The sequence below is a fragment of the Rhododendron vialii genome, chromosome 4a, assembly GCF_030253575.1.
Source record: "Rhododendron vialii isolate Sample 1 chromosome 4a, ASM3025357v1".
In the NCBI taxonomy this organism is placed as follows: domain Eukaryota; kingdom Viridiplantae; phylum Streptophyta; class Magnoliopsida; order Ericales; family Ericaceae; genus Rhododendron; species Rhododendron vialii.
In genome coordinates this window covers 40,027,335-40,095,785 of record NC_080560.1, presented here as the reverse complement: position 1 = coordinate 40,095,785, position 68,451 = coordinate 40,027,335, and the positions used below count along the sequence as shown (strand labels likewise).

Genomic DNA, 68,451 nt, shown 5'->3' with positions numbered 1-68,451 from the left:
AATTGTTTGTTTTGATCCGTTAGTAGACGAGTTTGTAGAGTTTTCAACCCCACTGCCTTATTATGGGGAAAGAAATGTTATATTAGGTTTGGGGATTTTATATGGATGCCTTTGTGTGGCGCGCTACTGCTGTTGTGAAAGCAGTTATGGGCCGGACGATGATCCAAACCCAGATATCGAGGTATTAATCATGAAAGAATACGGCGTGGAGGAATCTTGGACTAGTTTGTTTGTCATGTCTCATTTTGTAGGATTGTACAAATTTTATAGTTATAAACCTCATAGATATGGATGTCTGGTGCCATTGGGCTTGACAAAGAGTGGAAAAGTCCTTATGGCAGTGAATGGAAAAGATATAGTTCTGTACAATCCATTAGAGGATTCGCAAAAACATATTACCAGTGCTTATCAAAAAAATATACATATTACTAGTCCAACAAATGTATTTGCTTATGAGGAGAGTTTAATTTCACCTGATTCATATGGTTGGGGATTTGGTTGGAGACTAGAATGGGCGGATGCCTGGAATTCGGGCTACAAAGATAGTGATCGGGTTAGACGCGGTTGGCGTGACTGCTGCGATTATCCCCCTTACTGGGAAGACATCAGCAACATCAGCTACTGGGAGGAGGACGACTATACGACAGACGATTGGGAGGAGGAAGACTTCAAAAAGGGGAAAGAACAACATAGAATGAGAATCAGAACAAAAAATCTTTGAGAAAAAAGCCCCAAAAAAGAAGAGGAAGAGCTTCATATGGTGTATATTGCCAACAGGTATTCCTTTGTGTTTTACCTTGTCCTACCTTTTCCTACCTAGTAATTTTCTTCCATGAGTAGATATAAAATTGTTCCAGTACCGCTAGCTTTATAAGTTTAGGATATTCAAGTACCATGACATTTCTATTGTGGATGGATGATTGGATTGGTTGTTTCAAATATCTATAAATTCAGAGCCAGCTCAAACTTATTGGGGGCCAAAAGCGAACTCTTAATATTGGGTACCCTACATCTTCAAAAAATTATTTTAAAAGCACAATAAAACTACTAAAAGTTACAAAATCCCTTCTTGCTTTCCTTAGAGTGGATTGGCATGTTGGAAGGATGGATGAAACCATTTTTGTTGAAATACTCAAATACCCTTGTTTGCATGCGGTGAGTGTGTATGGTTGGGTAGTGTTGCTAAGGTTGTTTTGGTAGTTTGGCATCCTCGGATTGCTGTATGGGGTGTTCAGATTCTGGTTTTTTAATTTTTACTTTAATGGGTTTTTGGACTTTCAATGTTTTCCATCCATGTCCCGTTTCGTGTGTTGTAGTTTAGGCATTGAGGTTTGTGGCGGGGGTGTTTCCGTAAAGTTGTTCATGGATTTGGTCTGCTGTCCCTCTACAGATTCTGTATGATCATGCCAGCAATGAAAAGCTCTTGCAGGAATCTCAGCAATAACTTCGCTCGGATTCGATGAGCATGCTCTCAATTCCTGGTTGTGTGCATTTATGATTGCTCTGTTCTAGATCCTCTCCAGGAGGGGTGGTGTGGATCTTCAAAAAAAGGAATAAGAATTCCTCAGAATCCGATGAGAACTGGGTTAGGAGGAGGAATTATGATCAAAGATTGGAAGAAATCTAGCATCACATACCAAATCTTGTACTAACTTTTCCAGCATCATTGAAATCATTGGATCGGGATTGCATGAGTTGGCATGGGGAGAAGAAAATCAAATCTTGAATGAGATCTTCTATTGATTTCCTCTTCAGTTCTGACTTGGAAGACATGTTGGGGTGGAGATATTAATTGGGCATGAGTTGGCAAGGGATACTCTAAACGAAATCTTTCTTTGATTGGGAGAATCGTACCACATAACCTTTGGATGTTGGAGTTCTATTAAAATACCAATCCAAGAGTACATCTTTTTGCACTGCACATGGACTGTTCGGTCCTGCTCAAGGGTGGGCAGGTTTCTGAATAATGAAAAAACTTCAAGCATTTAAGCTTTGTTTGATGGAGTGGCAAGACAGTTTGGGGTTGCTGCTGGATGTCCTTTCATCCTCTTATCAACTTCTAATTTTTTGGAGGGCTAAGAGGGAAGATGGAATTCTTGCTGGGATTATTTTGGTAAGCTCTTATCAACTCCTGATTTTGGGAGGGCTAAGAGGTTCTTTCTTCCTCTTACAAGTCCTACTTTTTGGAGGGCTAAGAGGGCAGAGGGAGTTCTTGTTGAGATTATTTTGGAAAACCCTCATCAACTCCTGATTTTGGGAGGGCTAAGAGTTTTTATTGGATTCAATTTCTTTGAGGTCCACTGAAATTCCGTGATGCTTTTTTCCTTTTTTTTTTGGTAACGAAATTCCGTGAAGCTTTTTCAACTCTTACTACTGAAGGGCTAAGAGAATGCTGTATCTAGCTTAGTTTTTGGTGTTTTTGATTTTTGGTTTCTCTTATGAACTCCATAGCTTTGGAGGGCTAAGAGTGAGGGATATATTAGGTTGATGCTTATGTTATGTGATTGTCTGGTGGTAGCTGTTAGCATTATGTGAAGTGCTCATTTGTATACCTGAGATGTGTGTGGAGCCTGATTGAAATCTCTTATCATCTCCTAATCATTTGGGAGGGTTAAGAGATCCTTGGTTACAGTTAATGTTTATTGAGATTACCATTTTTGAGAACCATGAGTAGCAAAATTAATAATATGACGACTCTGGTTTGCTGATAAAATATTTGGATGCTAATATGGTGTGCTGGTTGCTGTTGTTGGTGCTCATGAAGGACTGTTGACTGAAATGCAAGGTGGTTTTTGTACTTGGCATTCCTCCCCTCTCAAGCCTTGTCTGATGTTGTCTCACCTATATAGGACGATGGGCATGATACCGATGTGGAGTGGAACCATATTCAAGAATGGAAGTGCTGGTTTTTAGAAGTCGTTTCGAAAGCTGTTTGTTTTGATCTTGTGGTAGTGTTTGGCACTGTATTGGAGACTGGATTTTTGTCTACAATATCAGTTTTCTTTGTTTCTTCTCAACTTCTCGTTGGAAGTTCCCCCTTTCTCTCCCTACTCTTTCTTCCCCCTCCTTCCTCGATGTACCCCTTTATCGAGTTTCTCTTTAATAATATTTTTGCCATTTCAATAAAAAAAAGACAGTTTGGGGACATCAACACCAAAATCCAAACCATGGAGGAAAAGCTTCATTTCTTGGATACTGAAGGGAAACTAAGACAACTTGCCAGCAATGAAATTGAGGGGGAAAAAACCTGAGGGAAGAATTCTGGAAATTATTGAAGATGGTAGAAAGTATATGGAGACAGAAAGCAAGAATGAGATGGATGAAAATGGGAGATAGAAAAACAAAATTTTTCAAATTCTGGCAGACGACAGTATCACAGAAATCTCATTAGAGCTATCAAGACAGAGGGAAGGGTGCTAGAAGAACCAAATCATATCAAAGAAGCAGCAATGATATACTTTTCATACATTTTCAAAGAGAGATAAACAAGATCAACTTTGGGTGGTACTTTCCCAAGAATGATGACTGCTGAGAGTTCGAGTAATTTGTTGCTTCTTTACCTTTGATTTTATTTGCTATTTATGCTGCTGCTTTAACTCCTCTAACTCAGTCTTATTGAGGATTTATAAAACGTATCATTCTAAACACAGAACAAAATCTCTCTCATAGAATATTAGCAGTGCTTAGATTGTTGTTTTCTTCACCTAACCCTTTGAGTTGACTTATCAAAGGCTACTTCTAGAAAAGATTATAAAGAACTAACTTATAAACTTACTTAAAAGATAGAAGAGATCATAGTTCATTGGAAAATAGGACAACTCTGAACTATGCATTCATGGTGATTGGAAAACCACCATGATCAGATCTACAGCCTTAGATTGGTTTCTTAACAAGATGTGCTTACATCACATGCTATAGATAGCACATGCTTTCCATCCCTGTGCATGTAGTGTGAACACAATCTAACGGTAGATCTTCGTACTTTGTTTTGGTTCAGTAGAATAAGAACAATTAATCTTCCTAAGTTCTTGAATTTGAATCATAAAATCTTCAATCATATTTTGAATCATTAATGTTTATAACTGTGTGGATTTGCCATCTGTTGCGAATCATTTCAGATGCTAGAGAATAGCCCAACATGAAGTAAACCCAACCCCCCCCCACCCCCAAAAAAATAATAATAATAAAATAAAATACTTAGCCTATAAAAGCATCAACTGCATCTTCCCATCATCTTTTGCCTGCTCCCATGAAAACCTGAAGACATTTCCGCACAATTCCTGCTGCTACTTCTCTTGCAAGATTGGCAGAGCTTCAAAAGGTGTGTATCAGTGTATCTCAAGAACCTTGAACTATATTTGTTGGAGGAATTCATAAAAATCATTGGAAGCTTATTATTAGTTTCATATTAAAAATAAGAAAAATAAAATAATTGATTGTCGAATTAGTATTAAAGAGATTCTATCATCTCATCTGCTATGAATTGATATGCCCTTTGCTATTTAAGAACACTTGATTAGATTTCTCACAATAACTTCTTTTTTGAACGGCGAAGAAATTTTATTAATAGAAAAGAGATAAGAGAGATACAAAGGAAAGGGACAAGAGAAGAAGGCATCACAACACAAAAGTAACATCCCAACAAAGTTGGCACCTTACCCTGCAACAGTCATTTGCCATCTCACCCACAAGTTGATGAGGAATCAACTAAATGATCCAAAATACAAAAAAGAGATGTACCAAAGGCACCACAAAAGATGTTCTAAGGCCCTGACCAAAATAAGCCTCAAAACTCAAAAGTATTAAGAGCCAAAGCTTTGCACCAGCAGGAATCTTCCCAATTATTGACGAAACTGCCCAAAGAGAAGACCAGTAGATAGTGGTAAATCTAGCACCCCGTGATTGCAGTTTTTCTTGAGACCAAATCCTTTTGTTTCCGCTTAAAACTTGTAAGCATTGATTGAGTGCTTCTGGCCAAGTTTGAATGCCAGCAGCAGTTGACATATAGCCTTCCAAGTGTAACAGATTTACAGCAGCAGTATCAACAGTTCAAGTACTTGACCAAAGCATTCCAATCCAAACACTCCCAGAGCAATAGCAGAGTATTCTTCAGAGAACCTTCCAGTGTGATTTGTTTAGAAGTTTTCTTCCCCTTTGACATCATTAGACTTATAAAGAAACATGCCCAAGACTGGGCAGTGAAGTAACATATGTCTGCCCTCAGAAAACATCAAAGGCAGGTGGGCCCCATCATATGTTTCACGAGAATCCACACACACACCTAAAACAGGAGAAAACCTCCCCCCACACACAAAGCTATTTTATCCAGCTTTCACAATGGAGCGAAGTCTGAAAATAATGTCGTCCATTGTGTAGTCACAGCCCTCCTTATTTGTTGTCACCCAGAATGCCAATCTTGCTTTGATAAGTTCAATGGTTTCCATCCAATCCACTGCTTTGTTTTCGAAAACCAGTTGATTTCTTGTGATCCATACAGTCCACAGCACTGCAAAAAAAAAATAGTGCTGCAAATGATGAGGCAGGTACCCCTTGAACTCCCCACCATAGTAGAATTTCTGACCATGTGTTCCAAACAGGATTGCAGTGCAAAAGCAAGTGATCCAAAGACTCCAAATTTCCAGTACAAAATCTGCAGATGGCATCCCCTTTGAATGACCCCAATTCTCAACAAAAAATACGATCAGGTGTGTCAATTGATACAGCCACTACAGCTTCCTCAAGTAGATCCAATCATAAAGACCTCTTCTGAATTGAAAGCCCCGTTGATGCATATCTGTTATCCTTTCTAGCACTTTATTCGGTTTCTCATCCTTATTACATAACGGGTAGTCCTATGGTACACACTACTTATTAGGGATGTACCATATACACTATGATTTTAAACCCTTGGATTTAAAAGTGAATAATCTGGACCACTCATTTATTAAATCAATTAATAAAATGAAAAAATGGCTTAGCAGGTAATAAGTTATTCTCTCTTCCTTGACTCTCTCTCTCCCTCTCCCTCTCTCTCTCCCGCATTTGTAAAATACTACAAATTATATAACATAACTATAATTGTTATGACAATACAAAAAATTGACATTTTCTTAAAACAATATGTCGTATCAAAAGAACATTTAGAATTGTGCATTCAATATACTTGATATAAAACCAATTTCTCTTTTGTAACTGAATATTCGGTTGACTTGCAACCGCGACACAATAATGACGATCAAAACCATTGATTTCATTATATTTGTTGATTAAATAATCCATGTAATTTTTTGGCTCGATAGGGTTTAGAAAGCCCTTTCATCGGCACCCGAATTCAATAGTAAAAGGATTTTTTTTTATTTGATTAAGGGTCTAATGATAAGCGATTAACTTCATTCTTGTATCTGGATACATTAAATTTTTTCGATTACGCAGTTGTGAGTATGAAAACGTCAATTTATGGTATTGTCATAACAAATTTGGTTATATTACTGAATTTGTGGTATGGTATTTTACTAATTATAACTATCGTTAATTGAACATTTCGATTGAATTTTTTTCATACGACACGTTATAGGTATGAAAACGTCAATTTATGGTGTTGTCATAACAAATTTAGTTATATTACTGAATTTGTGGTATGGTGGTATTTTGCTAATTATAACTATCGTTAATTGAACATTCCGATTGAATTTTTTTTATACGACACGTTGTGGGTATGAAAACGTCAATTTATGGTGTTGTCATAACAAATTTGGTTATATTACTGAATTTGTGGTTTGATATTTTGTTAATTATAACTATCGTTAATTAAACATTCCGATTGAAATTTTTTTATATGACACATTGTAGGTATGAAAACGTTAATTTATGGTGTTGTCATAACAAATTTGGTTATATTACTAAATTTGTGGTATTTTGGTCTTGTTACAGAATAGTTTAATCAATTTCCTTTGCTATGACAGTTGTCGGCATGAAAATGCCAAATTATAGTATTGTCATAATAATTATGGTTTGTTATATAATTTGTAGTATTTAAATATGTTTTCTTTTGATACGACACGTTGTGGTAAAAAAATGACAATTTTAAGTGTTGTTATATAACAAATTTGGTTATTTTACTAGTAAATTTGTGGTATTTTACACATTTATTTTGTTTGGGTATAACAACTGTTGATTCTGGTACGACATATTTTGATTTTGTTACGAAATATCATACGTGTCAAAGAATTTTTGGTACAACTCATTGTGATAAGATAATGTGTTAATTTATGGTGTTGTCATAACATTTGTGGATAGCATTATTTAATTTGTAATATTGTACACATATATTTGGTTGGGGTACAAGTATTATGATTTCTGATACGAATAATTATGGTTACATAATAACAATATTTTTTAATTATGAATAACATGCTAATGATCTGTTCAACAGATAAATTTTAAAGTAAAAATCGTAACTAGCATAAAAAATATGCATTCGAAAACCAAAAATCGTCCTAAAGAAAATCACCGGTTATTATAGCTTTGTCCAATTTTGTGTATCTAACACAGTTCAATTTTACAGTCCTTCGTCAATTCACAATAAAGGATAAAACGTTGGAGCGAAATAAAAGAAGAAAATCGATAAGCAAGTTCTCTCTTTGAGCTCGCGATGAAGACAGAGATGCCGAACCTTCCCGAAGAAATCATCGTCGACGTACTCTCGAGACTACCTGTCGTCTCCCTCTGCAGATTCAGGTGCGTTTCGAAACCATGGCGCTCTCTAATCTCCCACCCTAGTTTCATCAAAACACACCTCAATCGCAACACCGACAAAAACACCAACAAGTACGAGCGTGTCGTTCTCAGCGATCATCGAAATTGGTACACCGTGGAACTCGATTCATCTCAATTCAGGCACCATTCAGTGGCAGTGCGCCTGAATTTCCCACAGGGTCAAAACCCTAGATATTGTGAGGAGATTTGTTATTCGTGTGATGGCTTGGTGTTGATGCTCGATCGAAGGTTCCATTGTTGCTTGGTGAACCCGTCTACTCGAGAATCTAGAAAATTGCCGTTTTCTCCTTTTACGTCTAAGCCAGGTTTCACTGATTATGGGTTTGGTTACGACTCATCCATTGATGACTACAAGGTTGTAAATATTTGTTATTATGATGGAGAAGCTGACGCTGGGTGCGCTGATAATGTAGTCAGTGTGTATGCCTTAAAGACCAATTCCTGGAGAAGGATTGAGAACTCTCCTTATGATCATTCATGCTTTGGACATCATTCAGGGGCTTTTGTTTGTGGTGCACTCCACTGGGTAGCTAGCAATGGTACAGACGATGTTATAGTTGCACTCGTTTTAGAAGATGAAAAATTTCAGACTGTGCCATCTCCAACTCCGGATTGTATTGGTGACCTACTTTGTGTTCTTGGAGGTTGCCTTTGTGTGTTTGTTTCTCAGTTTGATCCTTACTGTCTAGATGTTTGGGTGATGAAAGAGTATGGGGTGAAAGATTCATGGATGAAATTTACAGTCACTTGTGATAATATTTATGATTCTTGGAGGCCTTTGAGTTTATCTCGGATCGGTCAAGTTTTACTTAATGCACAAGGAAAAAACTTAGTTCTCTTTGATCCACGGGAGGAAGAATCCAAGGAGCTAGTGGTTCAGGGCCTTCCAACTCAATTTGAAGTAGGAACTTATGTGGAAAGCCTCGTTTCACCCAAGAGGCAATGCTAATAATCACCTAGTTAGGTACTATGTATGTACTTCACCGTATTTTCCATTGCGTATGTGTTTCATTGCTGCACTGTTACCTCTTCTAGTCTTCTTCATTATGATTGTTACAATGATGCTACTTTTGTGTAGTGTTGCCTGTATATTTCGTCTTAAAATTTTTGTTCAAAAAAACTACACATTAGACAATTGTACGGTTGAAATAATTTTAAGTATTTTCTGTTTGTTTTCGGCAATACTTATGTTTTTGGTCGGATTGTGCGGGTGGATTCTCATATCATTCTTCATTTGAAGCAAAAGAAAGACCAGACGTAGGTAAAGTAATGTTTGTCGATGATGATTTTGTGAAATTATGTACCTAATTTTACACAAGCCCTCAACTGGTGAATGGTTCAGATCATTGTCGAAGATCATGTCCAAACTTTCGAGGCTTGACAGGCTATGTCGGAAAAAAAAAAATCAGTGAGATTAGTGTGTATGACATGGGGGATGATGTGATAAAAATTATACAATGATATGATTTTATTAAAACTAAGCATTTGACAGAGAGAATAGCGAAGAGAATTCATCTAGCTAATCCACTTGGTCCGGACACAAATTGTGGTTTGATATGGTTTGGTTACTTAATAGTTACTCCCCCGTCCCAAATTGTTGGTCCTCCTTTCCTTTTTTGGATGTCCCAAAATATTAGTCTCTTTGAAAAGTCAATCTAAAAAGCTTTTAGTTTTCCAAAATTGTCCTTATAAATTAGTCATCATTGTGTTGAAAAGATAGAATACAAGGGCAATGTAGTAAAGTCATGCCTCACAATTTGAATTTGGTGCAATCATTGCTTGTCCTCTTAATCTCTTACTTATCAAAAAAAATTGCTTGTCCTCTTAATATTTAGCTTCCCCAAAATGGGCAAGCAATTTGGGACGGAGGGAGTACAGTTTTTTTATTACCAGTCGTACAAATTTTGCCTTATCTAGGGTGTTTGGCATGATTTGAGCATGGTATAATTGTTGCAGTACGGTTGCTTTCTCCCTTTCTCCCTTTATTTCTTTGTTCAGTTAATCACTCCATGTATGTTAATTTGACTTCTCATACAGACTCATTTTGGGAATTTTCTAATGATGGGGATTCCACCGTGAGTTAAATTTATTGTCCCCTTTCAAATCAGAAGCATGCATATAAGACATGCTAGAAAAGTTAACCCCCATCTTCCTAATGCTGCCATCTCTAGTCCCTGGAACTTCATCTGGTGGTTGCCTATTCCCTTCAAAATCAAATTCTTTTATTGCAAGTTTTGGATGATTGTCTTTCCTGTATGAGTTTCTATCTTACAAAGGTTAGGTTGGAGAACAAGGTTCTTCCTCTTTGGGGGCATTATGACTTGGTTTAGCTCAGATTTAGGTCTTCCTTTACCCTAGCATTGCTCCTCTGTTGTACTTAGGTTAGGGAATGGCACTACAATGCTAATCTTCGCAGACATTCTAGGGAGTTTATCTTTTGAAGGTTTCATGAGTGCTTTGGTGCATTCGATTAAATAGAAACAAACTAGTTTTTTCAAGAATTACTCCATCTCCCATCCACATTATTTAGGTGGCTTCTCATTTTTATTCTTATACTTCACATGTTTTTTCCACTGCTTTCCAACCTTTAATGACTAGAGAATAGGTCTGCGCAAGACCTTGCCTCTTGTCACACGTCATCCAACACCAACATTGCTGTAAAATATCTTTTCTTTTACAGATTTGGTGGGAACCGCTGCGTCAATGAATCCTTTCTACTTTGGTCATTTATTGAGGCCATGCTTTCAATGTGCATTCTACAAAAGTTGGTAGCTATTATTTTTCAATATAATTCAATCATTTGTATATTCGTACAAGTATTTTATCGATTCTAATGACTCCCATTCACTTTTCCAGGAGGATTATGACACCATTTCTGCAATTGCAACCCTGTTGTTTGTCGACTCTGTTAGATGGCACAATCCCTTCACTCATGTATAATTTACTCTATGCCATAGCAATATATATTATCTCTCATGCTCTAGCAATGGCGAAGTTTGTAGCTTTATCAGATGACCAAGTTTGTAGCTTTATCAGGTATTCATTCAGAAACATCCATATCATTCCCTTCTGGCGATGGTTGATGCAAGTTATCGAGCTTGAATTCTGTTGGCCGTTGATTGCCGCGCAAAGTATCTAATCTTTGTACCGTCTTTTTCTTTCTTGTTTCATTTTCCTTGTACTGACTAGCTTTGATTGGGGTTGTATTATGAAATACTTGCTTGTGTTTGTTCTCTTATAAATGAATTTCTTTTTATGCCAAAAAAAATCTTCTGTTACTCTTGTTAGGCATATGCTGCATTGTACTTTGTATTACAGGTTAGATGTATGAAAACACTCCGTAAAATTATACTAAAGTATTTATTGAGTAAATATTTTCCTCTGCTACTTTTTTACCGACATCCTGCAGCAAACACCCTTGGTGCTTGGAGTAAAATGCTCCCGGTTTGAAGGATCAACCAGTTAACCTTTCAACTGAAACCAATGGCTAGTGTACGAGAGAAATATAGAAATACAGTAGTATAAATTTGTGTTAACAGCTGAATTGAACTGAACATGGGACAGTAGTGCGAAATTGAATTTGAATTTATACTAGCTGTTTCGATTTTTTGTCCCGTGTCGCTTTTCTTTGCGAGGGGCAATTAAGGCCTTGGATATTGAATGGCTTCGGCCGAACTTGAAAGTACACGCATGTCAGGGAAGAATACGTGATGTATTTGCCTTAAAACTCATACCGATTTGTTCTTTTTGGGGATTATTTCAAGCTATTTACTTTGATTACGAAGCAAAAGGCCGGTTACTGGTACGACACTGATCTCTCTGGCTACCAGTAAGACTGATTCGGAAAATCAATTATGTCTTGGTTTGTTTCTGCCGTGTTCTTTGGTTGATTCAATTTCGCTACTGTCCTCTGATTCAATAGAGAAATACAGTAGACTGATTCGGAAAATTAGGTAGGAAAAGGTAGGACAAGGTATTCATTTGGGTTCTTTTTCAAAGATTTTATGTTCCTCTTCTTTGAGAATCAGACCATAAAATCTTTGAAAAAGAACCCAAAAAAGAAGAGGAAGAGCTTCATATGGTGTATATTGCCAACAGGTATTCATTTGTGTTTTACCTTGTCCTACCTTTTCCTACCTAATTTTCTTCCATGGGTAGAGATAAAATTGTTCCAAGTTTGGGATATTCAAGTACCATGACATTTCTATTTTGGATGGATGATTGGATTGGTTGTTTATCTATTAAACGCAATAAGTTTCATCCCTTTAGTAAGCTGGCTCAGACACTCCAAGTTATTTTTAAAAAAAAAAACTCATTCTACTAACAACTATAAAGAAAATTGGGCGGAATTGTGTTCCTTGTTCTTATTATGTCATCATCTAATTGTTTGTTCTTTTTATATGCATTCGCTGATAGCGAAGGGACTTGGCATCTATGCAATTGCATCTTAGTCGTCCATCTCGATAATCAATAGTTTTGATTAAAAAATGACTCCTTTTTTCCATCATATTTAGAAAAGACTCTTCCGAGTAGGAATAAGCTCTTCCTGGGAAGCATCTTTTAACTAATTTGAACTGTTAAAAATATTTTTGGACGGCTGAGATTACGCGAATTGCTCTATGTAATCCAAACGAAATTCCAGAAAAGCCAAATTCATATCGAGTAAGATATACAATATTAGTGAATCTTGTTAGTGCATTTGTTTGAATCAAATTGTGATAGGCATTCCAAATCCTAAGAAAGACCTTTCGAAATATTCAACTGTCGCAGGCGGATTTTCCTATCCAGTGACTTGTCTAATCTTCAATGTCATTCTCTGTCTCACTACAATTGATTGTCCACAGCCGGAGGGAAAGAGCTGCAAATAAACTGTCATATACTAAGTCCCTTCTAGGAGACAATCAGTAAGAGAATGACATGGATTGCAGTGGGAGAGTAGGAGGAGTTGATACATGTTTTTTTTTTACACTAGGTATTCGGACCAACTTACGCGCATCTCGACTAATTTTGAGGATCATAAACTCACTGTCCACTAGCGGAAGCCCCACTTGAAGCCGGAGCAAATGCAAAGTTTATACACGTTGGAAGTGGAAAAATCTAGTTTCTGTCATCTACCCTCTTTTCTCCATTTCAAGTTTATTTATGGGCATATTGCATAGTTAAAGTGGTTTTCTGAAATATAAGTATTTGGGATTTTTTTTTTATGGTTAATGACTTAATGGATTGAGTTGGTTCAATTTGGACTCAATGAATTTTTGGGTAAGTAAATGTCCTCATGCCCAACTTACGCTCACCACGACTAATCCTAAAGGATCAATCCCGCCACCCACTCACGGAGATCCCAATTAAAATGGAGCTCGGGGGAAAGTAGAGGAGAAAATTAGCAAATTATGATGGGTTTTTTATTGGACTTTGGTAATACAAGATGTACAATCCATGAATGTCAATGAAGTTGAAGCATCACTTAATCATTTTTTGAGGAGCACTTATCATTATGTTTATGATTTTCAAAGAAAAACTCGTTTTACTGTTTTTTTTTTTTTTTTTTGGGGACTGCGTTTTACTGTTGTTAGAAAAGCTTCAATCCTCCCATGATATCTATGTTTTTTTTTGCTTGATAACCAGTTGTTCAAGCCAGCTTGCGCACACACCTCAACTTATTCCGGGGTCCTAAAGTTCGAGCAAACCCTCCAGTGACCCTAATGTTTAAAATATTTGACCTCTATGAAATTCGAACACGTGGACAAACACATGGCCAAACCCCTTGGGTTCCCATGATATCTTTGTTATTCCCCATGCTTACAATAATGCAGGTTAGTGCTGTCTTTTTTCCTCTTTTGAACTACTACTGCTCAAAAGTATCTTTGAATTAGGTAGAAGCATTATGAGTGCTGCTCCTCTTTCCATTTGGTAAATGGGTTAGAAAGAGGAAAGCACTTTCCTTTCTCTTTCGAACAGAATCACTTTCTCCAAAAGAAAAATCTAACTGCTATAAAACAATTGCTTGATTCCAGTACTGAATTAATCTTGACAATTGATTATGTGCTTTTAGGGCTTGACTCTTTATATAGACCTGATAGATTAGCATTAGCTTTTGCTTCTTGAAGGGTTCATAGTAATTTCATTGCTTTTTCGTAGTAACATCCTTTCATATTTAATCATATGTAGGCCACAACATTAAAACACTAATACATGCTTTTGTCTTCTTTTCCCTTTACTGAGAAAGACACACATGTTAGGACCAACAAACCTTAACAATCTTATCAAATTGGATTTGGGTCCCAATAGACCGATACATACCTAATTTTCTACCAAAGGCGTACATAAATCGTTTACAATCGTTTGGTCATTACGGTTCTCCTATGAACACGCGATAAGGTAAGATTTATACTGTCGTAACTGGTTGCGACAAAAGTGTTATTCACATAAGTATGTTATTATGCCAATTCGAGTTGCAAGAAGTAAACTCCCGGAAAAATGAAGGCAAAACTGTTCACTTACTCTATATGTCATTGTCAAAAACAAACAGAAATCTTTTGTAGGGAGTTGACTTTCAACCCATTTCTTCTAATTTGGATGACCAAATATTTCTGTCAATGTCCTAGGAGTGCAGTCACCAGAGAATTTCTATACCGACGTTTTGGTGTACCGATGTACCAAGTGATTTTCAGCTGTAGAATCACGTGAGATTCTTTAGGCAGGAGAATCTTATACATGATCTTGCGATTGAAAAGCACTTGGTATATGTGTACACCAAAAATTCGGTTCAAAAGATCTCTGGAGGAGTGCAATGTCTTGCAAGCTAAGAAATTCAAAGCATCAACCATCCGGGAGAAAATGGCATCTGTGCACAGCTGCTGTGTATAAGCTGCTGTGCACATAGCACTGCTCATTTGTCAATTAGAAAAATTATGTGGTGGCTGCTAGCTGTCTAATATTGTCTCTCATCACCACTCAAGCATGTTGGAAATGGGCCCCTTCTTTTCTAAACAATTGGACAAAGCAAACAGCAGAAAGAATTTTTAGGACCAACTTGAAACGAAATGGCTGGAGAGGACCAATAAAGTAAGAAACCAAAAGTTGGGTAATCATGAGTTTTTGGCAACCCCAGGGAGAACTGGCTTTTAACCAGCTCTTCATGGTTAGGATTTAGGAATGTTAGGCTAGTTTGAGGGAATGGAAGATGCTCGGTGTAGAGCGGTCGCTCATCTCGACAATCGACAACTCGGATCTTAACTCAATAATTAATGGACGCTTTAAATTTGTATGCGATTTATATGAGTTCAGATTCGATCTGACCCGTCCGTGCCAAAATGAACGGCCGGATTAGTCGCTCTGCACCTGCTCGACAGGGAGCTGCTCGACAGCATCCCATGTCGGATTTGAGGATCCACAAAGACACCATGCAATACTTGGATACCAGAATGATGTTGAAACATTTCTCACATGACATCAGGACAAAGCCAGCATTGATATGCTGTACAAGAAAAATGAGTAATCTTTCGCATGGGGTTTGAATTTTAAAAAAGTAACGATAGGGTGAAAGATAAATTGAATTGCAAATAAATGTTACTTTTCCTTAGACTAGTTTTTTTTTTGGAAGTTCCCCTAAAATCTTTGTAATTCGAAATTCATACGATAATGCACGTCCACTGTGAAAGTGGAAACATGGTTCTTTTAATTAGTACTATCAAATTATATTTTATTTATGAATATATGTACTTCTAAAGTTTGAGATAAAGGGCTTATACCTTTTAAAGCATATCGATGGCTTTTGCGCCACTTTAAGGTGTTCGGACAAATAAAACAAAGTGACTTATGTTTTGTCCTTATTCAAATTTTTTTCGTATCACTTGGCTTATTCTCATTTTTTTCGGGGATTATTGCATCTTCATGACAAGAGGAATCTAAAAATATAAAATTTTGATAGAAATCAAATATTTTTTGAATAAAGACGAAAAAAGTGACTTATTGGCTTATTTTTGTTTTTATGTGGGTTTGTTTGGCTTATTTTTGACGGAAAAGTCAATGGCCTTTTTGTCCGAACAAGCCCTAATTATTGGGTAACCGGATCTACATAATGATATTTTCGGACACGGAAAACAATCACACTATCCTAGCTTTAAAATGAATGGAAGAAAGGAGTTGGGGCTTGAACTATGAATTTAATTACAAAGTTGACTCGTTAGGCTGACTACATTGCATACACAAGTGCTTGATGGTCGCATAAGATAAGGTTATGGAATACATGAAAAAGAATTCTATAATGCCAAACAAACACATGAATGAACACTCACTTCAAGACATATAGGCCCCACACATTGTCTTGTGAGTGTGTGTATTTGTTGGTGTGTTCATTTTTTGTTGTAGCAAAAGTTTTACATGAAATAATCAAAATTGAATTCAAATTGAAATATACTCCACACGCTCCATGGTTCACCCAGTTCAATATCATACTTCAAATCAACAAATTAGTAATCCATGATTCAATTTCTTTGAAGGGTTAATTTCCCTGAATCCAAAATAAAAATTCCCCAAAATTTTAGTATACGAAGTAAGTTATTTAAATAAATTTTGTTTTGGGTCAATAATTTCTTTTTCATTTTTTTTCTAATATTTATACCTCAATCCTAAATTTCACATGTTCACAATGAGATTTGAACCGTGACCTCCCACGTAGGGAGGACCAGAAGATAACAACTAGACCATATTCGATTCGCACAATAATTTCTTTAAATAAGTGAAATATTACATTTGGTCCCCTTCTTGTTCTTCCACTCAGCTCTTCTATCCTTTTAAACTTGAGACAGCACTGACCATTCTTCGATTCTTCTCTCTCTCTCTCTCTTAAGATCTATTGCATCGATTCTCAAACTTTCTCCCTTTTTTCTCCAGTTCTTCAAGATTTCTCTTCTACGCATGCATATATCCGTACTTGCTTAGTAGATTATCCCCATCTCCAGACAAATTTAGCCAAAAAAAAGAAAAGAAAAAGGAATCCTGAACACTGTTCATACCCGATCTGAAATTTCTAATTTTCAAATACCCATTACATAATTTTATGTTTGGGTAAATACCCATTACATAGTTTTACTACATACAAACTTAATACTTCCCCCCAAAAAAATTCTCTAACAATTCAGTTCCATTCAACTTCCAACTTCTTAGCAAAATCCCTTTTCTCTCAATTGGAAAAAGTACCCTTTTTTATCCCTGGTCTGGGTTCCAAGTTGGGTTCTTTTTTCACTTATTGAATTTGTGCCATTTTATTGAGTTGGTTGTATGCGGGGTTTGTTGTGATTTTGTGATCGGGGGAAGTTTGACCCATTTGTTTTCGATTATTTGAGTTGCGAAGGCAACCTTTTTGTCATAGATTTTGATCTGTATCGGTTAACTTTGGACTTGGGCTTGGAAGTTTCAAGTATTTTAATTCCCTGTACTGAAATGCAGCCTGATCAGCGTAAAAAGGTACTTCTATCTATTTCAACCTGTGTATACATAAATGCATAGATAAACATATGTGTGTTGTGTGCGTGCTGTGTGTTCGTGCGCGCGCGCGGGGATGCATTATGTGGATTGTATATGTGTATCAGAAACAGTTGATTATTAGGGCTGATACTTTAGGGTCAGTTTGTTTGGAGAGAAGAAGATAGAACGTGAAAATAGAAGAAACCGAAACTGATGTAAAGGCAGCGAAAGAAAGGTCTCTTTTTTTTCTCTCTTGCATACATTAGATTAGGATGACATTTTTGGAAGGAAAGGAACAGTAGGACTTATCAGTTCTAGTAGCAATTAATACGACCATATTTGCTTACCACAAAGGACGATGGTTCAATATTTGAAGGATTTGACAAATTTCCGTGCGTATGTATAGGTGTATGTATTTACATATGTAATGCACCATACCAAAAGAGAGGTGAAGGAAATTGTGTATGTTGTAAGTCTCAGACCTTGCAAGTGGAGTGGTAGCCACTATGCACTCCCCTGCATTTGACAGGGTTTCCAACCTCACTAACTACGACTAACATTGCTGACTTTCGCATAACAAAAAAAGTCCCAAACCGTGCTTTGCATTTGTGTAAAGGAGTAAGGAACTTATGTAGAGAATTAGGGTATCCGGGAATAGAAATGGGAATCAAATAGGTCTTCCTCAGGAAACTAGATAAGAAGGGGGGAATGAGAGATAAGAACAAAAGTGGAGAAACTTACTTAACCCCAAAAAGTGGAGGGAACAGGGGCAATTACAGAAACAGTGTTGGTCGTTTCTCACTTTCCCGGAAAAAGAAATTTCCTTGCGCGGTTTGTGAGAAATCACATGTTAGGAATTAGGATCTAAGGCTTAGCAAGGTTGTACGGGAAACTTCACTTTCCCACACTTTCTTGTACATTCTTGCTAGGTGAACACCAAAAAAGTTTTTTTTTTTCCTCACTTACATGCATTTTCCTTCATTGTCTTGTTAATCAAAATGGTTCAAGATGTCAGCAGTTATTTAGGGCACAAGAAAGTTTTTGTTTCGACTGTGGATTGATATTAGCAGTTACAGATTACATCGTTGTGGTACATAAGTCTACCTGTCTACGTTCGTTACCTTTCGCCTGGATGATACGTGGTAATCAGTGGAAGCAATGCCTGCTTTGGTGTTCATGCCTTGACTTTTTGCCACAACCCTTTGTCGCCTTCCAGTTTGGGTCCGACTAAGGGGACACTGTTGATGTGTTATGTCACCTCGAACTTGCAATCTGGACTTGATCGTAAAGTCGTCGTAGTTTCAAAAAATCGAAGTGTGATGTACTTTCTCTAGTAAAGTCTGTCTTTCGTTTGTTCCTCATTGTTAGGGCAAGAATAATGGAGTAGAGTGAATAATCTAAGCATAGGTTGGCAAATGTATCACAGTATCAGTATGACAGAGAGGTTGCATTTGCATAGCCAGTACAGAAGTCTATCGATGTTGTTGAATGAAATGTCATGGTAGAAATTGATTCAAACAACCCAATTTAAGCCCTTGAGAGGGCTTTGTTAAATTGGCGATGGAAGGATTCTGAGATAATTGACATTGGATAGTAGGTTGATGTTTAATTTTACTTAGTTTGAACTTTGAACCTATAATGCTAATAGTGGATAGAACAAGGCAAGGACCAAGGCTAAATAATTTGCAAATGTTGTGTAAACTGCATTTAGGGTCTTTCATCAGCTCAGTTCTGTTTTCGACCAATCCATGTCATGGCGGGCTTCATTTTGTCTTTGCAGGCATTTGCGGATGTTGATTTTTTCACAGAGTATGGTGAGGGCAACAGGTATAGAATCGAGGAAGTAATTGGTAAAGGAAGCTACGGTGTTGTCTGCTCTGCATACGATACTCATCTTGGAGAAAAAGTAGCAATTAAGAAGATTAATGATATTTTTGAACATGTCTCTGATGCCACACGCATTCTTCGCGAGATAAAGCTTCTTAGACTTCTTCGCCATCCAGACATTGTGGAGATTAAGCATATCTTGTTACCTCCTTCCAGAAGGGAATTCAAAGACATATATGTTGTTTTTGAGCTCATGGAATCTGATTTGCACCAGGTTATTAAAGCAAATGATGATTTGACACCACAGCACTATCAGTTCTTTCTTTATCAGCTTCTTCGAGGTTTAAAGTACATACACACAGGTTATATGTTGCTACTCTGTTACTCAATTACGACTTCCTTACCCTTTGGCTGTTAGTGTTATGCATATACAAGGTAGCATAGAAAATGCTATAGTGTGACTACACTACATAATTTGGTATCATCTCCCCAATTCTGATGTTGCATTTTTAATGAATGGTTTTGTAGCTAATGTCTTTCACCGAGATCTTAAACCCAAAAACATTTTAGCAAATGCTGATTGCAAACTCAAGATATGTGACTTTGGTCTTGCAAGAGTGGCCTTTACTGATACCCCCACTGCTATATTTTGGACAGTAAGTTCCTTCTTGGTCAATGGACACACTCAATTCCCATATGCACGCACAAAGACTCACCAGAAATATAACCATTGATCATCTTCTTTGATGTGCTCACAGGACTATATTGCAACAAGGTGGTACAGGGCTCCTGAATTGTGCGGATCCTTTTTCTCTAAGGTGCTAAAGTTACTGCCACTGTCCAATCCTTGAAAACAACCTTTAACTGTCTAATGCACTGCTGATCTACTAATTTATAGTGCATGAGTTGGTCTCTTATAATGGCAAGGTTTTAAAAATCCTCCATTTTTACCTCTATTTCTCTAGTTATGAGTATCAAATAATCCATCATATAAGAAAACTGGTTTTGAAATTCAAGCCAATTCCAACCCAATACTCTACTTTCAAAATACTTCACATCTCAAACATTCGACACTTTCTCTCCAAAATTCGTGTGATATAGCAATACAAAAATGCGTGTGGGCCTCACATGTATGTGAGAGGTTGTAGTTTGGTGTTGTGTAGGTAGCACTTTTGATAGCAATAACACTACCATGTAATTTACGATAAAAAGGAAATGTAATCCCTGATTGATGGGGTATGGCCAAAGCAGAGCTGCACTGGAGACAGACGTAACCTTTGGCAATATATGCACAAAGTGGCTGCTCTCAAAAAGTTTTATTACTAAAACAGTGACCCCCTGTACTTTAAAAAATCGAAGAGCTGAAGGGACGTTATGCGTAGAACCATGCCTCCAAATCAAAGCTTGAAGGCATCAAATTTTAAATTTTCTAAATTTCTACTAAAGAAATAAATAGAACTTAGAAAATGTGAATGCTGAAATGGAGGATATCCTCCATAAACTTTTGACTCTCCATATTTGGAATATCAAATCTTATCCTCCAAAAATAGAGGATGGGTTGCAGATACCCTAAGGGAGGGTCCAGTAAAGAGGAGATATTGTCTTTGTTGAAACATTAGCGGCCATTTTCCCTGTTGGTCTTATATTGATATTTTGTGTGCTGTAAATCGTGTTATATTGCCCCTCATATCTAAGCCAGTATCTCAACAAGTATATCTGTGGATTATTTTTTCTTGTACTTCAATTTTCAAGAGCTTTTGTGTACCTAACATGACTAAAGCCTAAGTCATATTTCCATTTCTAAAATGCATTTGCACGAATGATTTGTCGATAAACTATTAGAGTCACATTTTAGGGGAAACTTCTGTATGTAGTTCAACGATTTAGCTAAGACAGTTGCCTAAGATGGTGTCATGTGTTACAATATTGAGATTGAGTAATATTTATTACACAATATAGTGGATGATGTCTAAAATGCCTATGTTCCCGGATCTCTTTTAAATACGTGACTTACGGATATCATAGTTGACACTTCAGTAAGGATATGGTATATTCGTCAACATATCTAGTCAGACATGCATACTTTGCATCTGCCTAAGTTGCTGAGAATATGCACGAGACTCTCGTCTTGGGGTCATAGGTGTAAGTGTAACAAATTTAAATACTTTCCTCTCAACTATTCTGTTGTTCCTGACTCAGATTCATTGTCTATCTTGTTTACAGTACACACCTGCAATAGATATATGGAGCATCGGTTGCATATTTGCGGAACTTTTGACTGGAAAGGCTCTATTTCCTGGGAAAAATGTGGTCCACCAGTTGGACTTGATGACTGATATGTTGGGTGTTCCATCTTCTGAATCTATATCCAGGGTCTGTTTGCTGTTCTAAATTTGTTCCTATAGTGAAAAATATTATCTCTCACTATCTTTCTACTGAACATCTAGATGTTTAGCCTGTTTGCTCAAGCATTGAACTTTTCCCTATAGATCCGAAATGAGAAAGCTCGTAGATACTTGAGCAGCATGCGGAAGAAAAAGCCTATTCCGTTCTCCCACAAGTTCCCAAACGCAGATCCCCTTGCACTATGTTTGCTAGAAAGAATGCTAGCATTTGATCCCAAGGATCGACCATCTGCTGAAGAGGTGAATTGTGTTAAAAAATATTGCCTTACCTTGCATAATGCATTGTTTCTTATCTCATTGTGCATAATATGTCACAAGTTTTTAGGCTCTTGCGGATCCATATTTCAAGAACTTGGCCAGGGTTGATAGAGCGTCTTCTGCTCAACCTGTGACGAAAATGGAATTTGAATTTGAAAGGCGAAGGGTGTCAAAGGAAGATGTAAGAGAGCTAATATATAGAGAGATTCTTGAATACCATCCTAAGATGTTGAAAGAGTACTTAGAAGGAGCAGAACCAACAGGTTTCATGTATCCAAGGTACTTTTATTAAATTAAACAATGGCGGCTCCAAGGTTCTCCACCCTTTTGCCATGCCCTTGGATTGCTTGACTTCCTTTGTTTCTATGTATTATTATTTTCTTACTTCACGGAAGAAATTTGTTCATTTTAGAGACAAGGAATTTTGTGTTGGTTTTCATGATGCCCAACATTGCTGTACAGTTATCTGCATATCAGAAATAACCAACGTGAGAATCGGAGGGGATTTGCTTTCTTTGCAATTTACACCTTCAAGGCTTCAACCATCAACCTTAATATTATACAAGTCAAAACTTTTTTTTAAAACTTTTTTGTTAAACTTTTTGGTTGTTCCTTCTTCAGATGAGAGTTACAATGTTATTTTGAAAAACCTTATTGGCTACACCCTTGAAAAGACTCGAAATGTTTTTGTCCCCCTTGTTTTTCCTTTTTCTGTTTATGTCACCCTTGTGTACCAGCAAAGTAAGTCGTCATGTTTTCTTGAGCATGATATATTTTGCGGTTTCATTTTTTGGTTGATTGGCATCCTCACCTCAACCCTATTTTACAGCGCTGTTGACCAATTCAAGAAGCAATTTGCTTACCTTGAGGAGCACTATGGAAAGGGCGGAAATGTTGCTCCACCTGAGAGGCAACACGCATCATTACCAAGGTATCATGTCTAATTAGAATCTTTAACATGCACTTGTACTTTATTTTGGAAATCTTCCGTCGACTTCTATTCGTAAGTGGTGCATGTGTAGCTGTTGGCATTAACCACTGAAATGTGAATTTTCAGATGCAGGCCTGGTGTATTATATTCAGACAATTCAACACAGAATTCAGCAGAAGTCGCAAATGGTCTTTCTAAATGTAGCATCAAAGAGGTTGAGAAGCCTCAAATCAACAGGACTTCTGGGATCCCCATGCCAAGATTGCCTCCCCAAGTTCCCCCTAGTATCTACGGTGCAAAATTCTTTTATGACCATCACTTCCATTTGCCATCATTAGATATCTGATTCTTATATTGATACCAGTTGTGTTGCTCCCTTGTGATTGCCTTGGTATCTGAAATGTTTCTCCCTCCCTCTTGTGCTGTGGTTGATCTGCTCTGGGGGAAGGAAACTCTTAGAAAATTGATTCTCAGACGAAATGTTATCCTGAAATCATTATGAATTTGAGCTGGAAATCACTATGAATTGGTCTAAGAATTGTTTTCTATTTCCTACAATTTTTCAAGCAGCGTGGCTGGTAGCAGGGTGAACTTTTTCCCATCTTTAGAGTCAAAGAGTTGATAATTTCATAGTTAAAGTACCAGAATGAGTTAGACCCTATCCTCTTCTCCCCCCCCACTACTGAAAAATAATGGTAATGATCTCAAAATGAAGTTTGTTGAAACGACTAACTTTGCATCCTGCTGAGCTTTGTACATCTTTTTTTGCTCCGCACGGGGTCAAGCATTTTGAATTTCTGTCTCTAGATATAACTCATAAATAGTGGAAGAACTATGTATTTGCTAATTCCTAGAGAGACAGACAGAGTGGTGAACGCTGGGGACTAGTGGATTGGGAAATAATAGTTACTAGCCCTGCCTTTGTGATGCAAAATATAGGCAGTATTACTAATTCAGTAATTCGTAGTTCCTACACTTTTGGCTTCCTTGGGAGTTAGAATAAAATAAATTATTTTCGATCTGTCATGGGAATGAGGCATATGCAATCAGAGATAATGTCCATCTTGTTCTATGTTTGCATGTTAAATGTACATGATATGAAATTATTTGCATATTTACATACCCTGCTTTGGACCTTAACATGATCTTGGACGCTAACATTTTTTGTTAGTCTATCTTGTTTTGCCTCATTACCTTTAGAATCTGATGACAGCCTCAATATCTGACCGTAACAGCAGGTGGTGCTGCAAGGCCTGCGAAAGGGGTTAGTGCAGTGTTGCGGTACAACAACTGCGGATCAGAAGTGCTTGATCAGAGGAGGACGGCAGCTAGGAATCCAGCTGTTCCAACTCAATATCCGATTAATCCTAGCTCTTCTTATCCAAGAAGAATCCCTGGTTGCAAAAGTGAGAAAGGAGAAGATGGAGTTGAAGGATCCAACGTGCTCCAGCCAAAGCCTCAGTATATGGTGGCAAGGAAGGTGGCTGCCGCGCAAGGTGGACTTGAAAGCCGCTGGTATTGATCCCTTTGACTTGACTGTTTTTGGGCCATCTTAACCAAAAACTGCTCATTTGTCTTTTTTTGAACTTTTTTTCCCATCTTGGTCGGAAAAAGGGTCGTAAGTAAAAAGTTCTTGAGAAAAGAGAAGGATAGTACATTGAAGACAAAAAAGAGACTATTCCTCAGGTAACTTTTTTTCTCAAAATCAGTCTATTGGAAAAGTAAAGGCTAACAACAAAAAATATGAAAATTAATTGGTGACGGATGTAAACTTTTCAAATCACATGGAGATTTTTCATCGGAGCTAGCTTACAAGAACAGATTGGGAACACTTTATGTTGGTGAAGGAGATTAGGAACAGTTTGTATACTGGTCAATGACGGATTTGAAGGATGTTTCATGTTAAGATATGAGAACACTTTCTGTTGGTGGAGGAGATTAGGAACAGTTTGTATACTGGTCAACGGCGGATTTGAAGGATCTTACAAGATACGAATCAAGAAGATATGGAACTGATATTCTTTACTTTTGCAAAGTCTTTCCTGTTTCCTTTCCATTCTTTAACAGATGCATGCCACTATGTTTTTTTTATATTCTGAAATGTTTATTTAGAACTGGGAATTAGGATTATCTGATTTTTACCAGACCATTTGTTTTTTACTCCTTTAGAACTGGGAATTAGGATTATGGCCATTTGTTTTTTACTCCAGTTGATTGTATAATATAGGGGTTGGAAAAATGTAGAAATGACTTTATTCAGGACTAGAAATTGTTTTCGGAAATCGTACTTTGTATCTATGACAATGTGCTACTCAGTACTCACAGAAGCTCTGTTTAGCATTCTCACATGAGTGTTTGATTTTGTGCTACTTGCTTCCGGGCTGAGTTCTCCCAGTTTGTCTTCGAACTAATGGCAATAGATGTGTGGTTTCCACTGAAAATACCACGTAGTTCATTTAGTTAGAGGAAACGACTTGTCTTTAATAGTGGAAAAACAAGTGCAGAATACCAAAAATACCTTTTAGTCAATAGCGGAAACTCTCAGTCTCTTGATGGTTGAAAATGTACGAGTTTCTTACAATCAAGTTAATAAGGCTTCGTTTTGTTAAAATTCTTATTTTTTAAGTATTTATTTTTCACTTGATGAAATAGGTTATTCTATTAGTAATACATTACCTTTAATTAAAAAATAATTCTATCACAATACATCATCTCAAATTGTCCTTTTTAATTAGATTGTCTTCTTGTACACTCAATTTTCTATTCTTTCTCATAAAGGACTATTTACTACCATTGTTAAATTATATTTCTATTTTCAAATCACAGTTGTTTCATGATTAACGTCTCCACAAGAACGTATTTCAAAACTTTTTTTTCTCTCTGTTATATTCATTTTTAACACGTCCTATTATATTAATTTGGCACGAAATCAATCAAGAAGAAACAAAAAATGATTACGTACTTTTCACATGAGGACGTCCTCATTTTAGCTAAAATGCGGACCTCTCCATTTATTTTATTTTTGAATCGAATTTTGATGATCCGAGCTGCTAAATGTGAAAAGAACGTGATTTTAAGGCATTCAATGAAAAACTGCTCAAATCAAGCCATTTCCGGTCTTTTTTTTTGCCGATTTCTCACGAGTACTCTTAAAATCACGTTCTTAACACATTGAGCGGCTCGGATCATCAAAATTCGATCAAGAATGGGGAGTCCGCATTTTAAGAAGTCCGCATTTGAAACTTTCTGCCTATATATATACACACACACACAAAGACACCAAGAATCGCTTATGCTTGTTAGGCACAAATAGGTGTCGAATGAATCAAGGAGGAATCATCAGAGCAAAACCCAGCACAAAATGGGTTTTGAATGAATCAAAGGAAAAATCATCAGAACAAGGTTTCGCGTGCAGTCAAGCAGATAGTAGTTGTCAAGATTTTCCAAATACAGAGCCCTTTATTCTTTTGGGTCACCACCATTCAATAGGTCATGCGGGACCCAATAATTTAGTAGTAATATCCAGATCATTAATCCCACGCTTGTATCTGCAAATTACTTACGGTAATGACATTTTTTTAATAACTCGAGGATCCGAACTAACTTATGCGCACCTCGACTAATTTTTAGGTACCAATCTCTCCGGCCACTTACAAGGGTCCCAATTAAAGTCACACCAAAAAACATTTGACATTTCATTCCAAAGATGATTGTGTTTATTTTTAGACAATAAGCAAATCTCTCTCTCTCTCTCTCTCTCTCTCTCTCTCTCTCTCTCTCTCTCTCTCTCTCTCTCTCTCTCTCTCTCCATGTGCTGCTATGCATCATGTTACCTAAGAAGAACATTCGTGTACTCGAAAGCGATTATGGAGCAGGGAACAAGGGACCCATTCTATTCTTTAACTTAACAGAATCAGAAGACTTTCCACTGCAAGCCACAACCACCTAAGTTGCCACCACTGCACATTTTGAACCTATAACAAGGTAGAATTTATATATGGCACGAAAACATACCGAATTAAAATATCCTCCATATATAGTATCTGCATAGACAATAGTTCATCATTAGGCTGAGTCATATCTTAATGATATGTATGAGCTATTACAACTTCGAAATCCATATATTGGTATTAAGATACGTAATGGTATCAATGTCAAAACCATATATCGGTCAAATTGGAGATTTAAAATTCTATTGCGTTAAGGACTATATTTAGGTGGCTTCCATAATATGGAAATCCCAAAAGCAATTTTAGAGTAGAGTAACTTACAAAGCCTGTAAAACTAAACAACAAAGGATCCAGACAATTTTCTAACTTGAACTTTATACCCTTTCTGCGTAAAGTCATTCAAGAGAACCTACAAAGGGCAATATTGACATTTCACAGTTGGGTTTTGTTTCAGCCAACTAAAAATGGGACGAAAAGACTACACAAAAGTGGAAAGCTTATGCCTTTTGTGTAACAAATAAGGTACAAAAAAAGAGAGATCTTGACACCTTGAGAAAGAGATGAGAGGGAAAGGGAAGTCCTTTCCCCAAAGTCAAGGGAATGGAACACAAAAGGAAAAACAGAAAACAAATTTCCTGGGGTAAAAATAGGGATTTCCTACTGATTCCCACGGCATAAACGTGCTCCCTAAGCTCATTTTCCTCTATTAAACTATACAACCACAACTCCACAATTCTCCCCTTCACAGCTCAAGACTATCGGATTTTTCGTCACCCAATCAAAAAATCCTTCCATTCTCATAGGAGAACAGAACAGAAAATATCATTTTACCCTTGTGATTATACTACCACAACTCCAAATTTCTCCCCTTCACAGCTCACAACTCAAACCTCAACCTACCACATTCTTCTTGATTATCCAACCAAAACAAGCATTTAAGTAATTCTTGAGCTTGTGAAGCCTGATTAGTACTGGACAAACGGCCCACGAAGTTAGCTAACCTGACTGTCATCATCTGTAACAACTTCTTCCTCATTCAAGAACACAGAGGAATCTGGGGTGAGCTGCGGATGCAGGTATTCTTGCTGCACCACGTGTAAATCTTTGCGACAAGCATTCTCTGTATGTTTGCCTGATTTTGTTTTCGTGGTGTTGTATGCACATGTTTGGTTTATTGCCGAAAATTTGTGACGTAACTTGATCCAACCAGATGGATCAGGGGCAGTATGCCAAAGGCAAAGGGAGTGTTCATTTGCAAATTGATGAGCCTAGCACCTCCAGTCCAACCATTTTGCGAACCCAAAGCAGCATTGAAACTAGAGAGAGTAATACTAGCAGTACGGACTCCGAATCTTCTCTATCGAGGCCCCTAATCTGTGCAATAGAAAAGAAGGTAACTCTCTTTGCCCTCCGCCTAGCGGTGCTGGAAAAAACAGCCACCGGCCTGGGAACTCTGGGGTTTATCTGGGCAACAGTCGTGCTGTTAGGCGGTTTCGCTCTACCCCTAGATAAAACAGACTTCTGGTTCATTTCCATTATTCTGCTTATCGAAGGGACTCGAATTTTCAGTAGGAGCCATGAGCTTGAATGGCAACATCAAGCCACATGGTCAATCAGTGACGTTGGAATCAACAGTTTCCGTGCTCTAAGATCCAAATCAAACCACATCATAAAAACAGTTACCGGAATATTCAGGCCTATTGATGTTGTTCGGAAGCAAAATCAATTAAACAAAAACCTTGGACAGAGAACATACTTGGAGAAAAAGATGGAAACTCGAACAATGGCGAATTCCGGTGTTCCTCTACTTCCATATGTAAAATGGTTTTTCGAATCGAGAAACATAAGTAAGCTTTTCTACTGGCTCCAGCTGGTTTCTGCAACGACATGTGCAGTTTTGTCACTAATGCAGCTCATCAGACATAACTACAAACAAGTACCAGAAGGGGATGCGAACAGGAGAAACCTTGAATCTGCTCTAAATATTTTCTATGCTTTGGCCTTAGCTGAAGCAATGTTGTTTCTCTTGGAGAAAGGCTATTGGGAATATCAGGTTACTTGGTGTAAAGTTCTGGATGAGGTGAACGAGGAGTGCGGGCTAGGGCCTACAGGTATGCTCTCGATTAAGAGGTTCTTTTATGATGTGTATTCAAGATGCGTAAACGGAAGCATATTTGATGGCCTAAAGATGGATATGGTTTCATTTTCCATGGAACTCTTAGCTTCACAATCTGAGGTTGAACAACTCATCGGATGTAGGATTTTACATAAATTCACAACGAATTTGAGGTTCTCTGATGACACATTGCAAAAACTGGGAATATCTTTTACGGTTGTGGAAAGGTTAGTCGAAATGTTGAATTGGAAAGATCCAGAACAAGAGGAGATCAGGAAATTGGCGGCGGAGATATTGTCAAAACTAGCCGGTAAAAACCAGAACTCTCTTAGGGTTTCTGGAATACCCGGTGCAATGCAATCAATATCATCTTTACTCCTGAAACACAGGACTCCTCACATTGCAAACGATGAACTCCCAGATAAGGAAATTGTCCAAAATGATGACAACTATCATTTCTGGACATTCAATCATTTGGGACTTCTTATTCTAAAGAAACTTGCATGTGACCATGATAACTGCGGAAAGATAGGGAACACAAGGGGACTCTTGCGAAAGATTATAGATTTTACGCATACTGGAAAGAGATTATTGAAAGAGGAAACCGTTGAACCGTCTCAAATTTTGACGGTAAAACGGTCTCTTCAATTGCTGAAGATGCTGGCAAGCACAACGGGGGACACTGGGAAGCAACTGCGGAAAGAGATCTCAGAAGTTGTTTTCACAATAAGCAACATCAGAGATATACTTCAGTATGGAGAGAACTACAAAGGGTTGCAACAACTAGGCATAGGGATTCTAACCAGTCTGGCAATGGAAGAAGATGCGAAAGAGAGGATAGGGGAGACAGGTGGAGTTCTTAAAGTATTGTTCTACATTTTCTTCGAACAGGGGTTGGATGAAAATCAGAAGCGTGTAAGAACTGCAGCTGGGGAAGCACTAGCAATGCTGGCAGTAGAAAGTAAGAGTAACTGTCATCGGATCATCAAACTGAAAGTAACTGAAAATCTTGTTGATGCAATGGAGGTTCCGTTGGTACGAATAAATGCAGCAAGAATCTTAACGAATTTGTGCACCTTCAGTGGAGATGATTCTTTCATGGAGTTAAGGGGAGTCACTGCTGCAGCACCTACTGTAAGTTTCCATTAACACCAACAAACAAACTTTCATTTCTTTTAGCTAGGGGTGCTAAGAAAAACCCTAAAGACTGCATTTTTGGAAAATTCATCATTGTTATAATGTTCATACTTTTCATCTTCCAAAAGACTGCATTTTCGTATCACTACTTCATCATATAGGCATTTTATGTGTCCTACAATATTTTAGAGAAAATTGTGAGAATTGGTTTTTGAAATTATTACAAATGGATCATATGAGTTTTTAGCATTGAATCGTGGAAACACACCAAAGCAAAACTCTTCCGTTCAGTTCGCTTCCAACGGTTCGGTTTTATTCAGTCCCAAAATTTTATAACTGTAGTTACGGGTTTTATTCTTGATTTACAACAGAACCAAACCAAACTGGTCCATGAACATGGATTCTATTGTGTCAAAGTAAAGCAGAAGATTGACATAATAATCGACAAATTTTCTACTCCATAACAGGTGCTTAGAGCAATTATGTCAGAAGAAAACAAATTGCAAGAAGCAATGGTAGGACTAGCAGCTCAGATATTCAAATTTATGACTGCTCAAGAGTCAAGTGCCGCCTTCCATTGCGCCGGAATTCAAGAAGCTGAATTAGCCACTACAATGATGGAAATTCTAAAGAAATATCGACATCCATCAATCAAGACCCCGAGAATAAGGATATTTGTCCTAGAGTTGGCAATTTGGATGATGCTGGATAAGGAAACCAACATTCAAGTTTTCAAAGATATGGGAATGAAGGCGGAGCTGGAGTGGGTGATGGAGACAACATCAGAGCTCGAAAGCTTCAATGTCTTCTGTGGTACAATTGGACTGAGCCGACGCAGAAAAACAATTCATTTGCTAGTTGAAACAGCAACTAAGTTACTGAAAGACGAGTAATTTATAGAAATATGATTCGTTGTCGAAAAAAGACTACCTCAGGTAGACATATCAAACAACAGGTAGACACATCAAACAAATTCAATTTATTTGTAAATATGGATATGTGATATAGCATATTCTTTTTTGTTAATGTAACAAATACTCCGTAAGTTCCAGACATCATAATATCATGTCAATAATCAAGTTGTATCTTTGGAGAATCTCATCGTTGCAGGCTACATGTGCTTCCAAACAGCATGGGGGTGGGAAAAGACTCAAGCTGGCTTATTTAACACAGTTTATCATCATTGGACACATCTATGAGCTTATAAAAGAAAAATGTATTCTTACTGATTATCAAGCGAAACTCTTGACCAGAATGACTGGACAATGACAATTTTGAAATTTCAAGTCATGTCCGATGGTCATTTTTCTCTGAAGTAATAAAATCAAGACTTGCCCCATCATTATGTATCAGTTTCCCATATAGTTTTTCTGGTTCTGTAGTATTACCATAAATAAAATCATCATCTGTGCCCCTTAGTTCAAGCCCATTCCAACTCTTTCTCACAGGAAGATACATTGTCTTCGATTCACAGAAATCTTGTCCTTCAGTTCGACCAATATGTACCACTTAAGGGTTAGCATCACTTAAAAAGATGATTCTTTTCGCTCTTTCTCCTATGACGTTGTAAGCAACAAAGCTTATGATTTGGAAGATAAAGATAGATTCATTTGTTATCCTATACTTTCAACAATCACCATCTTCAGTTACTTCATATTTTCATTAGCAAATCCACTAAAATCATCAAATTCAGAGAAAGCATAATTTGTGCGCCTTCATTCAAGCCCATTCCAACTACTTTATACAGATGGAGATACATATATTAGATTTACACAATCCAGGTAAGTAAATAATTGCGTAGAAGAAGCTTTTTTTCCTTCTTTTTCGTATCACGACGGAAACAACAAAGCTTGTAATTTGGAAGCTAGACTCGTTTTTCATCCTACACTTGTCTCAACAACAAACAGAGATTATTAGAATATTGAATTTTTTCATATCTTCCTAATCAAATCCACCCGAAAACATCAAATTCCAAGAAATCACCATTTTTTGTGCCTTCATTCAAGCCCATTCCAACTGCTTTAAACAGACAGATACATGTCTTAGATCGATACAGAGAATTCACGTTCCTCAGTTCAACCGTTACACACCAGGTGAGTGAGAGAACCACGTAAAAAACACGACTTTTTCGTTCTTTTTCCTGTCGCGATTTATAATCTACACACTTATGATTCAATTCAAAAAGCTAGACACGTTTTTAACCAACAGTTTCTAAACTACAAACAGAGATCATCGAATTATTTTATACATCTTCATTTTCAAAAATCCACTGAAAAACATCAAATTCCAAACCACAGTAACCCAACTAAGAAAAAACGAGAACGCTACAAATTATACTCACAAAATGCAGGTATTAATTCGAATTGAACTCACATTGGGCGTGAATGCGGCCGTCGTTCTCCACCGGAAAGCGAATTCTGAAGCTTTAATTTGGCTGTTGCAATTCCCGTGCACAGATTCCGAGGCGAACAAGCGAGGAAGTTCATCGAACTCAATTGTGGTTTTACTATTTTGGCTGTTAACTCGAGGCGTGGAGCTAGTTAACTGGTCCCGGAATTAGTCGGAGTGTGATTAGATTGACCCGAACATTCGATCACAAATTACAAAAAATAGAAGTGTGGAATTTGATCAACAAAACACTGGCATAGCCCTATTAAAAGAAGACGGATCCTCTGCCGAAAATTCATTACCTTTGTATCGAGGGATTTTTCAGTTGTTAGATTTAAAATATGAAGAAAAAAAATTACACAAGTCAAGATCGGAAAATCTCTCGGCACAGAGGCAATGGATATTCGACATAGAGGATCTGGCCTCTTTTAATAGGGCTATGCTAGTGTTAGTGGTTGACCGAAAAATCCCTTAGCACTGAAGCATAGGTTTTCAAGACAGGAGAAATCGAACCTCCTATTAAAATTGAGATGAAGTCTAGAATCTTTGTATAAACTATACAAATTGATACTACCTAAATTGATATTCATCCCGTTTGTTATCAATTACTTATAAGTTAAATTTATTATTTACTTAAAGACTTAATATAAGTTATAAAAATATGTTTGGTGTAGCTTTTTTATTATTTTTTTATTTACTTAAAGATTTAATATAAGTTATAAATATGTTTGGTATAGCTTTTTTATAAGTTCGGATAAATATTTAAACTACTTGTAAAATAACTTTTATTATCGAGTTAGTGTCTAAATTGTCCTTAAAACATGTGAAGTGTGTGGCTAACGCAATATCCAAGATGGTCTCGAATAATACCACTCAGTTGGGTTGCCTCGTGCTGCCCCCTTACGAAACCTTCGTTATTGGATTAGCCATACACTTCACATGTTTACACGAATGTCCATTGTCTTTCTGAAGCAAGCTTAGTTTCTAAGCAATCATCGGGTCGATAACAGGATAATTGGAAAGCTTAATTTAAGCAATCACTCGAAGCGCAATAAGCCGAATAGTATTAGTGATAGACAGAAGTTTGATTGATTCAGGATGTCCAAATGACTGCACATTTCGTATAGAGTAGGTAACCGGCAAAGATTACAAAAGAATAACAAAACAATCACATTCAGTCCCTGCTTCAGTATCCATAGCCACTATTCTTCTAGTCAAACAAATCCCCAGTCAGTTAGATCAGAATTTTTTGCCTCCCCACCCTCTGCCATCGTTTTGCGCTAACAAATATAAATCGTGACATTATAAACACAAGAGGCAAAAGAACGATCACAGAATCATATACACATTCACACCAACTACTCCTGTTTTCTGAATTTTTTCTTTTTTATTTTCCTTTCTGTGTGTCAACTATTTCACAACACAACAATCCTGCCGTAAAATTTTTGAACTTTGGAAACCAACTTCATCGATTGTTCCGAAAGAAGTTGAAATCCCAACGCCGCATCAAACCCTCTATCATATTGCTTGGCGGGTTTCTTTCAACTGTCACAGTGGCTTTTGTACGATCACTTGTATCAGTATTGGAAGAACTTTTGATGTCAGGTGAAGTTTCACTATTGGCAGAAACGCCTATATTTCCCGATTCCACAACGGAAGGAGCAGTTTCTGATGAAGGTTCCATAGATGATTCGCTTGTGTCTGGAGATGTGAGTTCCGATGCCAAATTAGGTCCATTGGAGACACGATGATCTGTTACCGTTGACTCATCAGGTTTTTCTCTCTGTGAAGGCTTGTTTGGATCAGTTTCAGTACTCGATGGTTCATCAGGGAGACGAGGTTTTCTCATATCCAAGTCTCTCAATGACTCTAGCACTGCTTCCATGAGCATCTGAATTATTTTGGCAAAACAACAAAAGGTAAAAAAAAGCTTTAGTTTAACAGACAGATAACATGGAATCAACAAGATTCATCCATCAGTAGGAGAAAGATAAAACATCTACTCCCTCTGTCTCGTATTGTTCAAACACTTTTGGGAGTGGTGCCCTTAAATCCGACCAATAGGTGGTGTATTTTCCACTATAATACTTGAAATATTTCTCCACTCATCATAATATCTCAAATAATTCTTATAGACAGTTTTCAAAGTTTGTCTAAAAACGAATAAAACAGGAAATATAAACAATAGTTTGAGATGCCAGGAGTAAAAAAATAGACAAAGAAAGTGGGACGGAGGAGTAATATAAACTCACCCTTTCTTCTTCTTCCACATTGGAAGGGAAATCAGCCAAATTATCAAGCGGGTATTCAACATAGTCATCATCATCATCTGCTGAACTTGAGACATGGGGGCCAGAAGGATGACCGTTGGCAAATTCAAAGCTAATCATTTTAGAAGATGATGGGACAGGCTTGGTTCCAGATCCTTCTTCCTGCAGTGTTAGGTGATTGAAGTTAGCCAAATGGTAAAGGAAAACCTCTTTTTTCCGTTAGATTTTACTTCATCTTTTAGTACTTTTTGGCAATCTAAGCATGCCTTAATTCATGATGAGTAGCGTCTCCTCCCCATCCAAGAAGTCACTGGTGGTTCAACCAAAATAGAACCGACGAGAAGAACAGGAGGGAAAAACAAAGAGTCGATTTTCAAACTCCCTTTTTTACTGTTTGCACTCCTTTCTTTGTCTTCATTCATGCGAAACTTACAACAATGCCTTCCATGTATGAAAAAATGAGCAAGTGAAAGGGCAATGATGTAATTTCACATAATTAAGAACAAAAAAGGAGTGCGGATATAAATTACTAAATTAGGGGAGTGCAAAAATGACTACCAAATTTTGATTTTCAGTCCCATTTTTACATGGGCTATAAAAGGCCCCAAGTAGTTCACAGACCAAAGTGCCATATCAGTTAAGTTAGGCAGATACTTGGTCCACAGTTGCAAACAAGTTTCATCTTCTTGCAGGACTAAGCTTCCAGTGCATTGTTTCAGTGCATATTGAATGTTACCCAGGACATGTGGAAACTTTGGGGTCATGGGGAGGGAACACTTCCGGAGACCACTATTAAAAGCTTCAGAAAAATAAAAAGAAAGAAAAAGTAGAGAAATACCTGCGCTTCTGATTGATGATTATCTTGACAAGACATATCAGAAGGGACCTGAACAGTTTAGACAAGAAAAATAAATGAAATTATAAGTTTAAGATAACCAAAAAAAGCATCAATTCAACATTTTCTGAATTTTGCACTTTTCCCTTTCCCCTCCACCCTTTCATTTTTTCGAACTGATTTTGCTTATTATTATTCATCAACTCAACGGTTATAGAGCAATGGCCTTTCCGCAATAGAAGTCTCCCACATACTTTGCGTAAATTAAACTTAACACCGCTCTCAACAGGCCCCACTGCTTTTATACTTAACACCTTTCTTGTCAGGCCACTGCTCCATTTTGCAGAACTTTTTATTTCACGAAATCACTGGATCTACATCAACAGTTACTTCAACAATTTAGCGAGAAAATTGCTTATAAATATCATAGTGGAGCAATGCTTTGTCCCTTCTCACCATGAAGTATCCATACTTGCATTTCATTTCATTTAACATTCTCCATTTGCCAATGATGAACACAGAGCAGAAGAACCACATTTATTTCACCATTTGGGAGAACTACTTTATCAATGAAAACTATCACCTATCACACCCTCTATACCAGTAGTTTAAGATTTTTGCAAGGAAGCCACACAATGAACTACTGACCTCCATTCGACTCATGGGCCTTTTCGAGCGAAGTTGATTAATGGCGTCTTCTGTGCTGCTTGCTGCTGGATCTGCAGTAAACAAACTATTAATATAACAAAGAGCGTCCTAACAAAAGAACCTGTGAAAAGAATCATTTAAACCTTAGGGGCCCATTTGTTTGTTCAGTTTTGAGCATCGGGAACTGCATATCCTGCTTTCAACTAGATTAAATATCCGCTGGATGTAAAATCCAGGGGTTACGTACTATTAATCCGATCGCTATTAGTCTGAACAGATTACAAATGCTATGGAATAATGTATCCCTTGACTATTTGTCAAGCCAAACAAACGGGCCTTGAGACGTGATATTTGTCCATACCAACGGAGGCTGTGGAAAAACTATCATCTGAATATCCTATGTCATTCAAGATACTCCAACTACCCTGCATGTGGAACAGAAAACTATAGTTAATGATCTGAAATATTCTATTGTGTGCAAATAGGATACAGTTGGAGTTCAACTTACTTTCCCAAAGTAATTTTGTGTTGTATCAATGACCATTTCCCCTACTTCATCCTCCGGAGGTTGCAAAACATTATGAAAGAAAATGTTTATTGAATCAAAATAGAATTGTGGGCGCGGAGAGTTGTGATCTCCGTCAAATTTGATGATATTCTTGTCCCCCTGCAAAATCAAGCAATTTAACAGATGAGGGCAGCATGGTACAAATCAATGGAATAGCAGAGAAGAAACACAGACGATATATATCATATGTTGCATATCAGAACACGCTACTGGTTTTCAATGGCTTGTTAACTGCCATCAGAAAACAGTAGGTGATTGGAATTTCCATTAAGCCACCAAATGGGCAACATGTGCCACTGCAACAATAAAGATACAGCCATGGCCAATGAGAAACGAACAGTTCTCTTCTTGATTGTCACCAAGTTTTCTACCTCTTGTCCTAATCAAGCAGCCCCTCGCATATCTCAATTACTTGTGTAATAAGTATAACATGTCCTATCATTTATGATGTTCCCTTTTCCTTCCTTTTTTTCCCCTGAATAAAAAAGCTGGGCTAGTAAGTTGAGAGAGAGAGAGAGAGAGAGTGCAAGAAATTGGGTTGAAGTTAGTATTTCCACCTTTTTTTCCTTTTTTGACAAGTTTGGCATTAATCTTGCAACATTATAGTTTAACTTTCACAATCCTTGCTATAAGTCTGCAGTTAATACATCTGTAACGGAAATGACCTAGAATGGCTTGCTTCTAATGGCATCGTTGATGTTAAAAAGCCACTAAAGGCTTCTTAAGGAAGACAATCCAATACTCAGGAAACAATCAATTCAAAACCCTCTAATAGTCCTGCTTTTAGACCAACATATTTTACCGAAGATTTAAAGGTATAATCATGGATATATGGTACAAAGCACAAAATCAGAAATGGAAGGAGAAACTGTTGAATATATGCTACCGAAGTGCCGATTAAAAGATTGCCAAATATATGCCGTAACCAAAATAGGGCCAATGCTTAACATTAACACTAACAGTAAAAAAAAAAACACAGAGTAAACTGTTAGTACGAATCACAAATGCCCTATAACAAGATAGGCAGAAAAGAAACCAAATCTTGAGATAAAGTAAAATATAAGATCATGACTGCATGAAAATGTAACCATCCTTGCAGATTATACCAAGAACTATGCGGGTAATTACCACGTAAACATCGAATATACGATCTGAGTGATGAGGTTGTATAAAATCGTCATCAACAGCATGCCCCAATAAAACTGGAACGAAGCATGACTTTGCCACCTATGAAAGAAGTAGGCACAGCAATCACGTCATTCCCAAGAAGAAGAACAATATGGTAAGCATTAACCACTACTTCACTACGGCTTAGTCATGAAATCAATTAGTTCTTCCTACCGACACATTCTAAATATTTTCTTCTATCTGCAAAGTTGCTTACCTTCCATATTCCTATAAAGATGCCTAATCCAGGGAAACAACTCCATGAGAGGACAAGAAGTCCCTTAGCATGTTATATAGTTGTGTACCCTCATGTCTTGACAGTCATAAGCATATCGACACTTACACATGAACCAACTCATATTTCCAGTCCAGCTAAGTTATCACAAGTTTCCCGTCTCACTAGTCACTACAAAAATTAGAGTTCACAACCACAGGGTAAGGATTGCAGAGCTCGTTATAATTTATACTGCTACAGTTATTGACGTTGCTCGCCTCGATGTGTTGTGTCATCATAAAATAAAGTATCTGAGTGCTTTTTCCTGTAGTCCCCCATCTCATCCAAAATTGTAAGCCAGAATTTACATTGTAGTTCCTTTTACTATAATTCCCACAAAGTCAAAAAGTGCTCAGGACAATTAAACACATAGCTCTAAAGATAAAGAATTGAAGAGAACATCAGAAGAAAAGAGTGGCAATATCTTATAGAGCTACGGAATTAAACTTGTAACGTACAAAAGATCACAAAAAAATTACTCTCTCGTCGAACAAAGAGCAAGATTTTCTAATCAGAAATAACTGTCTTTACAATGCAGCTTACATATTGCTGGAAATGAACCCCATCCAAAAAAGAAAAGAAAGCCTTCAACACCCTTCCAAAACAGAAGCACCCAATGGTTTGCTTGGATATTAAACATATGAAGACTATTTTGCAAGTTAAAGGTTACATAAATATCAAATACGCATAAAAATAATTAAATAATTAGCTATTAAATAAACAATCATGTTCAGGTGATCTGCTAGGGCTACATCTCCCAACATATATTTCCAAAACTTCCATGGTAGAATCAAACCTTGATGGTGTTCAGCTCCGATATGTCAAATTTCGCTTTCTTGAGAATAGCTCTTCGCATGTACTGGATTGCAAACTTCACCTACGATTAGAAAAATAGAGAACATTACGATTTACGCGTGCCATGCTTCACAACCCAATCTATTACAGATCTCTGAAACCAGAAAATATCAGCAAAATCCTAGAAAATGTGTTAAAAAATTCCAAATTTTACATTTTATTTTGGAAAACAAGAGTGTCCCACTTTAAAAAGGCATAGATCAATCGCCTTAAAAAAATAAAATTTCTTCAGAAGATGGATAAACTTACTGTGAACTTGGGAAGACGAACTTTGTATGTATCCACAAGTTCCATCATCAAGTCCACCAAATCTGAAAAGGGGCTGTCAAGAACCATCCCTGCAATTGAAGGATCTTCAACTCCATACATTAAGCTGCAAATTGCAATTAGTACGGTTAACTACAACTCAAATCCTGAAGCATGAAAACTGAAATGTTCTTCATTGGAAGATAAATTCATCAGTGGTATACTCAGAATCATAGATTCAAAGCATTCCGAGTAATCATAAATACCCTGGGAAAGACGTTTAACTATAACAAACGTCAAACAGCAGAAAGAAAAACATGTATCAAATACATTTTCTTATGAACATCATTCAGACTAAACTTCCAGTCAAGGGAAGTTTAAAGTGCCCTGATTTTCTGCCCTCAAGACAAAACCAAATTACATGCATGACGATTAGTGCCTAGGAAATAATACACAACTGTAGAGCCTTCAATCATCATAGCATTTAAATTATAGCTAATAAGGCCTTCAGCAGGCTTTTATAACACACCAAGTAGCACCATATCCTTTTTTACCACTAGCCATGTAAATGATCATTTTTCACACCCTATGTTACATGGACTCTCGTAAATGCATAAAGAACTTGGGTGACTAGGTCAGACACTCAACACTCGAATAAGGGTATTAGATACGTGTCTGACCTGTTTAGTTGGATATTCCTAAACAAGCATATTTTGTAATTCAATTACCCATGTATTTCAATTGTTACAATTGTAATTACAATTCATTTAATAACCTTATTAGTCGATGAAATCGTAAAACTATACGATTCGTCAGAGAAGGGCTTGATAGCTATTTTTTCCTGTATATTCGGGGCATTTCCCATTAAGTAATTTATATGGATCACTAGTCTTCCTTTCATGGACTTTCTCCATTATTTATATCGTTCCGTATTTCAAAAAAAACAATTATTTCAGTTTAATAACCGCGCCAAGTGTTATTTTTACACAAGACTTTGCTACTTCGGGTCTTTTAACTAAAATACATCAATCCGCAATATTAGTACCTGCTCTCCAATCCGAGTGGTTAATAATGCATGTAAGTATGATGGTATTGGCTTATGCAGCTATTTTATGCGGATCATTAGTATCAGTAGCCCTTCTAGTCATTACATTCGAAAAGACATAAAGATTTCTTATAAAAGCAATCGTTTAGTAAATGAGTCTTTTTCCTTCAACGAAATCCAATACATGAATGAAAGAAGCAATGTTTTTGGACATACTTATTTGTTTTCTGCAAAGAATTATTACAGATCCCAATTGTTTCAACAATTGGATCATTGAAGTTATCGTCTTATGCATAGAGCTCATCTATTATGCACTAAATGCCCCAAGGCACCTTGTAAACACCATTTTACCTAGGAAAAAAAGAAGAAGATGATGATTCTAAAGAATCAGAATACTTTGGCATGTCCCCGACGTCCCGTATCCTTGAGATGGAAATTAGATAAATTAGAAAGTGCATGAAAAAAACCTAGTCACAGCACCCATCGAGCGGCCCCACAAACCAATCAAAGAAATGTTTCCATCTGCCCTCAAGTGATCAACAACGGCTCTGAGATCATCCTTCTGGAGAAAGAAACAGCAAATAAAAGAACCACAATTTGTCAGCTAGAAGAAAGTATAGCAATCTCCACTAGGATTACCATTGATTGGTGCAAAAAGAAATAAAACTGCCACATTCAAAACTTTGATAGCCAAAAAAAAGCATGACTGAAACAGTCATCGCGAATGAACATTTACATATATAATAAGTGAATAGAAGTCAATCGTAGAAACGATATTAATGCCAAACATTAAAACTAGGGCAAACTTCACTTACAGCGCTTAACTCATTTTGTTTTGCGGACTTAAGTGCACCTTTCTGTTTTCCATCCAAACTAACCGAAAACGAACCTCATATTAATATGCTGAAAGTAAACTTTTTTTCAGGCTAAAATACCCTCATACAATATTCAAATTGACAATATTGCCATTATCCTCTACTCCCTCATTTCTCTCTCCAGTCTGAACCTCCTCCTTCACCACTGCCAGTATACAAGCTAAAACACCAAGAGAAAGACGCATGCAAACACATAATTACTTGAATGGTATAATACTAAAGTTAACATTGAAGAAATCAGATTTATGATTCAAGAAATCTCACCTGATTGCAAACCAACAATTGCACCCACCAACCAATCCCTCCGTGCAAATTCAAAATTACTAGGTACTCCGTAGTAGGAGTACTAAAGTTCATAGTCAAGAAATCGTAGTCCCTTTTTGGGAATCCAACATTTTAAGGAAACGCCATCATTGCTTTTGAAAACAAAAGGATTTACAAAGTTACACTTGTACTATGTGGAGGTAAATTTCAAATCTAATACAATTTTCCCTCCACTTTTGCATTTTGAATATGGGAAGGAAGGCCAAACTATGAAATCTCTTGCATTTTTCTCCTTGACCAGTCAAAATGGACAACTAATTTGAGACACCTAAAAAAGGAAAGATGGACTAAAGTTCCGGGACGAAGGGGGTAATTATGATTCAAGAAATCTCATCTGATTGCAAACCACCAATTACTACACCACCAACCCATCAATCCTAAACAGGGCAAATCGGTGCTTCTAAAGTACACGTCCAAAATTCCTAAACAGGGCTTGATTTCTGGGAGGTAAAGGTCAAATGGGGTCTGATTTTTTAGTGTGATTTTCAGATTGGGGTTCGATTTCTGTTGGGGTTTAAGATGGGTTCAGTTTCTTATTCTTTATGGGGTATTTATATAGTTATTTATGATATCTGTTCTTTTTATGAAGGCTGTCATATTAGGTTCAATGGGTTTGCATTGAAATGTGTTTTATCATTTCAAGTTTAATCTGATGGTGGGTTTGCTAATATTGCCCTTTCTAAGGAAGTTTTTGGCCACCTTTCTTCCTAGGGTTTTGAAAGGGTTTGATCTTGGAGGTACCTCTGCTTTTGATTTTAGGCAAGGAGATTAGGTGCTCTGGCTTGCGTTTTTGATAGACTAGTAAAAGCTGGCAATCTGATGAGGGACAAAATGAGGACATTAAGATCATTTATACTCATCGCCAAACAGATGTTACTACTGGTGCACATAAGTTCGAAAAGCTTATCTGTTAATGATTGAACATGAGGCAATGCATCAGCGCATCATGCAAAGCACAAGGGCTGTAAATGAAGTTTTACCTGAAAAACTATGTACTTGCTAACTACATTTTGAAGTTGTATGCCAAATGCATAAATTACGTAGTCTACTGTATGCCAGTAAAAAAATCACGATTATGCCAGTGCCGCTTTTAGGTTACAAGATTCAGCAAGAGAACTTAAGCATCTCAGTTAAGGACTTCCTAGTAGATAACACACCCAAAGAAGGAAAGAAAGGCATGGGAGACCCTCAAAGTGCCTAATAAAATCCGTAGACAATCAAGAACAATACTATGACAATTTCTTCATGGACAATGTAAAACAAATTTGCCTTCAAAATTGCTTAGCCACTTACTTCATTCCACCCGAGGGTGACATGCTCTCCCCCAGAGAGTCCAGAACCCGAGAAATCAAGAGTGAAAACAGTAATGTTGGAAGGCAATAATATTATAGCTGCTTCACTGGCATCTGTCCTGCATCCACTGGTAAAATGAAGACAAAACAAGTTTAACTACCATTTTAATACCCACCTATGCTACAATGTCTAGCGAAGTGGGGCTCCTTCAATTTAGAACATTTATTTCACTGCTTTAAATACTCCATGTTATATCTTGATATCGTTTATAACCTAAGAAGGGCAATCTTGCAATAATTTGAACAAGACTATCAGAATCCTCTCATCCTAGGTGTTTTAAATGCTTTTCATTTACCAGTTTCTCAAGGAAATATTTCCACCTCTCCTTGATCCTTAATATCCTCGTCCTTGCCAACACCCTCAAATCCTTGCTTTTTACACACATAAAATCTCTTGTTTTCTTTCTCTTTGTATACACATGATCAATGAAGTGCAATCTCTACTCAACCATAGTTATTTGCTAACCTATTTCCATGGCAGTAGATTACACAAGGCAGAGCCTTTCCTTCCGGTCGCACAATCGGCATGTAATGACTACATTGTAATACATCCCCGCGACCGTTTACAATCTGCAGGATGTTAAATAGGCCAAAGCAGTTAGGAATGTCAATATTATGTACATAGTCAACGATGAGCTTAATTATTACAGTCTTCAATAAAATAGAAGGAAAAGTAAAAGAATTTTACCCTCAAAACTTAGGTTTAAAAACAAATTGTGAGTGTAATCCTACACTTGTTAGAAATTCAGTCTACATCGTGGCCACAACCCAAAAGATAGCTTAAAGAAGCAGGATACAGAAATAGCTGAAACTTCTAACGAAAGTTACATCTAACCTCCACATCCTTCCGTTGATACCATTTCCCTCTCAGCATGAATTCTTCATCCAGTAGATCATTTTTAGGATCATATTCAGCTCTGCAACAAAACCACACTTAGAAAACTTAGTTCTTGGATTAACTCAGCATGATATGTAAGGTAAAGGTGGTTGAAAACATCTCTATAATGATCAAGTGCTATATATAATTTTCTTAACATAAGAGGACAAAAACGTGCACCTGCACTTCTACAATTATTGTATAAGCTAGCTATAATTAGTTCCAAATTGCTTACCTTATTGACAACATACGTAGTCATTATTTACCAACACAAAAGAGAAAACTGCCGTACAAGTGTGAGTGTCAGTGTTGGTAGACTTTTGGTTCTTGGTTATAAAACCGCCGTACAAGAAGGATGCGACAATCAAAGGGGAAAAGCCCATCACAGAAAACGAAGATACACGGACCTTATGATTTCAACCATTAGTCCCCTACCTACCAAAGTTAGTAATGGTCCCTGCATCACTTAACAAATTAAGTGCAGACCCATATCATACTACCAATGGGTGTGCCTATACTTACAACCAATGTTCTAAAAAGCGCTCGGCGCTAGGCGGGCGGCCGACCACCTTCAAGCTTCGAGACCTATTAATCGGCCATTAATCGCCTTTTAGCAATTAGTCGGGTTTTTTTTTTTAAATATTCTACAACCTCCCTACCATCAATAATCACAGTTTTTCTAGTTGATGTGATATATCTTCTCTACCATCAATACTTACTAGTTACTACACATCTACTGGTCTACACGGCTACGGCCTACACCAAACGGTCCAAACCATAAATTTACAATACTACACTACTCTGCTACTCAGACTCAAGTGTTAAATTTTGTCAAAAAAAAAAACTACTCGCTGCAAAGAGAGGGGGGATCAAGAAATTAGAGAGAGAGAGAGAGAGATTACAAAGAGAGAGGGGGATCAAGAGAGAGGGATCGAGAGTTACAGCAGTCAATAATGAGGCGCAGTAGCGGTGAATGGTGATGAAAGGCGTCGGCGATGACTAGCGTCGGCGATGACTGGTGTCGGTGATGAGAGGCGATCGTCGATGTACTGGCGTCGGCAGTAGGCGATGACTAGGTTTCTTCCCAGACCCAGATCGAATGAGAGCCCTAACACAGTAATTCAAAGCCCTAAATAACCTGGTATAAGTATAACAGTTACCCCCTTCATTTTCTAAAAATTCAGATTTACCTCACCTAATCGCCCATTAGCCGATTAATCGCCCATGAATCAATTAATCGCCTATCGCCGCCTAGACGCCGACTAATTAAGCGGCTATTAATCACCGCCAAAGTCCGATTAATCTTCTAGCCGCCTAATTCAACCTTTTAGCCATTAATCTCATCGGTCAGCCGAAATTTCCGATTAATCGCCCATTAATCGGCAATTAATCCCGCCTTTTAGAACACTGCTTACAACTTTATAAGCCCCAACTTCAAGAGCTGCACAAATTCAAGTTTCACTATGCAAGTACTTTTAAAATGGAGAAGAAGAAGAAAAAAATGCGGCAGCAAATTTGAAAGTCCGCAGAAACCGAAACCAAATTTCTATTTAGATAGTAGGGGATGTATATCCTCAAGGTCCATGAGAATGATAGATACATCCAACTCAAGAAACCCTAATCAAATACTTCAACAACCATATACGAACAGGGAAAATGACTTCATTTCACAATCAGTGCTTAGTATTTGAAACCCAATATTCAACAAACAGAGATACCCTATGAGATCACACAAAAAGGGTATTTGAATCTAACCAACCGTATGAGATCACACAAAACCCCAGATGCTTCAAATTTCAAGAAACCCAATAAACCTAAATAAACGGTAAAAAAAATCAAACCAAACAATCAAAACCCATGATAGGATTCAACTCAAGTAGTCAACAATCTGGGAGAAAACGTCAAATTTGAAAACACACATACTAATTTGAAAATCCCCAAATCGATGGAGTAAATGATTATTAATACAAATATTTCTTACATACCCATGTTCATATAAACCAGAGAGAGAGAGGGGGTACCTGGGGGGTCGAATGATGAAGTTAATGAGTTGCTCCATCAAGATTCAGATGATGGAGTTCTTGTTCTCTCTTTTTTCTAGGTTGTTGGAACAATTTGCATATAGGTGAGTGTATGTATGTATGTGTATTTGTTTGTAGAGATATAGAAATTGTAGAGAGAGAAAGAGAAAAAGAAAGAATTACTGGGTGGGTGATGAATAATTTTGAAACAGAAGAAGGAAGAAGAAGAAGACGAAGAAGAAGCAAATGCGAAGAAAGACCGGTCTTTTTATTTTTTTTGGGTGTTCGATGTGGTGTCGTGTGTCCCCATTTGCGTTTCTTTAAAGGAAAAGCTTACTCACGCTTCCATTTTTACGACCAAACTTTACAATGAATTTACTGAGTATCTCATTAGCAAATGAGATCCATCACTTTGACGATCGTAAACGTTCACTCAATACCACACATCAAAAATATTAACAGCGTCAAAATTCATATTTATCAGACGTCGATAAGTGTATGATCACAATACATTTATAAAAAAAACTCCTCGAGCGGATAAGTGTATTTTGATCGTGCATTTATGCACATTATATAGACATAAATTTTGGCGTGATTAGTATTTTTGACGTGCTTGATGAAGTGAACTTTTTCGATAATCAAAATGATGAAGTCCAAATGCTAATGAGATAGATCGATTGTAAGTTTAGCCTTAAAAGTGTGAATGTTGGTAGACTTTTGGTTCTTGTGACAAAAAAAAATGGCCAAAACAAAGTCGTTGTCTGCCTGGCAATTACAACTCCAGTTCCCCAATGTGGAGGCCAAATCTCCTAGACCTTGAGTCCTTGACCTAGCCCAAGTGGCCATGGAAGGGGGTCAGAGTTTAGTGCTCATAGGAAAGGTTTGATATTTTAGTTCATGCAGAAACGTCGATTTGTTGCGGTAACTTGCTAACTACTACTAATATTTTAAGGCTAATATAGCAAAAATAAAACTCTTAGGTATCCAAATTGTATTGTACGGCCGACCGTGTTACATTTTCGACTTTTAGATAAGATTATTGTATGCTTGTCCTTTAAGGTTTGCATTAGATCCAACGGCCTAAAGTACAATGGAACAGGGTACAAAGTAATTTGGGTAGATAAAAATTTATAGGGTCAACAGTGTGGGGAGAGCTCTCCACTCTCACTGTCGCCTAGGGTGGTGAAAATCCTAGAAGGAAGGGAGGGAGGAGAAGAAAGAGAGGGCGCTGCAATTTTTTAGAGAGAGATGTTTGGATTAGAGAGAGAAAAGCTAGGAGTATATGTTAATCACACCTGATATGGGGCACCATATAGTATTTCCCCAATAGCAATCCAATCTATTTAATTCAAAAATAGGGGAATCATCCAACTGTCAAGTCTCTGTTCAGTTGAAAGGAACAAAGAGAAAATGAGTTATGAGAGTATCAGATAGATGCCTTTGACATTGGAATTAAAAAATAAACGTGTCTTTGTTTCACCCACCGTCCAAGCGCCAGATCAATGATGGGCTGGTGTAAACACCCAAAATCAAATGTGGGGTCAATATTCCAAAACAATACTTAATCTTCTTCTTGTTTGCTAATCGAAGATTGATTAGGTATTGCAACAAGAAAATTGTGATTGACAGCTCTTAGGGAAGTGATATTGTGCTAAAAACATCTCGATGTTCATGAATTATGCGTAGAAGTTTCCAAATGTGTATTCTTAATTGAAAAATCTGTATAGAAGCATTGAATGGGAATTATATATCCACATTTATTGATCTATTAGTGTTAAAAAAAAGGGCAAATTTTTAGTTGTAGTGGGATTGCTTCATACTTGGGGCAATCTCAATAAAACCATGGGGTCAAATTCATTGCATATTGTAAAAAATCAACCAATTTGAGAGGTAAATGTGGAGGTCAGTAGGGTCAAGTGACCCCGCTTGACCCATGGCTAACTCATGCCCACGTACTTCAAATTGCTGTTAAGGACGAATATTGTGGACATTCCAAACTTCAATTAATTGCAAATCATAATATGACACACAGATAAGTACATGCAACCTATCATATTTGTGATTAGATCTTCATGTGTTTGCATTGTTGTCTCTTAATGTGTATTGTGTACAGAAAATATAATTAATAAGTGGATTTTGACAGCAGAGCTGACAACTGCTTTGGGAAACAGATTGGATTCCTATGTTTTCTCATGTCAGCAAAGTATGTTATTATTTCATTAAAATATTGAGCCAAGCTAAAATGAAAAATCAGAGGGCTTTTTTTCAAATGAGGATTCGGGGGTCAGCATGTGTATTGTCTCTCATTCGAACTGGCCAAAAATATTTTGGATGGTTTGAATTTGAAAAAAAAAAAAAAAACTCGTCTAGTTCTCTTGAAATCCAGACCATTAATCAGCAAGATCCCTGGGTTCGCTCCATTGTAGGAGGTTTTTTGTTGGGTTCCGAAAACCACATTATGATTGGTCAGGCCGGACTAGACTCACTCTGGCATTTACCTATTGACAAGAGAAGGAATCACTATACTACTTTCTAAGGCCATCCACAGTGGAATAATCAAAAGTTAATTGTTTTTAAAGTTAACAATGTTGGTACAAAAGATGACTCACAATGGTATAATCAAATTTAGCAACATCCTTAAAAATAATCAATTTTTGGGCTTTGGATAACCAAAACTAACAACCTTTTTCAATAATCAAAATTTGTGGACTCCACACAACTTAAGTTAATTAGTTCCAAATTTTGTATACACGCGTGTTTCAATTGGTATTTTTTTCTTCTCTTCTTCGCCTACTCTATATTTTCGTCACTTAACCCACAAACTATTTCTCTTTCTTTTCCTCAAAAAGTAAAGCTCATATCTCTCGATTATCTACAATTCAACCTATCATCGCCGGATTAAGGTATTTCACTCTTTTTTTCTGTTTCAATTTTTTTCCCCCAAAAAAATTCATAATAGGAGGGAAGAAAGTCACCGATTTTTTCCCAAAATTAAGAGATGGAATCGATATATTTTTGCCAAAAAAAACATAAATTGAGGAAAGTGAATGGCAGGAAACAGAGGGGGAGAAAGTGTGAAATTGTAGTGGACCCTTATTTTGGTTATGGACTAGAAGTGACCATTGTGAAGCTCAACATTGTTAAGCTTAACAACCTCTTTAGTGAATAATCAAAAGCTGATGTGTCAACTTTTAGTTATCATTTTTTGATTATGCTACTGTGAATGGCCTAAGGGCAGTAAGCTAAGAGAGGCATTCGTATCAGCATTGATTGCTTTGTATGGACAGCTCGTATATGAGTATTCCCTCATTGGACCCATAAAAAAGGTGTAATGCAATGGAACTAGATGCAAGAACAGAATGGATTGTCTCACCCCCATCTACCATCTCTGCACACTTTTATTGGGAGGTGTTTAGTCATGATTAGAACAATAAATTTTACAAAAGTTAGATTCTCAACACATTATTTAAAAGCGAAAATTTTGATCCAATAATCCACAAAAGTTTAATGTAAAATGAGTAATGTGAATTTTAATAAAAACAAACAAATAAACCACTTTGACTTATTTTGCTAAAATAGGTCTAAATATGTTTTTTTTTTTTTAGAAGCTCTTTTTTTTTTTTGAAAGAAGAAGCATATGTTTTTTGGTCTAACAGAAGAACTTCATTGAATTCTGTGAATAGAACCTCTCATTCCTCTCAACCATTAGATCATAAATCAACGGTCACGAGGAACCAGTTGATTATGTGCACCTGCATCCACCACAGCTTATCCAGTGGGTCCCAAAAGTGCACATCGTCCACTTTGATCTTCACCACCCATTCACTGAATGGATACTGGAAAAAGAGCTGCACTTTTCCCTACTTCACCAGCCTTGTGGGCAACACAACTCCACATTCTTCTTTATTCTTTATTGACCGGTGCAATTTACGCATCTCGTCTAATTTTAGGAGACTAAACTCACCTTTAACTAAAAAAAACTCAATTAAAGTTGAAGCAAAGTCGTGTATAGAGTAGGCCCGGAAAGAGTTGATGATACTTGGGAAATTTTAAACTTTGAGATTACGAGGTAGATATGTCTCACAAGTCACATGTTAACCAGCTGTTCAATCCTTCAAACTATTACAACTACTATTCTAATTAAGCAATTATTGAAGTAATTAGTAAAGTGATATGTTTGTATAGTCTCGTTGGAATGCAATTTTTATTGGTTTTTGAATTTGGTATTTCATTTACAAATAATGATACCCAAAACCCAAAATCATGACAATTAAGGGGTTTTATGCACAAAAAACAAAAAAACAAAAAAACAAAAACAAAAACAAAATGAACTCCATCAATTATTACATTTTTACTCACTAATTTTTTAAATGAAATCTATTTTTAGGGCTAAAATAAAAAATGTACCAACTTTTACTCACTGACTTTACAAAACAGACACTTATTAAAAGACAACCTAGAATGAAATACTATACTCTAAAAAAATGATGGAGGAAGTATCTTTTTGTCAAATCTTTAACTATAAACCACCATCGGTAATGTCATGTCGACTTATAAATTATTAAGATTATGATTTTATTTAACTCCAAAATTCATTTTAAATCCTCTTCATGTGAGTTGAATTGATTTGTTTTTGCTTTAATTTTAGTGAAGGAATTGAATCAGTCGAGGTGCGCGCCATCTGGTCCGGCATTTGAATTAGCACAAAAGGTTATAAATTACAAAGCATAATATTTAATGCTGTAATGAAAAAAAAATGTTAGTACAGTATTATAGTAGTAGACTTTTGGACTCGTTAACTCCTAAAACCTTTGCCTGTTGGTAACCATGTAGAGACCAAACACAAAATTTCCTCCACTCAAAGCATAGCCCTATCTACCCAAGAAAAGCCAAGAATCCAATTCCCATGTCAACCCTCTTTTCAAATACTCTATTATAGCCAGTTGCTCTCTCTCTCTCTCTCTCTCTCTCTCTCTTCGATTACCTCGGAGTTCAGACCCAGTTTGTTTCAGGTAGCTCTTGTAGCCATAGTCCGGCAGTTCTAAGGTATACCCTTTTTAACAATTTCAACTAGTATCAGTTTCTAACATTATCAATTTCGATAGGTTTGTGAAAATTCCCGAATGACTGCATTGACTGGTGCTTGATCTAGTCAAATATACTGTAGAGGTTGACGTAGCAACTGTGTAGCTGTACGCAGTGATCTTGTGAGTTCAATTCTTGAAAAATAATTGGAACACTTGGCATAGAAATTATGTGCTGAATTTAAGTGTGATGAGGCTAAGAAGGTGAAAGTTGATACACTTGATAGTACTCTCTCCGTCCTTTTTTGTTGGTCTCTTTTTCAAAAACCTATATTTTTCGGAGCTTCTATGGCTAATATTTAGAAGTTTTTTCACTAATCAAAAGAGCTCAGTTAGAATTTTTTTTGGAAAAAAAAGTCAAAAAATATGTTTGTTTTGCTCGAGAAAATGCACGTTTTTACTGAAGGACTAACAAAACGGGATGGAGGGAGTAGGTTGGATTGATTTTAGAACAGTGTAAACACTGATGTTTTGATAAAAATGACCATCAGAGAGATAAAATGATGCCATAGTCTAATTGGGTTGTAAAATGAGCAGGATAGATTGTGTTCATCCAACTATTAGTAACTTAGCAAAAAAAAAAACTAGTAGCCAAACAAATCATTATCTTTCAACTAGTATTCTTGTTGCTATAAATTTTCCTTTTTTTTTTTTCAAAGTAAATATTGGAGTAATTTCTAAACGGCTCTTCCTGGTAGAGTTCATTTTTTTGGTTTCGTTTTCTGTTTACAACAAAAAATTTCTACTTTTTTTTTTCTCTCTCTATTGATAAACATGTTAAATACATGTTTGTTGCCCACTGCCCAAGTATGTGCTTAACTTGTTTTGAAATCAAGAGATGGAGTGGTTGGAGGGGATGCTGGCAGAAGGGAGTCACCAAAGTGATTGCTACACAAAAGGAAGTAACTGGAGGCGGTGGCTGGTTTGAAATCAAGAGATGGAGTGGTTGGAGGGGATGCTGGCAGAAGGGAGTCACCAAAGTGATTGCTACACAAAAGGAAGTAACTGGAGGCGGTGGCTGGTCGCAAGAAGTTGTTGCTGGAGTGGCCCGAGGGTGGTGTGAGGTGGTGGTCAGGGATTGTCAACTGAAACAACTTTTTTCTTTCTTGTTTTGGCAAGTTTTGGAAATTGCTTCAAAAAATTGTTACCAGGTTTTAAAAAGGTTACTGTTACCGACTATGTATTTACGCGTTGCTTCAATTTTTGTTTCAGATTTTTTCCTGTAACAAAAATTTAAAACAATAAACAAAAAACTTAACCTAACATCAATGCATGAACGGATAGAGGTAGCAAAAAGAAGGCAAAGGGTTAATTAGCAACAAATATCTTGTTAAATGAAAAGGACAGTTTGGTCCATGCTAAAGCTCTACGATGGGGAGCTTAAATCGTTCCTATTGGGTCTTGCATGGCAGCTGGTATATAAAGGTCCTAAGGGAGGAAAAATGAATAAAATCATGGTATAAGAACATAAATATTGGCTACAAATGTCGGTAGGATGCACATATCAAATGTAGAGTTTGTATTCTTCTCCCTCTCCTAGAAACAATTGAATTTCTTGGTTTCATTAATAACTTGCTTTTGGATGTTGGTCATTTTTATCTTTCTTCTAATGAGTTACTAATAGTTTCCTAATTGATACCTTTTCATTTTCCAGTGGGATAGGTGAGTATGGCACAAATTTTGGCGCCTTCCCCACAGTGGCAGATGAGAAGTCCAAAGAACTCAACAAATGCAAGTCTAATGACATCAAAGATGTGGGGCTCCCTCTTGTTGAAACAGAACAAGAAGGCAACAACTAAAACCTCTGCCAAATTTAGGGCGTTCGCCATATATTCCGAGAACAATGCAATAAACAGAATGGAAGATCTGCTAAATATGGATGTAACACCTTACACTGATAAGATCATTGCGGAGTATATATGGTGCATTTTCGTTTCCCTTGCCATCATGCTTTCTATGTGGTTTTTCCCTTCTGCTTTTATGACACCGCACCTTGTTAACACTTCTTATTGTCTTTTCAAATAGGATTGGAGGATCCGGCATTGATTTGCGTAGTAAATCAAAGGTATTTTAGATATTTAATTTATACCAAAGAATGGAATTGTATGCAATTTGTGCAAGGAATTCATAATTCGACAATCTTTTGTTTGCAGACGATCTCAAAGCCAGTTAAACACCCCTCTGAGCTTCCAAAGTGGAACTATGATGGATCCAGTACTGGACAAGCACCGGGAGAAGATAGTGAAGTAATTCTATAGTAAGATCTTGTGTGCATAATGGTTTTCTTTTGTGCCTTCCTATTTTTCTTGTAACTATAATATTAACAAAATTTTGTTACTTCAGCCCTCAAGCAATATTCAAGGACCCTTTTCGCGGTGGTAACAACATCTTGGTAATGATCTGGATATTATCAAATCTATACAGCTATGTTTCAATCTTATGTTGAAGCATACTAATATAAAGACTAACTCTTCCCTTTTCTGTCATTTGAAAAGGTACTTTGTGACACCTACACACCAGCAGGCGAACCAATCCCCACAAATAAACGCTACAAGGCTGCAGAAATTTTCAGTAAAAAGAAGGTTATAGATGAAATCACCTGGTGAGTTTTTGGAGTGGTGCTAAACTAAATTTGTATGCCACACGGCCACATACATTTTGATCCTTATATTCCTGTTAGAGAACTTGTTGGTTGTTGACAATCAAGAAAAACTAAGTTTGTTTATGTGAAACAAATGACTGAGACGATTGTTCTTCAGGTTTCATTTTCCTTTTTTGAACTGTATTGCTAACAATTCTTACAATCGATCAAAACCTAGGTACGGCATTGAGCAAGAGTACACCTTACTCCAACCAAACGTAAAATGGCCCTTAGGATGGCCTGTTGGAGGCTATCCTGGTCCTCAGGTATTTACAATATTTCTCAACATAACAATTCTCCTACTAAGTGATTATCTGAAATACAAGGGTTGAATTGTTCGATGTGAAACAGGATTATATAAAACATGCGTTAGCCAACAAGTACGTTACAATTTCACTGTTTCTCTATTTAGGGTCCTTATTACTGTGCTGCTGGGGCTGATAAGTCATTTGGGCGTGACATATCCGATGCTCATTATAAGGCTTGCTTGTATGCTGGAATCAACATTAGTGGCACCAATGGAGAAGTTATGCCTGGCCAGGTTTTCATCTCTTCCTTTACTTCCCTTATCAGTATGTCAATCCATACCTCCCTTCTTATCGATGCTTGTCTACACAATTTCCTCTTACCTGATAATTGTTCTGGCATTTTTCTTTTTCTGGTAGTGGGAATTTCAAGTAGGTCCTAGTGTGGGAATTGAAGCTGCAGATCATGTCTGGTGTGCTAGATACATCCTTGAGGTAATTTACCTTCATCTACTGATGGTTTGAACTTTGAAAACAGCCCCTTGCCTGATAACAGGAAGTCCATTATCTGGCAGTTGGGTACCTTCTCTGGTTTGGCATTAAGGTTTTGGTTGCAGTTTTTAGAATGTGTTACGCAGAACAGTTTTTAGAAACTTGTTTGGTTAACGGATTGCTCACCCTCAAAACCAGGTGGCAATCTAGCAATGCTTCTTGAATAAGCCGCTTGAACTTGTGCAGCTAAAACAGATTATTTTGGAGTATCATCTGCCACTTCATCAATTTGATTTTCTGTGGGCAAGGTTTGTTGCCTGTACCACAGTGGACTAAGTTTTTTGAAAATGTCTGCCCAAGCCTTCTAAATACAGAAAATAGCAAAGTTCACGAGAGGTAGTTGATAGGACTGTGCTGTGCACCATCTGGATCATCCATCTCGGTAATCAATGGTCCGGATTAAAATAAAACTTTTCCGGAGAAGAGTTAGAGTTTAACTCTTCCCTGGAAAAGTTTTTTAAAATCTGGACCATCCATAACACTTTTGGACGGTTGAGATCACACAGCACCGTGCCGTGCACTAGGTGCACATCACACCCCCTTGTAGGCAGTCATATCCCCACTCTTTTTTTTTCCTCGAGAAGTTGATCCCTGTGGATCGAACCTGTGCGGCAAGAAGTTTATTCCCATGTCTCGAACTTATGCCGCAGCAATGACACTTCCTTACCCATAATACATTTTTTTCTATTTTTTTCGTTTTTTATTTCAGAGAATTACCGAACAAGCTGGCGTTGTTCTCACACTCGATCCCAAACCAATTGAGGTAATTTAGATGTCATAAATACAAGTTTTGTTTCCTTTGATCTGGATTAAGTAATAATGCTCTCTTCTTCTTGAGCAAATAGGGTGACTGGAATGGTGCAGGATGCCACACGAATTACAGGTACTTCTGTATACTTTCCGATAATTCAATTTCTCTATGCACCTAGAAAGCATGATAAAATGCCATTGTGCATACCAAGATAGCATAATTTGGATCAAAACTCAATAATCACATGAATAAGCTTGAGTTTTGCAGTACAAAGAGTATGAGAGAGGATGGTGGCTTTGAAGTAATTAAGAAGGCAATTCTGAATCTTTCGCTTCGTCACAAAGATCACATCAGTGCTTATGGAGAAGGAAATGAAAGGAGGTTGACTGGAAAGCATGAAACTGCTGATATCAACACATTCTCATGGGTAGGCTCCAAAAACTGCCAAACCTGATTTCTCAATAACCAAATAAGAGTAAGGAAGTAAAATTTTCCTTCTCAGTTTTCAAACTAAATCAGTTGACTTCAAATTGCAGGGGGTTGCTAATCGTGGTTGCTCAATACGTGTGGGCCGTGAAACTGAGAAGCAAGGCAAAGGTACTAGTACTACTTGTTGTAACAGTGCACCAAGTGGTTTGTTTTGTTGCAGCTAAATTTTCGGTAAAAGTTTATGATTCAAAGCCATAAGCCAAAGGAACATCAAATGGAGCTTCTACAAAATCAGCCTTTTTCACTTTTTGGTTTTTCCCAAAAGCGAGATGTCTGAGGGAAATCTTTCCCTAAAGCTGTGTCATGGGTTCTGCAATCTTATGACAGGAAAATGAAAAAAAAAAAGAAGAAGCTCGAAAAGCTTCTAAGATCATGCATTACAAAAGGATGTGTATTTGACAACAGACTGGAAAATATTCCCCGAGGGAGAGGGAGTAGCTTCCAATGTCCTAAACATCCAACAATTATAACTTCTCCCAAAGTATGGCCACAAACAGACCTAGATGTTTTCCCCCCCTTCAATATCTCCATAATCAGTGGACATTCGAATGGAATGTCGTTTTGCCACAGAAAGCAAAACAGACCTAGATGTTCTCTCTTTCTCTCTCCCTCTCTCTCTCTCTCTGACACACACACACACACACGCACACTCACTCTCCATAATCTTATGCTGGCAACATGACATTCTATTCGATTGTGGTCCACACTTAAACAAGATGCATAAAGTGGGGACACGCTTTCGGGACGCCGTTTTACAATTTTCTTTTGTCGTTTCTTTTATCCGGGGTGTCAACTGCATTGATATAGTGGCCGATTGAGAGCTGTTTGTTGTCAGTACTAATAGTCATGTTAATGTTGCTCCTTGTTTGGATCAGGTTACTTGGAAGATCGGCGTCCAGCTTCAAACATGGACCCTTACGTAGTGACCGGATTACTCGCCGAAACCACCTTACTATGGGAGCCAACGCTCGAGGCTGAAGCACTTGCTGCTCAGAAACTGGCAATGAAGGTCTGAGCTGAAGTTCGACATAAAATGAGGGGATGCCGCCCCGTGGTCATGAAAGTTGATTCTTGAATTTGTTTTCTTTTTCTTAGATCTTCTGAGAAGATCCATTGTAAATAAAGGTCCCTATGGAGATGTTTTAGTTTTACTAAGTTCCAACTTTGGGATGAGGGTGTGTTCTTGAGTATTTTTCTCAGTTGAAGCTTTGAAGGAGAGAGTGCACTCCAGTGTTAGCAATTTTTTGTCTTTGATGTTGTATACTTATTTTACTATCATTTTCACCCTGTTTTCCATCGGCACCGTTTTAAATTTTTTGGGGGGCTATTTGTAGGATTTTTTAGTTCTAAGAATGTCAATGTTGAGCTATCAGCTCGAATCCAAAACCGAACACACAAAGTGCTGTTACCCAAAAACGGTAATGCACGCTCGCGCACACTACCTAACGACCCAGAGCATCACTGATCGGAGACCAGATCAACAAGCGGCCGGAGAAGAGTGGAATAGGGAGCATTACTCTAGAAGCATTGAATAATCTCTCGCAAATGAGTTGCAGTTCCATCTTCTTTAGGAAATTGATTTTGGCACTCCACTTTATGTTTTGATTATGTGAGAAAACAAAATTAAAAGTGGAGTGCCAAAATTACACCCCCTTTTTTATTATGATTAGTCTAAATTGTAAATCCTCTTTCAAATGTTGAAAATCTAAAGATCTATCAATTGGAATTTGAATATGCTTCTCTGCACTTGAAGAATCTATTTACTTTGATGGAAAGTCAATGAGCTTATGTGTTAACTTAGCAAAAGTGTTAGCATCTTATTTTATTCCCTTCTCTCTTTTGGTCTATGGTTGATTTATATGGTAGTCGTTTTTGCCTGAGTGATGGTTTTCCTAGATTTACTTGCGTGATTTGACAAAGATTAGTTTCGAACAGAAAAATAACAAGAAAACATTTATGTATGAATCTGGACCTTGTAATGTTTATTCGACTTTCATGATAACTGTTAAAGTGAATGACCGATGAGTCTATTTATGTCATTATATGTTATCTTAGCTGAGATAGTAATCTATCACAATTCCGGCCTATTGGTTGGACTGTCAAAACAAATCCAGTGCAGTGTGTTCTCTTTTGGTATTTTCTGTATCTTTGCAATCCTTATCGATTAGATTGGTTGGCGAAAGGACATAATCTGGTTCAATATTTTTGGCTTGTACAAAGATCTCAGACTTCTTACCAAGTAGTGCTTGAAAATTTTCTATATCTTCTTATGGAGTATCTCGACTGGTAGTAACACCAGAATTTGTACGGATGTAATTTCCTCTATCATATACTCCTACCATACTTCGAGGAATCATAGGGACAATTTGTGATGTTCAGTTTTTAGTTTGATCATTTTTAGCTCTCCTTTTTTCTGTTATACTTATGGGAGTCTGTACACTTGGTTATGAGATCTCCCTCCACACTCTCCCACGTTTAGTGTGTGGCAAAGAGTGCTAGCTGCTAGGTCATGCCATCCTTCGGTTACTATCTGGCTTTTCTGTTATCAGGCATGAGGTGGTTTTTGCTGACTGTAAGTGATTATTTAAGCATTAAGTCTGGACTTATTCTTGTGTGGTGGTGATATTGCAGACCAGCGGCAACTTAGATTGAGGTGAATCATCTGCACAAAGGAATCCCGAACCACAAGTTTTTTCCTTCCTGCACCGGATGAGTTTTCGCTGCATCACTTGGACAAAATGTCTTCTTTAACAGATGGGAGATCTTGAGGGTATTAGCAAATAAAAGAGAGGAAGAGGAAGATCACCACTCACCTAGAATAGGAAACTTGGACATGTGACTTTGTTGTCCAATTACCTTTCCCTTATTTCTGGTGTATTGGTACTTACGAATTCCTCTTAAATTTGGACTTATTGTTCTGCAAATGATTTATGCTGAACAGGTTTGTCATAGTTAGTCATTGGCACTTATTTTTGATAGTCGCTGTCGGTGGCCCTAAATTCTTATAGAAAGCAAGATTACAACTGCTCAAGTTTATTGCTGAATAAATCTTAGTATGAGCATCTTTTATTACTAATTTTTTTTGTTTGGAGTTGCTTTGCTAGAAATTGTTTAAAGGTTGTGGCTCTGACCCAATCTGGAAAGTAAATTTGTGGATCAAGAGTCTTGATTATGTTTTCGATGTTGAATCAATTGCAAATAAAGAGAAGGAAAAAAAAAAACAGACCGGACTGCAGTTTACTTTGCACTTTTGCAGCTCTTCCTGGTTGCAAGCAGTTGCAGAAAATGATTCATCAGGCCAATGTGAGAAGGCCCAAACAAAAAAAGGAGTGAGAGTGTTATAATCTTTGTACGAGCATGTCCCGTGAATCCCCTTAAACAGTAAATGTGATGAAATTTGAAGATTTAAGCATGAAATGTGTGCTTGTTATGTCAATCATCAATGCTGGTCTACACTATTTCCTCTAATCTACATGAAGCCGGAGATCATGTCTGGTGTGCTAGATACATCCTTGAGGTAATTTACCTTCATCTATGGATGGATTGATAACAGCCCCTTGCCTGAAAACATGAAGTCCATTATCTGGTAGTTGGGTACCTTCTCTTGTCTGACCTTAAAGTTTTGTTTTGTTGCAGTTTTAAGAATCTATTTTGCAGAACCGTTTCTAGATACTTGTTTGGCTAACAGTATCAATGCTTCTTGAATAAACAACTTCAAATATGAGTCCTTGAACTTGCACAATCAAAACCAAATGTTTGGAAAATCCTCTGCCACATTATCAATTTGATTTGTTGCCTGTGTACTAAAATTTTGCCAAATACAGAAAAGACCAAAGTTTGGGAGAGGTAGTAGATTGGCAGTCATAACCCACTCTTTTTTTCCTTGAGGAGTTGATCCCCGTGGCTCAAACCTGTGCTGCAAGAAGTTGGTTCCCATGGCTCGAACTTGTGGTGCAGCAATGACACTTACTTGCACAAAATACCTTTTTCCTCTTTTGCTGGTTTTTATTGCAGAGAATCACTGAACAAGCTGGTGTTGTTCTCACTCTAGATCCAAAACCAATTGAGGTAATTTAGATGCCATTTGTATACGTGTTTTGTTTGCCTCGATATGCGTCAAGTAACAAGGCCCTCTTCTTCTTGAGCCAATAGGGGGTGCCTGGAATGGTGAAGGATGCCACACGAATTACAGGTACTTTTGTAAACTTTCTGGTAAATCAACTTGTCTATGTACCTAGAAAGCATGCTAAAGTGCCAGCATAGTTTTGATCAATACTCAATAATCACATGAATAAGCTTGAGTTTTACAGTACAAAAAGAGAGTGAGAGAGGCCGGTGGCTTTGAATTGATTAAGGCGGCAATTCTGAATCTCTTGCTTCGTCACAAAGAACACATCAGTGCTTATAGAGAAGGAAATGAAAGCATGAAACTGCCGATATCAACACGTTCTCCTGGGTAGGCTCCAAAAATTGCCAACCTTGATTTCTCAATAACCAGATTAACAAAAGGAACTACACGTTCCTTCTCAGTTTTCATACTAAATCATTTGACTTTAAATTGCACGGAGTTGCTAATCGAGGTTGCTCAATACTTGTGGGCTGTGAAACTGAGAAGCAAGGCAAAGGTACTAAATAACAGTACACCAAGCGGCTTGTTTTATTGCAGCTAATTTTCCGGTTAAAGCTTATGATTCGGAGGCAGAATTCAAAGGGAACATCAAATTGCGCTTCTACAAAATCAGCCCTTTTCGGTTTTTGGTTTTGTGCACAAGGGAGAAGTCTGAGCAAAAACATTCCCTAAAGCTCTGTCATGAGATTCTACACTCTTATTGACGAAAAAAATGGCTCCATAAGCTTCTAAGATCATGCATTACAAAAAGATCGGTTTTTGTCAAAAAAACATTGCCCCGATCGCAAGCAATTAGCTTCCATTGTCCTTAACGTACAAATTATGACCATTCGCGTTTTTGTTTTGAACATAATAAAAACCAGGAAAATGTGCTCTACTTGTGTTGGTCGCATAATTGTACATGTGGGGCTCATACATACCTTCAACCACACTTCACTCGCATAAGTGTGGACCCCATCATGTGTTGGTCCCATAATTGTATATGTGAGGTCCACACATATATGAGAGGGTATGGTTGGAGAGTGTGCATGTACCATCGCTCGGCAAAAAAAAAGAAAGAAAAAGGATGCAGAGAATGTTTTGATTTGCTCATTGAGCAACGCTATCTATGCAATTTTCAAACAAAACTGTGTTCAATTTTCAAACAAAACAGTGTTAAGAGCCATTAGATGCATGGAGAAATTATTGGGTGCAAATAGGGTGTAGCTGACGTGGTACATGACACGCACATCCGGAACGTTCTAATAATACAATTGACGGTCCGGATTGAAACACACTTTTTCTTTTTTCAAATTCGTTCGGTACTTTCAATCTATACTGTCGGTTGCATTTTCGGACGGTCCGAATGTGCGTGTCGGGTACCCTCTTTGCAACCAAGAATTTCTATGCACGTGAGCCTACACACGTTCCGGACGCAATTGTGTCCGGAGTTGTATTCTTGGACTTTGCTTGGAATCATCACTTCTCAAACCCTACGCATATGAAAACGGAACAACCAGAATACAAACAGAACTTCCATCAACCAAACACAACAATGGATTCTCCACTTCTCCCCGAAGATATCCTCCTCGACATCTTCTCCCGCCTCCCCGTCAACCACGTCCTCCGCCTCAGATCCCTCTCCGACCACCTCCGCCGCTCCCTCTCCACCCCCCACTTCGCCAGGCTCCACCTCCGCCACCAGCTCCGCCGCCGCCGCCTGGCGATCTTCGAGTCGCGCGAACCCCCTTACTCCGTCGCATTCCGCTGCGTCCATACCGAAGCCCATTCCGACCAACCCGTTATCTCCTGGGGCGACGGTTTCAAGTACTCGTATCCCAACGCCAGAATTTGGAACTCGTGCGACGGGTTGATTCTCTTCAGTATCTCCGACAAGTCTTTCTTTGCTTTCAACCCGTCGACGAGAGATCGACAACTCCTGTGTCACATCCCTCCCCTCTGTCTGTCGGAAGATCGAAAGTACTCCCTCCTCCTAGGGCTTGGTTTCGATGCCCTTGTTGACGAGTACAAGGTGGTGGGGGCTGTCGTTTATTGGGACGACTACGGTGATGATTCTTTTGTGTTTTGCTCTTCTTTGAACAATTCTAGGTTGATCAATAAGCGCTTCGAATACGGGGTTGCGGTGGAATATTCACCGGGGACGAGTGTGAACGGGGTTCTTTATTGGCTGGTGGAGCGATATGCGGGAAATTGGGGTTTCGAGGCTAGGCCACCTCCCGTTATTGTTTACTTCGATTTCGCAGCAGAGGTGTTTGTTGAGATGGCGGCCCAACTACCTTACGAGCCTGATGTGTATGAATATGATTTGGTGGTTCTGAGAGGGTCTCTTTGCGTTGTTTGCCATAGGGGGTTGCAGGGTGAGGTGTGGGGATTGCAGGTTGAGGTGTGGGGATTGGGAAAGTGTGGTGATATGGACGTTTGGGTTAGACTATTTGTCGTCATTAATGGCGAAAGCCTTGTTTTTAGGACTTTGAAGCCATTTTGTTTCACGGAGGAGGGCGAAGTGATAATGGCAGTAGACAGAAAGAGACTAGTGGTGTATAATCTCAAAGAAAAAACGCATAGGTTGTTGTTCTGTCACCCGGAGGTCAAACAGATATGGGGGAAACCTGATGGGTTTGAAGTCGCGGTGTATGTTGAGAGTCTAGTCTCCCCTCGTAGTGCCTCTGAGGGGTATGGGGCAATCACAGATCATTCTTCAACAGGTACGTCGGGAGCATCTTTGTTTAGTATTTCCCTTTTCTTGTTCGGTCTTCGGTTGATTTATGTGCTAGTTTTTATTGCTTACGTGATGGGTTTTGCGTGTTTACTTTGTGGCATTGGCACCTTCACAAATTCATTGGCATGTGGATCAAAACCCACAACCAAGAAGATCGCGTCTCCAAAACCCTAATTATAAGTAATTTTAGTTACCAACCAATGCCCACGCTCATTCACAGTAGGCCTTGACTGCATGTGTCGCTTATCATATGGCAAGCAAACCTCTGTCCAAGTTTTATTCCTAAAACTTCCAACCACGACCTTATCGTCTTCACGTTCTTGACTCAGTTCTGAACATGTCGTAACTACCTTGTAATCATCAATGGATGAGTCATAAAGAAGCCCAGAAGTGTTGCGATCAAATGTCTGCAAGTGCGCATGAGAGAACACTTTTTTGCAGCATCTTGTTGATGGATTCCACAAGAACATGTCCACAGTATTACTTAATAGCACCAATCCATTACAGGAACCCCGGATTCTCAAACCCCATTTTAACTTCTTGTTACCCCTCACCTTCAACTTTTTAGGTTTTGGTACCTGCCTAGATGAAGCTTCGTCATTTATCAAATGAATGGGACAATTTGTTGAATAGTACTTAGACACAATGATTACATGCTCTTTTGGAGATGAAATATTGAATGTGGGATTGGAAATTAAAGACCCCCAGGACTTGGAAACGCACCTGAATCGAAGAAGAGATTTGATTGGCAATTTTGAGATGATGGTAACAAGGATCTCTTCGGGAATGTGAGGGAATTGGGTTTCTGATTTGGCTTTTAATCTCTTGATCCTTTCACTTCTTCTCATGTTGTTCCTTTCTCTTCCTTGAGAAATTGCTTATAGATAGTTTCTAGGTGATCCAACCTATAGATATGGTGTGCAAGTGTAAACAAAGGGTTCGTTGTCATCAGAATCAGGATAATTTCAGTTGTATCCCCTATACTATTCCACTTGTTTTACTTCCTCAACTCCCAAGAATGCAATCTCACCTGAAATCGATAGATATCCAAACCCATCTGCATAGATCTGGACGGGCTTATCCCATTTGCAATTTATGAGTTCAATTTTTATACAAGAAATTTTCCTCCATGAATCATGAGTGTAGAGGTTATTAGAAAGTAAGGATAATTTTATAGTTCTATATGAATACAAGATAAAATTTATATCTGGATATATGCCTTATATCCCTTCGGGACATCCAATTAAATTGGAACGATACAGAGAAGATTATCATGGCCCCTGTGCAAGGTTGACATGCACAAATATGAGTGAACTATTAATTGAGGGAAAAAGAAGTTGAAATTTGTTGGATTCATTTGACGTCTTTATTGGATCCACGTGCATATGAGTGAACTATTTAATTAGTTAGGGATCACTAGATATGATTCAATTCATGAGACCATTAACTTCCGGCCATATGAGTCATTGGATTCATTTGACGTCTTTATTGGATCCACGTGCATCGGAGGCTCTGGATACTGGCCAGATTTGGATATCTGCTTTTGAAGCATTATTATTATTATTATTATTTTTTCAGTTTGAAGGAGCAGACAAAGATATCCGGACGCATATGTCTAGAGTTGTCTCATGCATTCATGAGATCTGCATTGATAAACAAAAATTGTGTCCGGAGCTGTCTGATCCGATGAATTCACATAACCAAACTGGGCTTTGAACACCTGCTAGATCTGTGTCTGGATATCTATATCTAGAATTGAACAATTGTTTCCTATTGTGACAGTGCATTTGCATTGACAGGTTTGTTGAGAAAAGTGGTATATGCTTTCTCACTAAATCCCAAAACACGCTATATGTGAAATCATGAGAAACAAGGCCCAATTATGTATCTAAGCAATTTTCACCATTTTATCCACATGGTGCCGCCGTACATTAGATGGCAAATAGGTTCAATCAAACCCCCTGGTTTGGAATTTTGCATTGCATTTCTTTGAACAAGATTTGCAGTGCGAATTGAACTCCTTAACTAATAGTTCACTCCCTTTTAAACCATCAACTGCTAAACCAAATCAGTAGCTCATTGGTTGTTTTGATCATGGGGCAATCATGCAACGATTTCAAAGTATGAAATCTTGTTGTGTGGAACTTTAGAATAGATATGTTGTAATGTTTTAAATGTTTGTTTTCATTTTTTGACACGCATAAGCATTAATGTAGCAAAATTTGTGATTCAAGAAATTGTTCTTGATGAATTGATAGGATTAAGTTTTCAATCTGCTAGAGAAAATTTGTGGTGCCGCCGCCCGTTATACAAGTGATAGGATTCACACGTCTTTTCTGGATTCCAATCAAATTGTTGCCTTTCTTATTGTCAATACCATAAATTGGTTTTCAAGTAAATGGAATCTTGTGATGGTGGTGTTCATATCCATAGTTAACCCTGTCAAGATAATGTGTTTCTGCACTTTTTATCAGAAGGGTATTGTTATTGCTTTGCAACTACTTTTCTTTTCATTTCAATCTTTCCATTTTTCAAGCATACTCTTTATCTGAAACTAAAAAGAGGGCCTTTCTATTGCAGCTTTCATGGATTTGCAGCGGCGGAAGGAGAATTCATAAGTAAATGTGCTCAAAAGAAAAAGAAATGTATCCTGTATTCTTCCAGAATCACGGCTGCCAAACATCCCAACAGAAATCATCATTGAAATCCTCTCTTTCCTACCACCCTAATCTCTGTTGCGGTTTATGTGCGTTTGCAAGCAATGGCGTTCTTCCATATCCAATCCCAATTTCACTTTGTCAAATCCAAAGCAACAAAAAGCCATCTGGTCTATGGGTGTCAATAATTTCAACTTACACTCTCTCGACGATCAACTTAACTTAACACACCGTCCCAGGCCAATGCGGACTCCATACAAACAGTTTCGACATCAAAATTGGCTTCAAATCTTCGGTTCGTGCAATGGCTTGTTGCTTTTATACTATTTCCGAGATTTGTACTTGTGGAACCCTTCAACAAGGCAATGCACCAAAGTGCTTTGGCTCCCTGTGCCTTTTTATGGTGAACATTTTGTTAGCTCTGGACTCTGTTATGACTCTTCTACCGACGATTATAAGGCAATCTTTGCCCCACAAAGCGTAGAGGTCATCGTTGCTAGTTTTAAAACCAAACAATGTATCAAGATATGCTTCCCTCATAACACGGTCTTGAATTCAGGGCCTCTAGTGAAAGAGAGGTTACACTGGTTGGCCAGTCGATCCAGAAATAATAGTCCAAACCCCACAAAAGCCCACCAGATATTTTACTTCGATCCATTGAAGGATGAATTTTTTGAATTCCCATCGCCACTACCTCTCAATGGGGAACACAATAATATATTGGGTTTGGGAGTTTTGGACAGATGCCTTTGTTTGGTTCGCTATTTAGACCCTGAAGGACTTGGTCATGAACGTGATGTTGTTTTATTAGTCATGAAGGAATACGGTGTTGGGGAATCATGGACTAGTTTGTTTACCATACCTTGCATAACGCGTGGGCCAGCTACGTTCAAAGGATTGGTGATGGTACCATTTTGCTTCAGAAAGAATGGTGAAGTTCTTGTCGCATTGAACGGAGAGAAAATCCTTGTGTACGATCCCGACGAGGAGTTAAAAAGGTACATTCGGATACCAAATATTGGTTGTAATGGACAAGTAATAGTATACGAGGAAAGTATGGTTTCACCTGTTGCTTATCGGGATGAAGAAGGTTCTACTGAAGGTGAGAGGCGCTGGAAGACGGACACAGACTGAATCTCGACCTGGTCAGCTTGTATCTGTTTTGTTCTTTTTTTAATCACGGCCAGCTTGCTTCTGTTTTGGGCTCTTTGTGCTTTCTTGGGACTGCATGGTTTTCGTAGTGCCCTTATAATGTTTGTTCCGGAGAGTTTTCTTCGTTTGATAAAATATGCAATGCAATTTGTCATCCATCTTGCGTTTTTTTTTTTCCTGACTGTAAGTGATTATTTAAGCATTAAGTTTAGCCTTGTTCTTGCGTGGTGGTGATATTGCAGACCAGCGGCAGCTTAGATTGGGCCCATTGGGGTGAATCATCGGCACAAATGAATCCCGATCGAACCACAAGTTTTTTTCCATCCTGCACCGGATGAGTTTTCGCTGCATCACTTGGACAAAATATCTTCTTTAACAGATAGGAGATCTTGAGGGTATTAGCAAACATAAGAGAGGAAGAGAAAGAGAAAGAGGAAGATCACCACTCCTCCAGAATAGGAAACCTGGACATGTGACTTTGTTGGGTATCATTTCTGGTGATTTATGCTGAACCGGTTTGTCATAGCTAGTCAATGGCACTTATTTGTGATAGTCGCGCACTGTCGCTGGCCCTAAATTCCTATAGAAAGCAAGATTACAACTGCTCAGGTTTACTGCTGAATAAATCTGAACAATCAAGTGCTGCAAATTTTTAGTATGAGCTTTTATTAATTTTTTGTTTGGAGTTTGGACCTCATGTTGGTTTGCGTTGTAATAAATTGTTAAAGGTTGTGGCTCTGACCCAATCTGGAAAGCAAATTTGTGGATCAAGAGTCTTGATTATGTGTTTCCCCCCTTTGCTGCCTATTTATTCTTTTTGGATGTTAAATCAATTGCAAATAAAGAGATGAAAAAGAAAAACAGACCCGACTGCAGTTTACTTTGCAGCTCTTCCTGGTAGCAAGCAATTGCAGAAAATGATTCATCAGGTCGAAGTGAGAAGGCCCAAACAAAAAAAGGAGGAGCGAGAGTGTTATAATCTTCGTACGAGCATGTCCGCAAATCCCTTAACCAGTAAATGTGATGAAATTTGAAGATTTAAAGCATGAAATGTGTGCTTGTTAATTATGTGCTTGAGCAGACACTTAACACACCAAGCCAACCTTCAAATTTTATTGCTCTCCCACTTTCTAGGTCCAGATGCAATCATATTTTTTCACATGCTTTGCAACCAAAAATTCTCTGTTTTCTTCCTTCTTCCACTACCAGTTTTCCTTGTAGCTATACAAACGCGATTTCTCAATATTATGGTTGACGTAATTAAGCAATAATGTATACGGGCGAATCAGATTCCAGTAAAAAAGGATCTTTTTTTTTTTTAAAAAAAAAATCTGAAGTAAAAGGAGGATCTTGTTGCCCTTTCTCTTTCACTACTCTTTTCTTTCTGAGACTTTTTGCTCTTTTTGTACCTGTTATCCATTTCATCCATCCTGGACTTCCTGCGTGCCTCTGTCCTCGCATATGACGTCTAACTACAATAATGGTTGCTCGTCGAAGTTAACTTCCTAACACAAACACAATCAGACTCGAGAAACTTAAATTCAACCAAAAATAACCCAAAGTATGGAAACCAAAGTGGCAAAATCAATCACTAATTCAGTTGCAACAACAGCAGCAGAATATGGATATGAATTGCGAAAACTAAGTACCAGGACTAGATCAGTTTGACTGGATAGGCATCTTAAGCACTTGTTAACAACTGATTCTCAAAAAACCTACCTTATGAAGTTTTCCCTTCCGCTTCAGCATTAACCTTTCCTTTTCTTTTCACACCAGATCGAGATCCAGTCCGTGTCCGTCTTCCAGTGCCTCACGCCTTCAGTAGAACCTTCTTCATCCTGATAAGCAACAGGCGAAACCATACTTTCCTTGTATACCATTACCTGTGCATTACAACCAATATTTGGTATCTGAATGTACCTCTTTGACTCCTCGTCGGGATCAAACACAAGGATTTTCTCTCCGTTCAACACGATAAGAACTTCACCATTCTTTCCGAAGCAAAATGGTACCATCACCAATCCTTTGAGCATAGCTGGCCCATGCGGTATGCAAGATATGGTAACAAACTAGTCCATGATTCCCCATCACCATATTCCTTCATGACTAATACCTCAACATCACGTTCACTACCAATTCCTTCAGGGTCTAAATAGCGAACCAAACAGAGGCATCTGTCGAAAACTCCCAAACCCAATATATTGTTGTGTTCCCCATTGAGAGGTAGTGGCGATGGGAATTCAACAAATTCATCCTCCAATGGATCGAAGTAAAATACCTGGTGGGCTTTTGGGGGGTACTAACCATTATTTCTGGATCGACTGACCAACCAGTGTAACCTCTCTTTAACCAGAGGCCCTGAATTCAAGACCGTGTTACGAGGGAAGCAAATCTTGATACATTGTTTGTTTTTAAAAGA

General features: G+C 37.7%; 9 protein-coding genes, 2 long non-coding RNA genes, 1 other non-coding gene and 1 pseudogene across 21 annotated transcripts in view; 9 read left to right on the top strand and 4 right to left on the bottom strand.

Annotated features, from left to right (window-relative positions):
• Positions 1 to 4,153, top strand: part of LOC131323217 (F-box/kelch-repeat protein At3g23880-like) — a 5,543-nt gene extending 1,390 nt beyond the window's left edge. Inside the window, exons 1-2 of one of the 3 annotated variants that reach the window (XM_058354911.1) lie at positions 1 to 777; positions 2,765 to 4,153. The exon at positions 1 to 777 is cut by the window's left edge and continues 1,390 nt beyond it. In XM_058354911.1, coding sequence (XP_058210894.1) covers positions 1 to 721 — 721 coding nt within the window. In that variant the 3' untranslated portion in view covers positions 722 to 777; positions 2,765 to 4,153. Of the gene's footprint in view, positions 837 to 875; positions 1,295 to 1,390; positions 2,665 to 2,764 lie in introns of those variants that run through there. The other 2 variants (XM_058354910.1, XM_058354912.1) reach the window with 2 other exon arrangements.
• On the top strand, positions 1,967 to 4,153 carry LOC131323218 (uncharacterized). Its single transcript, XM_058354913.1, has 2 exons — positions 1,967 to 2,113; positions 2,850 to 4,153. Exons 1-2 carry the CDS (start codon positions 1,967 to 1,969, stop codon positions 3,249 to 3,251), a joined length of 549 nt encoding a protein of 182 aa, XP_058210896.1. The 3' UTR covers positions 3,252 to 4,153.
• A 3,433-nt stretch (positions 4,154 to 7,586) lies between these two features.
• Positions 7,587 to 11,148, top strand: LOC131323216 (F-box/kelch-repeat protein At3g06240-like). Of its 4 annotated transcripts, none has more exons than XR_009199119.1 (2): positions 7,587 to 10,540; positions 10,633 to 11,148. XR_009199119.1 is itself a non-coding variant. In XM_058354908.1 (2 exons), exon 1 carries the CDS (start codon positions 7,652 to 7,654, stop codon positions 8,723 to 8,725), a length of 1,074 nt encoding a protein of 357 aa, XP_058210891.1. In that variant the 5' UTR covers positions 7,587 to 7,651; the 3' UTR covers positions 8,726 to 8,740; positions 10,633 to 11,148. The 4 variants fall into 4 exon arrangements, 2 of the variants coding, with proteins under 2 accessions (XP_058210891.1, XP_058210892.1); XR_009199118.1 differs by having other exon boundaries at positions 7,587 to 10,544; XM_058354908.1 differs by having other exon boundaries at positions 7,587 to 8,740.
• A 5,395-nt stretch (positions 11,149 to 16,543) lies between these two features.
• Positions 16,544 to 24,690, top strand: LOC131323214 (mitogen-activated protein kinase 15-like). Of its 2 annotated transcripts, none has more exons than XM_058354907.1 (10): positions 16,544 to 17,244; positions 19,025 to 19,433; positions 19,600 to 19,727; positions 19,830 to 19,889; positions 21,295 to 21,444; positions 21,561 to 21,716; positions 21,802 to 22,013; positions 22,564 to 22,665; positions 22,792 to 22,958; positions 23,904 to 24,690. In XM_058354907.1, exons 1-10 carry the CDS (start codon positions 17,221 to 17,223, stop codon positions 24,185 to 24,187), a joined length of 1,692 nt encoding a protein of 563 aa, XP_058210890.1. In that variant the 5' UTR covers positions 16,544 to 17,220; the 3' UTR covers positions 24,188 to 24,690. The 2 variants fall into 2 exon arrangements, with proteins under 2 accessions (XP_058210890.1, XP_058210889.1); XM_058354906.1 differs by having other exon boundaries at positions 23,901 to 24,690.
• Positions 24,606 to 24,955, bottom strand: LOC131323215 (uncharacterized). The gene is made up of 2 exons (XR_009199117.1): positions 24,871 to 24,955; positions 24,606 to 24,825 (listed from the first exon to the last, which is right to left on the bottom strand). It is a non-coding gene; the product is annotated as an uncharacterized LOC131323215 (long non-coding RNA).
• Positions 24,956 to 26,336: 1,381 nt separating this feature from the next.
• On the bottom strand, positions 26,337 to 32,346 carry LOC131323213 (uncharacterized). Its single transcript, XR_009199115.1, has 2 exons — positions 32,242 to 32,346; positions 26,337 to 28,492 (listed from the first exon to the last, which is right to left on the bottom strand). It is a non-coding gene; the product is annotated as an uncharacterized LOC131323213 (long non-coding RNA).
• Positions 27,826 to 32,355, top strand: LOC131323212 (uncharacterized). The gene is made up of 2 exons (XM_058354905.1): positions 27,826 to 29,865; positions 30,336 to 32,355. Exons 1-2 carry the CDS (start codon positions 27,826 to 27,828, stop codon positions 30,759 to 30,761), a joined length of 2,466 nt encoding a protein of 821 aa, XP_058210888.1. The 3' UTR covers positions 30,762 to 32,355.
• A 973-nt stretch (positions 32,356 to 33,328) lies between these two features.
• On the bottom strand, positions 33,329 to 45,902 carry LOC131323211 (uncharacterized). 3 transcript variants are annotated; one of them, XM_058354902.1, is made up of 14 exons: positions 45,614 to 45,901; positions 43,551 to 43,632; positions 43,182 to 43,285; positions 42,657 to 42,783; positions 40,632 to 40,726; positions 39,123 to 39,246; positions 38,815 to 38,895; positions 37,706 to 37,804; positions 36,518 to 36,676; positions 36,371 to 36,434; positions 36,010 to 36,080; positions 35,365 to 35,412; positions 34,509 to 34,688; positions 33,329 to 34,147 (listed from the first exon to the last, which is right to left on the bottom strand). In XM_058354902.1, exons 1-14 carry the CDS (start codon positions 45,649 to 45,651, stop codon positions 33,722 to 33,724), a joined length of 1,698 nt encoding a protein of 565 aa, XP_058210885.1. In that variant the 5' UTR covers positions 45,652 to 45,901; the 3' UTR covers positions 33,329 to 33,721. The 3 variants fall into 3 exon arrangements, with proteins under 3 accessions (XP_058210885.1, XP_058210886.1, XP_058210887.1); XM_058354903.1 differs by lacking the exon at positions 37,706 to 37,804 and having other exon boundaries at positions 45,614 to 45,902; XM_058354904.1 differs by lacking the exon at positions 43,182 to 43,285.
• A 4,526-nt stretch (positions 45,903 to 50,428) lies between these two features.
• Positions 50,429 to 56,615, top strand: LOC131323209 (glutamine synthetase, chloroplastic). The gene is made up of 14 exons (XM_058354901.1): positions 50,429 to 50,659; positions 52,352 to 52,619; positions 52,723 to 52,762; positions 52,851 to 52,954; positions 53,041 to 53,089; positions 53,193 to 53,299; positions 53,517 to 53,604; positions 53,751 to 53,879; positions 54,004 to 54,078; positions 54,845 to 54,898; positions 54,981 to 55,018; positions 55,154 to 55,313; positions 55,423 to 55,483; positions 56,251 to 56,615. Exons 2-14 carry the CDS (start codon positions 52,366 to 52,368, stop codon positions 56,388 to 56,390), a joined length of 1,299 nt encoding a protein of 432 aa, XP_058210884.1. The 5' UTR covers positions 50,429 to 50,659; positions 52,352 to 52,365; the 3' UTR covers positions 56,391 to 56,615.
• A 2,202-nt stretch (positions 56,616 to 58,817) lies between these two features.
• LOC131324020 (glutamine synthetase leaf isozyme, chloroplastic-like) lies at positions 58,818 to 60,208 on the top strand (annotated as a pseudogene).
• Positions 60,209 to 60,962: 754 nt separating this feature from the next.
• LOC131323497 (F-box/kelch-repeat protein At3g06240-like) lies at positions 60,963 to 66,837 on the top strand. Of its 2 annotated transcripts, none has more exons than XM_058355324.1 (2): positions 60,963 to 62,209; positions 66,275 to 66,837. In XM_058355324.1, the coding sequence occupies exons 1-2, from the start codon at positions 60,985 to 60,987 to the stop codon at positions 66,307 to 66,309; spliced, it is 1,260 nt and encodes a 419-aa protein (XP_058211307.1). In that variant the 5' UTR covers positions 60,963 to 60,984; the 3' UTR covers positions 66,310 to 66,837. The 2 variants fall into 2 exon arrangements, with proteins under 2 accessions (XP_058211307.1, XP_058211306.1); XM_058355323.1 differs by lacking the exon at positions 66,275 to 66,837 and adding an exon at positions 64,804 to 66,188.
• LOC131323498 (F-box/kelch-repeat protein At3g23880-like) lies at positions 62,220 to 64,793 on the bottom strand. The gene is made up of 2 exons (XM_058355325.1): positions 63,619 to 64,793; positions 62,220 to 63,537 (listed from the first exon to the last, which is right to left on the bottom strand). Exon 2 carries the CDS (start codon positions 63,069 to 63,071, stop codon positions 62,394 to 62,396), a length of 678 nt encoding a protein of 225 aa, XP_058211308.1. The 5' UTR covers positions 63,072 to 63,537; positions 63,619 to 64,793; the 3' UTR covers positions 62,220 to 62,393.
• LOC131324996 (U6 spliceosomal RNA) lies at positions 63,448 to 63,548 on the top strand. The gene has a single exon (XR_009199569.1). It is a non-coding gene; the product is annotated as a U6 spliceosomal RNA (small nuclear RNA).
• Positions 66,838 to 68,451: the final 1,614 nt, after the last annotated feature.

Excerpts from the sequence above, each read along its gene's own strand:
- LOC131323218 (XM_058354913.1), top strand. The coding sequence starts at position 1,967 with ATGAAAAAACTTCAAGCATTTAAGCTTTGTTTGATGGAGTGGCAAGAC. Across the intron at positions 2,114-2,849 it reads TTCTTGCTGGGATTATTTTG|GACGATGGGCATGATACCGA; the intron begins GTAAGCTCTTAT and ends TCACCTATATAG.
- LOC131323216 (XM_058354908.1), top strand. The coding sequence starts at position 7,652 with ATGAAGACAGAGATGCCGAACCTTCCCGAAGAAATCATCGTCGACGTA.
- LOC131323214 (XM_058354906.1), top strand. The coding sequence starts at position 17,221 with ATGCAGCCTGATCAGCGTAAAAAG. Across the intron at positions 21,445-21,560 it reads CTTCTGAATCTATATCCAGG|ATCCGAAATGAGAAAGCTCG; the intron begins GTCTGTTTGCTG and ends TTTTCCCTATAG. Across the intron at positions 21,717-21,801 it reads ATCGACCATCTGCTGAAGAG|GCTCTTGCGGATCCATATTT; the intron begins GTGAATTGTGTT and ends ACAAGTTTTTAG.
- LOC131323212 (XM_058354905.1), top strand. The coding sequence starts at position 27,826 with ATGGATCAGGGGCAGTATGCCAAAGGCAAAGGGAGTGTTCATTTGCAA. Across the intron at positions 29,866-30,335 it reads TCACTGCTGCAGCACCTACT|GTGCTTAGAGCAATTATGTC; the intron begins GTAAGTTTCCAT and ends ACTCCATAACAG.
- LOC131323211 (XM_058354902.1), bottom strand. The coding sequence starts at position 45,651 with ATGGAGCAACTCATTAACTTCATCATTCGACCCCCCAG. Across the intron at positions 37,805-38,814 it reads CGGAGCTGAACACCATCAAG|GTGGCAAAGTCATGCTTCGT; the intron begins GTTTGATTCTAC and ends CTTCTTTCATAG. Across the intron at positions 36,081-36,370 it reads TTTTTCCACAGCCTCCGTTG|ATCCAGCAGCAAGCAGCACA; the intron begins GTATGGACAAAT and ends TGTTTACTGCAG.
- LOC131323209 (XM_058354901.1), top strand. The coding sequence starts at position 52,366 with ATGGCACAAATTTTGGCGCCTTCCCCACAGTGGCAGATGAGAAGTCCA. Across the intron at positions 52,955-53,040 it reads GATAGTGAAGTAATTCTATA|CCCTCAAGCAATATTCAAGG; the intron begins GTAAGATCTTGT and ends TTGTTACTTCAG. Across the intron at positions 53,605-53,750 it reads GAGGCTATCCTGGTCCTCAG|GGTCCTTATTACTGTGCTGC; the intron begins GTATTTACAATA and ends TTCTCTATTTAG.
- LOC131323497 (XM_058355323.1), top strand. The coding sequence starts at position 60,985 with ATGAAAACGGAACAACCAGAATACAAACAGAACTTCCATCAACCAAAC. Across the intron at positions 62,210-64,803 it reads CACAGATCATTCTTCAACAG|CTTTCATGGATTTGCAGCGG; the intron begins GTACGTCGGGAG and ends TTTCTATTGCAG.
- LOC131323498 (XM_058355325.1), bottom strand. The coding sequence starts at position 63,071 with ATGAGAAGAAGTGAAAGGATCAAGAGATTAAAAGCCAAATCAGAAACC.